This window comes from Arachis hypogaea, chromosome 9 (assembly GCF_003086295.3).
Source record: "Arachis hypogaea cultivar Tifrunner chromosome 9, arahy.Tifrunner.gnm2.J5K5, whole genome shotgun sequence".
Lineage (NCBI taxonomy): Eukaryota > Viridiplantae > Streptophyta > Magnoliopsida > Fabales > Fabaceae > Arachis > Arachis hypogaea.
The window spans coordinates 114,061,940-114,134,028 of NC_092044.1; the positions used below are offsets into that span (position 1 = coordinate 114,061,940).

Here is a 72,089-nt window from a genome sequence, read left to right on the forward strand (position 1 = left end):
AAGAGACAATAAGGAATGGGCCACATATTGGTATGTATCAGTTCTAAGACATCTTTAGCTCTCTCGGCACCTAATTTCCTTTCGTTTGTCTTTTTCCCCTTTATGCACTCAATGCAGACTTCAAAGTCCGTCAAATTTAGGGATCCAAGAATTTCATCCGACACGAGCCTTTAAATTCTCTGTTTAGAGATGTGACCTAGGCATTTGTGCCATAATGATGCCGAATTCTCATTTAGCTTTTGTTTTGTACCCATTTGCAGTATTTATCATTATAGGAATTTAAGTCAAGCCTATATAGATTATCTACCAAATGACCAGAGCAAATATTATTCGAATTATAAAAGAGACTGACTTTATTGTCTCCGAACGAACAAAAATAACCTGATTTGTCCAAACGAGAAACAGAAACCAAATTTCGTCTAAATGACGGTACATAAAATGTCTCTGATAAATCCAAGTAAAATCCACTCGTGGAACATAATATAAAGGTTCCTATAGCTTTGACTGCAACTATATTGCCGTCTGCCACATAGATCTATCTTTCAACATCACTTAGCGGTCGACTCCACAGACAACCCTGCATAGTAACACTTACATGAGTAGTAGCAGTAGAATCTACCCACGAAGTATCAACAGGTGCATAACTTAAACTAGCCTCAGAACAAATAAAAGTAAGAATTATACCCTTCTTTACATGCCAAGTGGCATATTTGGTACAATCATTCTTCATGTGTCCCATCTTCTTACAGAAGAAACAGGTTGAAACTTGATCCTGTTTCTTAGCCTTTTTCTGCTGAGAAGGCACATCCGCAGTAGTATCACACTTTCTTTTATGCTAAGAAGATGAAGCCATATGAGCACTTTTAGTCTTATATTGCTGTAGCCTCTCTCCTTCTTGCACACAGTGAGATATAAACTCATTTAAGGACCAAGTATTCTTCAGAGTGTTATAACTCACTTTGAATTGCCCAAAGTGTGCAGGAAGTGAAATAAAAATGAAATGCACGAGTAAACCTTCAGACAACTCTAACTTTAGTGCGTTCAATTTTAAAGCAAGATGAGACATTTCCATAATGTACTCCCTTATGTTCCCTTTACCTTATACCTCATGGAGACAAGTTTGCTTAAAAGGCTACTTGCCTCCGCCTTTTTATTCTTAGTAAAGAATTTTTTGACATCTTTCAGGAACTATTTAGCATTTTTATCCTCAGTAATTGAGCCCTGAAACGCCTTAGGAATTGAGCGCTTCATGATCATAACGCTAATTCGATTAGTTCTCTCCCACTTCTCTATTTTAACCTCATTGAGATTTTCTGGAGTGAAAGTGGGTTTCTCTTCTCTAAGAGCTATATCCAGATCCATACTAATGAGGACAATCTCCATGATATCCTTCCAAAGTTTAAAGTTTGAACCATTTAGCATAGGAATACTACTATTTTGTGCAGAAATATTGGTACTTGAAGCCATAGTTTCTAGATTAGAACAAAAGAACATGCAGTAAATATTAGTTAAATAATGGGAAAATTCCATATTGAGATATTTAAAATAACATTAATTTTTAATATTTGGATAAAAAAATTAACTGTAAGTGATACTCTCATTGCAGTAATCAAATATTGTCAAAATTCCTGTCACACATTAAGCATTTCTTTGGACCGACTTAATGCACACGTGAAAACTTAAACTTTGCAACCTATTTATTACCGCATATATTTCCTATTAATTGGCCAAACAATAACCTTCCTTTGGGCCGATTATTGACCGCATAATTAATAGAAAATAAACAGAAGTGTGCAATGCTTATTATTTGGCCAAACAATAAACTTCCTTTGGGTTGATTATTGTTCGCATAAATAATAAGTATTGCTTTATTCTTAATTCGTTACCCAAACATATATTTACCATCAATATATGTATATAATTCGGTCAAATATAGATCTTCCTTTGGGTTGACCAATATTCGTATGAATTACATATCACCATATTCCTAATATTTTAAATAAATCAATTTTCACAAAAGAGGCTACTTTGGCAGTATAATGTTCAATCAATTTATTCCAAAATCAATTTTTTTTAAATTGAGGGGTACAATAATCCTTATATCCCAAGAAGATAATAAATTAACTTTACACCAAATTAATGGCACATACAATTAAATACCAATTGTATAGAGTTACAATAATATACAAAAAAATACATGATAAAAAATATCTATTTAACCGTATAAACATAAGAAAAAAAATGCAACCGAGACAACATTAGCCTTTGAGTAATTATATATTGTATACGGTGAAAATTATATATAGTCCAAATATATATATATATATAGTAAATGGCCGACAGTATACATAATGTAATATATATATATATATATATATATATATATATATATATATATATATATATATATATTAAGAACAATTTTATTAAGCGTGCAACAATTTCATATATAATATAAGGGGCACTTTATTGTACAGATTGAAGTGGTATAAAGAGAGAATATAATTTTTTTATAGTTATTTTTTATTATTTTATTATTATTCAAAATATGAGTCCTACTTTTATTAATCTTTCTTTCATTCTATTAAAGGAAAAATTTGTAAATTTAGATCTTTACCATATAATTCACCATAATATAAACACACATATGTATATCTATATTGATCCAATCAAACAAAACCGAATATTTTTTATGATTAAATTATGAATGGCTCTGATACAACTTGTTGAAACAAATTATTTTATTAACTCAGATCATCTATTGAATCACAAAAAATATATCATAATGTGAAAGTTGTACCTTTACTAATAGAAATTAGAAATTAGACGGAAGGATTATCTCAGTCTTGTGATTCTTTCGATCTTTCTCAATCAAAGCCTTCTGTATCCCTAGGCGGAAGAATTGCAACTCTTTTGATGGGAAAAAAGCAACAAAGGCGGCTTTGGTATATTGGGGATTGAAACCCTGAAGGCACTATTTATATTTGAGCATGACACCCATTAAATCCTAAAACCCAAATAAAATAGTATTTAAAAACTAAAATCCAAAAGATAATTATTTAAAGAACAAAAGATAATATCTAGTTTTATTCTCATTTAATTCCAAATTAAAAGTAATTATGACTTATTCAATATAGCATTTATAGCAATAAATGAGATCACCATTATATAAGTCATTTAATTTAAAATAGCATAATTTGTAATTATAATTAATATATGCATTGCCCACAAACAAATTAGGAAATTAAAATAATTTCCTAACAGGAACAATCCCAACTGCTTGAGTTGTGATAATGATATTGAGACTCTCTTTCATATTATTCGAGATTGTCACATGTCATCGCCAGTGTGGAATTGCCGGGTGAAACCGCAGAATATTAGCATGTTTTATAATCTTGATTTGAAAGAGTGGATTATTGCTAATATGGCTATGGACATGGGTCTGATGATGATATGGAATGGAAGGATATTTTTGTCACAACAGTTTGGCATATATGGAAATTTAGGAATGAATATATACATTCCAATATAAATACCCCCTTAATAATCAAATAGATGAAAATAAGGAACTTAGCAAGAGAAATCAGGGATGCCAGAAGAAGAATAGAGAATAATTAGCATGAAGAGTCTGACAGTTTCTTAGCAACCACCCCAAGAGGGTTGGATCAAGCTAAATACAGATGGGTCCTCGAGAGGTGACCCTGGACAAGCTAGTTGTGCTGGAATTTTCAGAAATACGGATACTGGCTGGATTTATGGGTATGCCAGATGTCTGATCTATGCAAAGGCAATAGAAACGGAGGTTGCAACAATACGGGAGGGACTGGAGATAGCATGGGAGAAAAGATTTAGAAGGATTGAGCCAGAAACAAACTCTCAAGCAGCTGCAAATTTGATGGAGAATCCTCCAAAATGCCACCCAACTCTAACCCACCCAATCAGAAGGATCAAAAAGCTTCTCAACAGGGAATGGCAAGTGCACATATGACATATATATAGAGAGGCTAATCAATTAGCTTAAGGAATTGCAAATTTGCTGCTAAATCAGAATAAGGAGCATGATACTTAGGATCAATCTCCCAAGGAGACCATTCTAATTTTATTTGTTGATAGAAGTGGGGTTTCTTTTTCCCATTAATTTGTTTTGTTTTTTGTTTTGTTCCTGACCTTAGGGCCTCTAGTATACAAAAAAAATTAGAGTAATGCCTATTTAATTCATTTTAATTAACAAGAGTCTTCAATGCATCTTGTAAATAATAAGACATTTGACTTTTCATAATTATTAGTCATTGTCTTGTCTAATTATTGATGCATCTTCTGAACAAATGATTTAGCCATGTTTGCAAAACCTTCTTTTATTCTCTTAGTTGTTACTCTTGTAATTGGACCAATTGGCATATAACAATTTCCAGTTTGTCCCGCAGATTTTCAAAGCTCAAGCAGTAGGATTGATGTTATGAGTAATAAGAGTATTGAGATTGCACATGATAAAGCTTGTGCAGTCAGCTAAAGTTAGTTAGTTTGTTCTGCCTCATACCCAACACTATTGATGTTTTCATCTGGCTATTAGGGATGTTTGGTGGTACATATGTTCCCTGCTACCTCTCTTTCTCTTGGTGGTAGAGTTTTCAGAACCAATCTACAGGATATTTCAAGTAAAAAATATGGGGGATGGAGGAGTAAAAAGATGGGAGAAGAGGATATATGTTATTAGGAATCATTATGTTTGGTTGTTCTTGGTTCATCTTTATACTAAGAGGGATGGTGTTTTATTTTGGTTCTGTGTTACTTTTGGAAGGGTATACATATTTGAGGTTGGGATATCTTGGTAGTGGTGTTTCTTGGTAGGGGTGCTATTGTAGTTGGTGTCTTTCATGTTAGGAATTGGGATTGTTTTTTCGGTTTTGTTGTGTTTTTGGTTTTTATGTTTTAGCTTTAGCATTGATGTTGTTGTTGGACTCTGAGTGTTTGTTTTAGGTGGTTGTTGGGAGATGTATCCATGATGTCTGTTGGGTGATTAAATTGGATACCTTTTAACTATAATCTTATCTTTTTTTTCCACTGTTATGTATAGAATCTTTTAATCGTTAAACAAGTGGTTGATATTATTATTGTAAATTTAGTTAAAGCATTATGAATACTGCATGCTGAAAATTATTATTGTAAATTTATTCTCATTATTGAATCAACATAATTCAATTTTATTCTGCATAATAGACCACGACTCGATCAAGACCATAAGCCAAAAAGTTGTAATTAAAAAGACATAATAAGAATAAGCCTCTTAATTAACAAACTTTAAGAGAGAGATATATTTGAGAGATGCCAAATTAAATTCGACTGATCCTCATTCTCTTATTAGGCTTAGCAATCTTAGGAAAGTTCATCACTTCAAGCACATCCAACAGGTTGTGATTCTGGCATCTTGGGCATTCAGGGTTGGATTTGGATACCATCACATAGATGTGACAATCAGTGCATCCCATCATAATCAATGAATCCACATCTTCATCATTTTCCATATCAGCATTCTCAGAACTTGATGATATCCTCATATTTCTCATCATTGCTTTCTTCTTCATAAACTTCATGCTGCTGCTTTTCTTTTCTTTTCCCTTAGCAGCTGATGATTCAACAACCTTCAAAGAATCAATCAATCAATGAAAAAGGCAAATAATAATAACAAAGCTAGCTGGCTAAACTATTTTTCAACCAAGTCACATGGATGCGTTTTTTTTTCTCATTTATTATATGTCCAGTAAACTACTAAATTTTTAAAGAATTATATCTCCAAAACATTAAAATTTAACCAATAAAATATACACAACACAGAAATTTAGTGCACAATACAGAGTTTTTTGAAGAATCGTATGCCCATAATATTGACATTCAACTAACAAAATACGCAAAGCATAAAAATTAAAGTGCACAACATAAAAAATTTGGTGCACAATGCCTAAATTTTAGTGTAAATTTTTGAAAAATCATGTGTCTAGAATATTGATACGTAATCAATAAAATATGCATAACACATAAATTTGATGCACAACATAGAAATTTTTGAACGACTACATGCCTAGGACAATGACTCACGAAACCATCAAAATACATTCGCAGCAAAATTTTTTGTACTATACAAATGTGTGACGCATGCAATTTTTTCTAGACTTGTGCCAACTTATATAGACTTAATTACAAAAATACCTATATGTATAGTATCACCCAAATAATCATTGTAAAAACCAAATATAGCATGCATCCATTCAACACTAATTTATTACCATAAAGTTTTCATTTTCACCCTGATCAAGTTCAGCAGCAGGTTAATTGAGGTCAAAGGATACCATAAAATATTTACGAAGTGCATCGAGGGTAATTATTGAGTTCGGAGGATGAGCAACAACATTATTAGCATCAACATCAATGTTCAGCATATCTCTCAACTTACGGGTAACAGGTTCACTTTTTGGTGATTTAATGGTGGGTGGTGTTTCCATTGTAGTAAAGTGATGAGAGTCTAAGATATGTTTTAAGATCTTTGTGAGGGGAGGTTTATATAAACCCACTTAAGGTGGTTTTAAGCACACTGACTTGAGAATGAAAGCTGGTTCATGCATACTTTCTTGTCCCTGTGTATTCATTATTCAAGACTCACGCTTATTAGCAAGTCTCACTTGTTTAATGAGCCATTACTGCATATTTATGCAAAATAAAAAATAATCTGAATGTGGACAAGAAGTATTTTCAGGTCATTATTATTAGTCTTCAAACTCAACTTTAGGAGAAATACCAGGTGACTATCACAATTTAATGTTTTTGTTCATCAGTTAGCTATAATGTTTAAAAGTATCAGATAAAATATGTTATTAGATTACTAGACTAAGAAACTAGATTAAATAAATTGAGTTAATGACTAAGTGAGATTAAAACCAATAAATTTTGATGGAATTATTATTTTTGTAAATTTAATATGGATACGGATGGCATTATTACACATATTGATAAGTGCTACTAAATACTAATAGATAAAAAATTCTTTTATTATTATTATTATTATTATTATTATTATTATTATTATTATTATTATCAATAATGCTCCACATCTATGTAAAAAATACATTGATGTTATCCAAGTCTTTTTTGCTATACGCGCGTCCTCCAATCTCCAAATCGTTTGTGATTCACGCACTTAATATAAGTAAACCTTGTATGACCTTTGCTCAACGTAAACCTGCTGCTGCAATGTAAACTTTCTTCTTTGGTTGCATTTTGTTTCTCTGCTCCCGTTATAGGCTTCGTCATTCTCCCACTACTACATAATTGACTTTTACTAACATTTAAAAAATGTTACCAAATTATATTAAAATGTTACCTATGTATATTAGTAACATTTTAACAAATGTTAAATATACCCTATGTTACTAAAGAGTTTTACTAACATTCTTCTAAAGATTTAATAACATTTAGTAAAAATGTTACAAAAGATATTCTATAGTAATATTATCTAAAATTTTACAATAGACCATTCATGATAACACTTAGAGAAATGTTACAATAGATATCTTTTGTAACACTTAAAAAATATTACCATAGATAACTTTTGTAACATTTAGAAAAATGTTACCATAGATATTTTCTGTAACACTTAGCAAAATGTTTCAATAGATATTTTATGTAACACTTAAAAAATATCACAATAAGTCTTTCTAATAACACTTTAAAAAAATATTACAATAGATATTCTATAACAATACTCTAACAAATGTTACAAAATATTTTCTTTGATAACAACAAAAAAATATTGCAATAGATCTTTAGTAACATTTAAATGCACAGAATATCAAATTAAAATTTTTTTCTTCAATTACATATTCTACGCCCACTTTACAAATTAAAGTCAAGATATTTAAACATTAAAATTGGTCTAATAAATTAATTTTCCTATTTCTTCAATGTGCTTACATGATTAAATACAAATATATACTAGAGTATCCAGAATGATACTTTACTCATCAGTCATAGAAATGTATCAATTCCAAACGCACTTAAGAAAAGAAATAAACTAATATAAAACAACACACAAAACACTCAATATTTTAATGCTATTGTGGATTATTCGATTAAAAGACTCAAATTAAAGCAAAAGACACTGATCTTAATAGCAAAATTACACCTGACTTATCATGTTCTTTATCTCATCCATGTGATCAGAAACACAAGGCTCTTGAGAAGGTTTCTCACACTGAATATCAGTCATATCAACATTATATTCATGGCAAAAACGGTTGCTGAAGTCCAACAGATTGTCACCAATCTCATTTGCTCGCTTAATTATCTTAGCAATTCTGATATTAGCAGTCACAAATAGTCATTAAAGAATAATATAAGAGACTCATGTAAAATAATATTGCTTCAAGGTCTATATTTTGTAGGACAAATGGACTGGTGAAATTTTTAAAAGATAGATATATGTATGTCTCAATGGCACATAGCTAACTTTTTAAAATCACAAAACAAATTATAATTGACAGAAATAGAAGCACGCAGTTATATTTTGGATTACAAAGAAAACTTTTCAAAATTAATACTAACGAAGGGTGAAAGGGGTTACCTTGTCATCAACTTCAGCAAAATTCCGCACATATGTTACCTCATAGCCCAAATGCACAAGGTACCTCCAGGTTTTCATGCTAAGTATGCTACCTCTGTATCTAATGCAAGTAATTAAAGGAAGGCAAGAATAGAAAGAGTGGTTAAAATACTCTGAATCTCATATCTGAATTTAATCTTAATAATAATAGCAGGACTACACCACCATCAAGGACAGAAGCAAAATACTGACTTTATGCCTTACTTAAGACAATAATATGATAAATTAATAACCTCAAATTCATGGAATTGACCCGTGTTCTCACCTTCAACCAGGTCACTGCTAACTACTAACTAGTTCCATCAAATAAAACAAATAGCATTTTTTATTATGATACTCTCAAATTGATAATGTCATTTTTATTTAGAAAATACCTTTTTTAAAAAATAAAAATCACATTTATAACAAAAACTTTATCAAATTTAAGTTATATTATTAAAAGTGGAATGATAATATCTTCTCACGATACCAGTAAGAATGAAGATAAATGATCCAGTTGAAAGTAGCATTTGTCCTTCAAGATGGGAATAGCTAATGCAAGCAGAAAGTATTATCAAGGAAGGGAGCAAATAAGAGGGGGATGACAAATGGAGCAGCATGGGGCACATGATCTGGGCTGTATGGAAGACAAAAAATGCAGCAATATTTCACAATCTAAAACCAGATCCTCTAAGCACTATAATCCAAGCTAGAGTACAAGAAACAGAATACAAGAACGCCAGGGATACCACAGAGCAAATAGAATCAAAACCAGTTAAAAAAGGACCATACCAGTAAAGTGGAGGCCATTGCCCAAAGAATGCCTCAAGATCAACACAGATGCAGCGTTCTTAGAGCACAGCAAAATAGGGGTGATGGTTGCAGTAATCAGGGATGACAGCGGTTCAGTAAAAGGTAGAACTACAAGAAAAATTAGGGCAAGCTCAGCTCTCATGGTAGAAGCAATGGTAGTGAGAGAAGCGGTAATAATGGCAAAAAATCTAGATATGGGAAAAGTGCTCATTGAAACAGACTGCTTACTGCTAATTGAGGCTGTTAAGGCTAGAGGAAAGCTGTGGGAAATTGACCCCATACTGCAAGACATTAGAGCTATAGCTACATATTCCCCACTAAGGAGAGAAACAAATAAAACAAAACGTGCTTGTTAGTTGCTACTCTGTGTGTGTGTTGTCTATCTAGTATTTTATCTCAAGATACATATAATAAAGTGTAAACAACATTAAAAAGTTAGTTCTACCACATTTTTTTAGATATAACGGTTTACTGTCAACTAGTCTCAACCATTTCAAAAGTAAATTAAGATAGAATAAAAAAGGGGCAAGATCAAGAGAGAATAAAGAGCAACAATGCAAGAGAATATAGCTAGAGGCTCTTATCCTTGTAGTAAATAAGAGCTTCCAGTTTCAGTTCCTCCTCATTTTTCTTTAATTATTTTGAATTTACACAATTAGCAGACTCTCAATTAGAAAACCATAACACTGTTGTTTTGAACCAAATGAATTATAACAACCACTTAATTTGATAAATAAAATAAAATGAGCAAGATTGAGAAGGAGACAGAGCAATATTGAGAGATTCAGAGCACTGAGAGTGAAAGTGAGAGTGAGAACATGCGATGCTTACGGAGATCTTCCGGCATGGAGAATTGGTGGCGACCAGTGGGCTTGCTCTTAAATTTCCCCTTTTCATCGCAATTCTGATTCAATCACTCACGCACACTACGATCATATTAGAATAATGCAACTATTCTTCTGCAAGTAATTTTTTGGAACAAAATTAAAAAGAAATCGGAACAAGCATGAAACAAAAATGAAATAATCAGGATTGAGAATAATCAAGCCCTAGAATTTGATCGAGATTGAAAAAGGTTTCAAGGAGAACAAATCACGATCCAGAGAAAGAGGGAGAGGAAGAAATTGTGATGGAGAATGTTTTTTTTATTCTTGATTTCAAAGGAAACAGTGATTCTGAGCACCGATTGAAAGCACTGAGCGAGAAAACATGCAATGGTTTGTGAGAGGTTTTTGGGAGAGTATGAATCCTATTGTGTTTAGGAATAGAAATAGGTAATAGTTCTTTAAATTTTTTAAGAAAATTAACTATATTTACTAACATTTTATTGTAAACGTTATCAAAAATATATTTTATCTACAATGCTAACATTTTAACAAATGTTAAGAGACAAATGTTACTAAATATATAAAATGAAGTAGTGTCCTTTCTCGCGTTTTCTTTCTTTCTTTCTTTCTTCTTCTTCTTCTTCTTCTTCTTCTTCTTCTTCTTCTTCTTCTTCTTCTTCTTCTTCTTCTTCTTCTTCTTCTTCTTCTTCTTCTTCTTCTTCTTCTTCTTCTCTAATTGCATTCTTCGTGATGGATCTAGATTGACTTCAATGTAATAAACTTGGTCGTTCTTGTTCTTCTTCATTTTCTTCTTCGATCTAAACTTCTGAATTGAAATAATGAATAAATCAACTTCAAATCAGTTAAATGAAAGCAATTTGGATTATTCTTCTGAAACGAATTAAGCTTATGAGGTTAGGATTATTCAATTTTGAATCGAATTTAATGGAATGCAACTGCTATTTTTATTTGAATTGAATTGAATAGATAGAGGTGTTCTGAATCTGAAATGAATTGAATTGAATTGATAATATCTAAATTGTAGACAAAGATGTTTTTAATTTAATTTTGTATAATGGATTATGTTTCATTCACTCAGTGCTATACAATTGTTTCACCATAGGTACATGTTTCGGTTCATTATGCAGAAAGCTGTTTGAATTTGATTTTATATAATGGATTATATTTTGTTCACTCAGTACTATAGAACTGTTTCACCATAATAACATTTTTGGTTCATTATGCAGAAAGCTATTTGAATTTGAATATATAATGGATAATGCGTCATTCATCTAGTTTTATATTGTTGTTTCACCATAACAACATGTTCAATTTATTCTGCAGACCAAGTGTGTTGTGGATGAACAATTTGTGCCAAAGGTCGGGATGATTTTCAAGACATTAGAAGAAGTTGGAAAGTTCTACAAAAATTATTCCAAACTTGCCAATTTTTTTATGAAAATAAGGAACACAACTCAGGACGGAGACAAGATTAAGAATCAACTAATTATATGCAGTAGAGAGGGGAGGTGGAAATCCAAGATATCTCCTACTCTGAAAACAAATCCCTCGGCCAGCATAAACTGTCCAGCCAGGATATATGTACACATATTGAAGGACGTGGGTCTTTAGACAATTTCCAATGTTGTTTTGAATCACCCCTTCTATCCAGACCGGGGACAAGACGACGCCAAAGAATTCAGGAAGTACCTATTAAGAATGAAAGAGAAGAACAAAAATTTCTTTTTCGAGCTCAACTTCAAACGTGATCACTCCATCAAACATGCATTATGGGCTGACACAAGAAGCAGGGCGGCATGCGAGTATTTGGAGATGTCATTTCATTTGACACAACGGACAACACAAACAGGTATTCGGTTCACCCAAAGTAAGTCTATACGTTCACCCTATGTACACATTTCAGTTCACCAATTCGTGAGAGTGTGCATTTATGCAGGTATAATATGGTTTTTGGTTCTTTTATGGGCGTGAATCACAACGGTCAGTCGACACTTCTGGGATGCGCACTGATGAAAAATGAGGACATCCAATCTTTCAAATGGCTATTTGAGTGTTGGCTCTGTTGCATGGGAGCCAAGACACCAAAAGGCATTCTCACTGACCAATATGCATCGATGCAAAGGGCCATTGAGATGTGCATGCCAACAACAATTCACCACTGGTGTATCTGGCACATCATGAAGAAGAGTCCAAACAAACTAAACGGCTACAAGTGACACGAAGAAATAGAACAAGAGATGAGTCACATCATTTGGAACTCATTCACAAAAGATGCATTCGACAGAAACTGGAACGATTTCATCACAAAGTTTGGTCTCGGAGGCAACAAGTGGCTCTCAGGTAACCGAGGTTTTAATTCGAATTATTTTCATGCCTTTACCTTTTGTGTCAAAACATGCACAGAGTTCGGTTTAGTACAGCTAACTAGTTCAGTTCATTCTGTAGAGCTATACGAGGATCGGCATATATAGATTACAGTTTACCTGGATCACCACCTCTGGGCCGTGATGAGAAGCAAACAAAGGAGCGAGAGCATGCATGCATTTTTCAATAAGTTCATCACATGCAATAGCTCCCTAAGACAATTCGTGAAGTAATACGACAAATGCCTAACAAGCAGAGAGCAAAGAGAAAGAGAATTCGACGCTGCAAATTTTCACACCGTGATACCGTGTGCAACAAAATCAGCAATAGTTGCCTAATTTTAGCACATGTATACCCACGAGAAGTTCAGGGATGTTCAAGCACAATTCAGAGGTAAAGTGAACTGTATCACAAGATCAATGCATTCCACCTTAGGTTTCACAACATACAAAGTCGTAGAGCAGGTTTCCAACTCCACATTCAACAAGTTTTTGTCACCTACGACGCAGTATCACGAGAGGTAAAGTGCCAGTGCTTGCTGTTCGAGTCAAGGGGCATACTGTGCCGTCATTCCCTGAGCATCCTAACCTTCGAGCAGCTGATAATGTGGCACCGAAATACATGCTGGAATGGTGGAGCAAGAACATAAAGAGGAGGCACACACACATCAAGAGCAGCCAAGATGAGCCTCTACTGGAGCCGAGAAGCAAGAGATTCAATGATTTGGTGTTTCGGTCGCACAATACATGCGAATTTGCATCCGAGTCTGAGGAGCTGACCGGATTTCTGCACCGGGCGTTTGACAAGGTCATGACTGAGATGCAAGAATATCAAGAGAGAAGCAAAGAAAAAAGTTTTTTATCCCACGAAGAAGTGACATTGAGTGACGTGAACGACCTTCAAAGCCCGCCATGCATCAAAACAAGAGGCTGGCCCAAGAACATACTTGGATCAAATCTGGAAAAAAGAAAAAGAAAAAGAAAAAGAAAAAGAAAAAGACATCTCCAAGCGAGGTAAAATTGATTTGCTTTCGATTAGAAAAAAATCATTTGTGTATTTTGCTAATATACAATTTTATTATGTCTTTTGTAGTTGAACCTTTTAGATGGCGGATCAACGATTTAGTCAAGCTCCAGCCTTTACAATGCACCGGATATGAATTATCCCATATTGGATTATACGAGTTTTAGTTTTTATTAATATAAATTTCTTTTCACCCATGAACAAATTTCGGTTCACTGAGGTTATAGGAGGGTTAATTTCTGACTGTTGTTGGTGTTTAATAAATAGTCACTTTTTTGTTTTTGAAATTTGCTTTTGTGAAATTCTTTATTCAAAAGTCACTTTTTTTCTTTATTGAATAGTCAATATATTGTGCTATATCAGAGAGTTCATGTGTTTCTAAAATTGAATACTGATAGAAATATTTTTTATAATTAGCTCCCTGCTATATTGATATATGCAAATTTCGGTTTATCAACTGTATTAATTTTAGTTTACTGTATTTTTTAGGATTATTAATATATTGATAAATATGCTGATTCCATTCACTGTGAAGTTGGAACAAAATAGCAGTCAGACAGTTCCAATAGAAATATTGATTAACATCTCAAACCGACATGAAAAGAAGCAATCCATCTTGAATCAGATAAAAATATTAACATTAGATATATACATTGATATTAAGATTAGATATATAGATTAGCATTTACATTAATATTCACATGAATACAATGAAAGAATCATTGTTTGCTTTTTTAAACAACTTAAACAAAATATTGTTAATTACAACCAGTGAATCATAGTATATCCTATTTACTCTCTAAATCCGCATATGAGAATTTACAATAAGGGCTGGAGAGGGCAACAGATGGCTTCGGGAGTCTTATTTCTTCAGATGCCCAAATCACTTGGTCTCTGATTTTGTTCATTCCATGCAACAGGATATACGGACCATATTCGTGCTTGAAGCTGTCAATCTCTTCCTACATTTCAATAAAAAAGAATTAGTTACATAAGAAATGAAACCAACCGAAATAAGAAATGAAAGAACTTTATTAATTTAGAAAGTACTTACTTGTGTCCAAGCTTTATATTGATATCTCTTCCTACTTTTGATCTTTCGTGGATCAATTGTTTCAAGCCATTTCATGACGTATATGCTGCAATCATAGTTAAGCAAGAATTGAGTATAGTACGATTAATAGTATACAAAATAAAATACATTAAAAATAGGACTATAGAAGAGAAAGATTTGTACTTTTACGTTGACCATTTAGCGTGATATACTCTGCTTTTTCTCCCTCTCCATCCTCCATTAAGCTTCCGCCCCAGCGTAAACCCTCATCTGAAAAATTATTAATCCCTGAAAGGGACACAAAAAAGTGAATAAAGAGAAGCAAAACCACTTAACCGAACTCTTTTCATGTACTGAATAATTTGAATAATGTACAACAAAATAACTTACAACAAAATAACTTACAACAAATTTGTTCAGTTTCACTCTCGATTCAGGTATATCTTTTTCTTCTTATTGACAGGGTCAAGCACATAGAATTTTTTTCTGACATCGACAATCCACAACCACCAATGTCCTCTGTTATAAATTGGCACAAACAGCTAAAGTTTGAGAAAATGATACAATATTTCAGTTGAAACAATAGCAAACGAGAAAATTATTGAAGAACTTTTAGAAATGACAACTTACAAATGGATGTGATGCTAGTTTTCTTTTGTCAAGGAAACAACAGTGGTGGACATACTGATCGATATCGAACCGGTAGGCCTTCTTTGTCCTTGGAGAATGTAGTCCACGCCATGGCTTCCCAACATAAACATCTGCAAAATGAACATCAGTTAAATCACAAACGACCAGACTAGTGAATCTAATTGGCTAATACCATCGAACCGAATACAATTCATATGCTGAATAAAACATGAAAAACATTCAGGTGAATCAATATGAACATTTCCACTTAATCAAACACTAATCATGTGCTAAATAAAACCTGATAAATATTAAATCATCAAGAAAAATATTTTTTGTATGCAAAAGGACTAAACTGAACACTTTACAGTCAAATCAATCAACATGAATAATTCTACTGAACAGAACTCCATTGGCAAGGAATAAGAAATTTAGCTTACCACAAAATCCAGGGGCAAAATGTATATTTGTTCTTAAAACCATATTTCATTAAGAATCATGCTATGTATGGTGACCACTTATAGGAAGAAAATTTATGAGATATAATGTACAAGAGTCTTTGGAAAAATCATTAATGTTAATACAATTGGTAAAGAATTTACCGTGCTTTCCACTTGTTCTTTTGGCATTAGAGACATGAAATGTTGTCTAACCCCCTCGTAATGTCTCATGCTTCAAGACAAATATGGCGTCATATTCGTTGCTACTATTTTTGGTCTGTTTGACATGTGTCATCCAATGATAATACTTTTTGATCAACTCCTCCGTCATATACTGAGAGGGACAATGTTTTATTTTGGCTCTATGTTACTTTTGGAAGGTTTTACATATTTGAGGTTGGGATATCTTGGTGGTGGTGTTTCTTGGCAGGGGTGTTGTTGTAGTTGGTGTCTTTCATGTTGGGATTTTTTTTTGGTTTTGTGTTTTTGGTTTTTATGTTTTAGCTTTAGCATTGATGTTGTTGTTGGGCTCTGAGTGTTTGTTTTAGGTGGTTGTTGGGAGATTATGTATCCATAATGTCTGTTGGATGATTAAATTGGATAGCTTTCAACTATAATCCTTTTTTTCACTGTTATGTATGAAATATTTTAATCCTTAAACAAGTGGTTGATATTATTATTGTAAATTTAGTTAAAGTATTATGAATACTGCATGCTGAAAATTATTATTGTAAAATTATTCTTATTATTGAATCAGCATAATTCAAATTTATTCTGCATAATAGACCACGACTCGGTCAAGACTATAAGCCAAAAAGGTTGTAATTAAAAGGACATAATAAGAACAAGCCTCTTAATTAACAAACTTTAAGAGAGAGATATATTTGAGAGATGCCAAATTAAATTCGACTGATCCTCATTTTCTTATTAGGCTTAGCAGTCTTAGGAAAGTTCATCACTTCAAGCACATCCAACAGGTTGGGATTCTGGCATCTTGGGCATTCAGGGTTGGATTTGGATACCATCACATAGATGTGACAATCAGTGCATCCCATCACAATCAATGAATCCACATCTTCATCATTTTCCATATCAGCATTCTCAGAACTTGACGATATCCTCATATTTCTCATCATTGCTTTCTTCTTCATAAACTTCATGTTGCTGCTTTTCTTTTCTTTTCCCTTAGCAACTAATGATTCAACAACCTTCAAAGATACAATCAATCAATAAAAAAGGCAAATAATAACAACAAAGCTAGCTGGCTAAATTATTTTTCAACCAAGTCACATGCATGCGTTTTTTTCTCTTTTTTTATATGTTCAGTAAACTACTAAATTTTTAAAGAATTATATCTCCAAAACATTAAAGTCTAACAAAAAAAATATACATAACACAGAAATTTAGTGCACAATACAGAGTTTTTTAAAGAACCGTATGCTCATAATATTGACATTCAACCAACAAAATATGCAAAGCATAAAAATTAAGGTGCACAACATAAAAAATTTGGTACACAACGCCTAAATTTTAGTGTAAATTTTTGAAAAATCATGTGTCTAGAATATTGATACTTAACCAACAAAATATGCATAACACATAAATTTGATGCACAATATAAAAATTTTTGAACGACTACATACCTAGGACAATTACTCACGAAACCAACAAAATACATTTCCAACAAAATTTTTTGTACTATACAAATGTGTGACGCATGCAATTTTTTTTAGATTTGTGCCAACTTATTTAGACTTAATTACAAAAATACTTATATGTATAGTATCACCCGAATAATAATTGTAAAAACCAAATGTAGCATGCATCCATTCAACACTAATTTATTACCATCAAGTTTTCTTTTTCACCCTGATCAAGTTTAGCAGCAGGTTGATTGAGGTCAAAGGATACCATAAAATATTTACGAAGTGTATCAAGGGTAATTATTGAGTTCGGAGGATGAGCAACAACATTATTAGCATCAACATCAATGTTCAGCATATCTCTCAACTTAGGGGTAACAGGTTCACTTTTTGGTGATTTAATGGTGGGTGGTGTTTCCATTGTAGTAAAGTGATGAGAGTCTAAGATATGTTTTAAGATTTTTGTGAGGGGAGGTTTATATAAACCCACTTAAGGTGGTTTTGAGCACACAGACTTGAGAATGAAAGCTGGTTCATGCATGCTTTCTTGTCCCTGTGTATTCATTATTCAAGACTCACGTTTATTAACAAGTCTCAATTTTTTAATGAGCCATTACTGCATATTTATGCAAAATTAAAAATAATCTGAATGTGGACAAGAAGTATTTTCAGGTCATTATTATTAGTCTTCAAAGTTCAAACTCAAATTTAGGAGAAATACTCGGCAACGGTTATAATTTAATGTTTTTGTTCATCAGTTAGCTATAATGTTTAAAAGTATAAGTTAAAATATGTTATTAGATTACTAGACTAAGAAATTAGATTAAATAAATTGAGTTAATGACTAAATAACATTAAAACCAATAAATTTTTATGGTATTATTATTTTTGTAAATTTAATATGGATATGGATGGAATTATTACACATATTGATGAGTGCTACTAAATACTAATAGATAAAAAATTCTTTTATTATTATTATTATTATTATTATTATTATTATTATTATTATTATTATTATTATTATTATTATTATTATTATTATTATTATTATTAGGATATAACTAGGTTTTTGGAAGAATTTGTGATGGATTTATCTAAGTCTTTAAGATGAAAACGAAATTACTAAAAAAGATTTTAAAGAATTAAAATATTACATTTATAAATCGGAAAGGATAAAAGAAAATGAGTAATACTTCAAATAGGTCTCTAAAGATTTGGCGGTCCGACAAATTTATTCCTCAGAAAAATTAACTAGGTTCCGGATCTCCAAGATTACTAGATATATGCCATATAGGTCCCCAAGCCACCAGGTTGAACCGGTTAACACGACACTCTCTCCTACGTAGAGGTTGTAAATGTGACGTGTCAGGTAAAGCAACATGTGTTACGCTCAGGACATATTAGTCCCTGGAAACGTAGCTAAAACGATGTTATTTTGGGATAACGCCAAACAACGCCATTTTGAGAGGACAAATTCGTCCCCACGTTTGTTGCTTGGTTCTCGAAATTTCGACGTTCTAAAGTCAAATAGGTCCCCTAAAATTTTTGTTATAAGTAAAAAAGGACCCTGAATTTAAGTTAGTACCTTGTATAAAAAACGTATCATCTCCCTTTCTCTTTGTAAAATTACAAGTATCCCAAACCCTCACTTAGATTTTACGACCTAACCCTTTATATTCTTCACCCACATTAACGTTTATCCAAATTCATAATGGTACTTTAACAATGTGTACAGGAACTATTTGGTAGTGGTGTGTCGTGCATATCGCCATTGTTCGAGATAAGTTAAGTTAGTTTTTGCTATATTAAATTGGCAGTAAAGAGTGAAGTATGATGAACGTGCATGTGATGTATATTTAGGGTAGATCAAAGTCAGTTTGTTCTAGGTGTAGTTTAAGTGAGAGTTGTGAAGTGGTTACAGATTGATATTTGATAATAACAAAAACAATGTAGGTATTTGAAATTTTTATTCTATTATGATGTTATTGTATTGCGTTGGTTGCTTGGTTAACTTGTAACATAGTTTTATTTTTTGGTATTTAGATGAGTAAAGAGTAAAGACATAGTACCTGTATTTCAATGTGGTGAAAATTTTGTTAGAGACAACAAAGGGGTACTTGTGTACATTAATGGAGAAGTCAAAAAAAATTTTCGATAGACATTGACTTGATCTATTTTTTTTTACCTATAGAAATATTTGGACTTGGGTTACCATGACCACAAGACAGTATATTAGTATGATCCCACTTCTGCTAATTGGAAATCTGGTATTCACCCAATTAATGAATGTAAAAAGAGATCAAAGTTTTGCAAAAGAACAAGATGGTAAATGAGGATATTGACGAATTTTAAATGTTTGACTATAATTATATTTGAGATATGTCATTTCATGTGCTTCGGATTGCATATTTTGACATACTTTGGATAATTTTATCATGATTTGATTTTAATTATGGTTCTAGTTGCTTAATTCGAGGGTACCAATTTAACATATATACTATAAATTCAGGAACTTTTTTTACTTATAACAAAAATTTTAGGAGACATATTTAACTTTAGAACATCGAAGTTTCGAGAACCAGGGAACAAAGGTGGGGACGAATCTGTCCTCTCAAAACGGCGTCATTTGGCATTTGTTCCAAAACGACATTGTTTTAGCCACGTGTCCAAGAACTAATCTGTCTTAAGTGCGACACTTATTGTCTTACCTGACACGTCACACCTACAACCTTCACGTAGGGGAGAGAGTGTCGTGTTAATCGGTTCAACCTGACTTGGGACCTATATGATATATATCTAATAATTTAAAAAATTCGAGACCTAATCTATGAAGCACGGACACTTTGCTGAGTTGTCGTGTCTGCGTGTCGGACACATTTCGGACACGACACTCGTCCGACACGCATGTCTGCTGTGTCCAAACCGTGTCTCAATAAAAAATAAAAAGTTCTTCTCCGGACACACTTGGACACACCTAAATACCATCACGTGTCAGCGTGTCCGGTCTTATTCTTAATATATATTCTTAAAATAAATTTAGATATAGTATATATTATTATTTATTAAAATAAAAAATATTTTAAATACTTGATATAATTAAAATAAGACATTAAAAATAATTTAAAAAATTAATTTATATTTTAATATCAATAAAATATTAAAATATTATTAGGGTTTATTTAAAAAAGACTTTATATTTTCTATGTATGCGTGTCCCTGTGTCATGTAAGATTTTAAAATTTGCGTGTCGACGTGTTCCGTGCCATGTCGTGTTCCGTGTCTATGTCAATATCCGTGCATCGTAAGACCTAATTAATTTTTTTAAAAGATAAATCTGTCAAATTGCCAAATTTTTAGGACCTATTTGAGGTATTACAAGAAAATTGACACAAAAATGTAACGGCATCACACGTTTTATGTGTTGTAGTAATTATAATAATAAAATAAAGATAAATCTATAATGAAAAGATTATTATATTGAGAGAATGAAGTGGAGTATATAATGTGTATTTGAGAATAACGTTTGCAAATACATGTTAGTATGACTGTACTTTTATAAAATTAAATTTGATTAAAATTAGAGTAATGTGAATGTGATTTGTGTTTTTGTTTTATTATAAAAAATTAAATATTTTTTGAATAATAATATTATCCAAAATTACATTAAAATACAAAATTATTAAAATAGATAATTACTAAAATAGATGAATATTTGAGACTAATATATCATTATTTAATATTAAATATTAAAATAGATAATTAACATGGTATTATTATTTCAGGGTAATTCTCAGGGATGGAAAAGTAAAAAATTGTTGCTTCCACCAAAAATAAATTTAGAGCAAAATTTAATCTATATTGAGTTAATCAAATATTATCAAAATATAAGTATTTATTTGAAATAAAGGAGTCATTTAAATAAAGATGTCTAAAATATTTTTTTTAATATTTTTAATAATTAATATTTAACACATATAATCAATTAAATTATATTATTTTTATCAAAATTAGGTCAGATAAATTAATTTGACCAAAAAAATGGTGAATTCAATTTTAAATTTGTCTAAATTAATATTATTTTTTATAGAAAATAACTACAATACTCTTATTATATAAAATAATTAAAATACTTCTATTATATATATTAATTTTGAGAATCCTAAATTTTAGTCTTTTTTTTCTTTATGGTTATAAAATTATGATTTAGAGTTTTCAATATATATATACATACATATATATAATATGAATATTTTAGTTATTTTTTATAATAAGAATATTATAGTTATTTTTTATAAAAAAATATTAATTTAGATTAATTTAAAAATTAATTTATTAATTTTTCAGCTAAACTGATTTATCAAGTTTAATTTTAATAAAAATAACACAATTTAATTAATTATATATATTAAATTTTAATTATTAAAAAATATTTTAAAAAGAATATTTTAAATATTTTTATGTAGGTGATTCCATTGAAATAATCTTAGTGTACTTTGAGAGATGACCAACGACAAATCAAAGAGAATCTTGAAAAATATAAAAGAGAATTTTAATTCGCCACTATTTTTTCTATGTACTATAGCAAGCACCATAAATAGTATCTATATATTCATCTACTGTTTTATTAACAATCTTATTAGATATATAAAAAAAAACGATTATATATAAAATATAAAAAAATAAATTAATATATATATTTATATATAAATATATAATAACTAATTTTATAATTAATTTTTAGTATGTATATAATATTATTATTTAATTAAGTGGCCTTACATTTAAATTTTAGAAATACTAAAATTATTTTGTATATATATATATATATATATATATATATATATATATATGAAAACAAGAATATTTCAAGTATACAATAATCTGCCTTATGCCAATGAGTTATAAGTTTATAACAGCGGCGATGAAGAGTAGCGGCGCTTTCTCTTTCTTTTCCCACCTTTTCTTTCTTGAAATCTCTTCATGAAGTGTGATCTCCTCTTTTTTCAGTTTTTTTTGATTAAGAGTATTTTTAGAATAAAAATTAAAAATTTAGTAAAAAAATGATTTTAAAATTAAGTTAAATTTTTGGGATCATTTTGTAGCAAAAAAAAAAGTCAAAAACAAAAATATTTTCAATTTTTAAGACAAAAATCGTACTTAACCCTTATTTTTATTGATATTATAATATATAATTAAATATAGTATAAAATTATTTTATAATGACAATGCATCAAATTTAGATTTATCATGCATATTGATTTATAACATTTTTTTAATTAAATAACCAACTAACAAAATAATCAAATATATAATAGATGAGTAATCAAATTTATATACAATAGTATAATAAAAAATTTATGAGAGTTAAATACATAATTCTAATAGAATGACTGATTATTTAGTATATATATATATATATATATATATATATATATATATATATATATATATATATGATTGAAATAAAAAAATTATATTTAAAGAAAAAAATATGCACTAAATTATATATAAAGAAAAAAAATGTGCACTGATATTTTAATGTCTCACCAAAGTATTTAAGCCACTAAGATCTTTTTTCATTTTTTTGGACGGTAAAATTTGTTATTTTATAATCAATAATTATGGGTTTAAATTAATAAAAGCAAAAATAATATATATATATATATATATATATATATATATATATATATATATATATATATATATATATATATTAAGAATGTTATGTACACACAAAAAAATTGTCACTAAATTACATTATATATTTGTATTTTGTCGATTTTTAGCAAATCGATGGTGGTTCGATATCTAGTGATTTGGGAGCGAAACCTACTCCTCTGTGCGAGTACCAGTTTTCTAAAAGTGCATCAAAGTGTTCTTCGATTAGACAAGTGTTGAAAATAAAATAAAGAAAATTTGCAAATTGATAAACGAAATATAAAAATTAAAATTTTCAAAGAGTAAATGTACGGAAAGTAGAAAGACTTGCATTGAGATTTAAAATGCTGAAAAAAAATTGAACGATAAGAATAGAAAATACTGTGAATAATAAAATTACTTGAAATGTGAAATTTACAGAAAAGTAAATTGAAAGAAATGAAGAAGATGGAAGGAACCCTACAGAAAAGTTACTCGATTGCAGACTCAGAAAATCGCTGGGATGTGAGTGTGCTTGAGTGTTTTTCTGAATAAAAGTTTCAACCCCTATTCACTAATATTTCCTAGTATTTATAATCTATCTAACGTAAGTGACAATTAATTACAATCAATTGCAAAATTAAAGCTTTGAATGTAATTACTCTTGGTAACCGTTCCTGCCTCTTGATTGTAATTGTTTCCCATAATTTTCTCACGTGATGAAAGTCATTAACTGCTTCACTATCATAACTCTTCGACTCACCTATCGAAGGTCTCATTCAATTTACTTATCTCGAATCTCTTACTCGATTACTTATCTGATTCCAAAGTCAATCGAAATCCCAAATTGCGCCAGTCACTTACAACTTCACGCTTACGCGTACATCTTCTCGAGAAACTGCCTCTGACTTGCTCCGAATCAATTTACTCTTTATCGAATACATTTTTCGATCAACAAATTGCTCCGTTGGATTAATGTACTTGTATTCGATAATATTTATCGGAAGATAAAGCACTTAATCTAAAATTGAAAACGCCAGTTTTCAAATCAGTAATAATTATCTATTAAAACTCCCAATTAATACTGACCCACTCGTCACATCTCCCGAAACAGGCACTCTCTCTTTCTACCACTTCATCTTCCCCACGAAGTTACCTCTATTCGCTTCATTTTCACAGTAACGGCTACAACATCATTTTAAATTCATCACTCTCATTCTTGCCCAAATCTTCCGAAACTCATTTTTCTTTGAAACTTCCTTACGCTGAGAATTTCCTCACCAAAAAATCTTCAATCTTCAATATCCCTTTTTTCTAACCATCAATAGCCAACTCCTCCTCTCAAGCTACTACCCAAGATAAGGGTAAAGGTCTTGCGGTTGTACCACCATCTCCACCAGCCCTTCGCATTTTCAATCAAGTCAATGATGAAGTCATTGACGATCCCATTTGCAAAATAATGACACCAGAATCCTAATCCCCTTCACAATCGGCGCAGACACACATTGCTTCCTCGGCCCAATTGAACCTCTTGAGAGAGCAAACAAAAAACTTTCTTTCTTCCCAAGTGCTAAAGGAGAAGATTTGCTGATAAACCAGGCTTTTAATATCTCTCATTTCATCAGTCAAAAGTCTTTCAGGAATAATCCAAAATTCAATCCTCGAGGATATGATTTTACAGCTTGGTACCAACGCCTTGAACTCACAAAAAGTGTTGACTGGGGTGCTTTGGGAATTCATGAACTACTAAGGCTCTCACATTTCTCACTCACAACCTATCCTTGGATGATTGGGGCCGTGAATTGCTTCTGGAACAGGACAACCAACAACTTCCATCTTCCTTGCAGAATGATCGGAATGTCTCTCCTTGATGTAGCTGCTATTACAAGACTCCCAATAAATTCTCCAGACTGTACCCCTGACATGCAACACAAGCGTTAGTACAATATTGTTTTAACCAACTCCTATAGTGACTTCATTGCCCATAACATGGGTGCAGAAGGTACAAAAGTCACAGATAATGAACATGTAGCCTTCTTGTTTTACTGGTTAAACATAGTCCTATTCTGCTCTCGAAGCGTACAAATGTCAAAATTTTTCCTTCCATTAGCTACTCTTCTTCATGAAGGAAAATTTCTCAACTTGGCCAAACTTCTTCTAGGACATATTTTTGAAGAGCTTGGCCAATTTGTTTGTGACCTCCGAGACAATAAGATAATCAGTACCAGAGGCCCTTTATGGCTTCTTCAATTATGGCTCAATGCCATTTTTGAAAATTTCATGACAAAACCTGAAGGTGGTAGAACTGACAAGCAGCACATTGAAGGCTTTCGATTATCTAATTTCAAGCCCAATTTTCTGAACACCCAATCAAATGAAGACAGATTCTGGACTGTTTGTTCTATCTTCCACTCCTGCAAAGATTTTGAAAATGACCAACTCAATTTCACCCCTTTTCTGCATCGCAATCGTGGCCCTGCCTGGCTAGATCGTTTACTCTTTTCCAACACTAATGAGGAAAGTGAACTTGCAAATTGAAGTTGGGCAAACCTGCTGGCTGTTCAAGTAATTCCGATAGGGCTGCCTTTACATAAAAAGGAAAGATTCAAGATAAACCTATATGCTCCCCATTTGACAGCTAGACAATTGGGGTTTTCTCAAGCCATCCCAACACCACAGCCTCGAAACGATGACCCTTTTTGCCACATTGCTTTGACAACTCAAGAAGATTTTAATACCTACCTCCAGAAAAACCAATAGCGTAGGGATATTCAATTTCTTAACCTATGAACGTAGTTCCTACATCACCAAATCTTGTTTCGAATGGTGGGCTGCTTACTATTCAAGGTACACACGTACCTTGGAAGAAATCCAACAAACTGCCATTCGAACCATCCCTGTTGCTGAGAGTTCGCCAAAAAGGACTCACAAAAGAAAAGCTGATACTGCTCGACCACCACCACACAAAAGTAGAAGAACTGCTACCAGAACTTCTCGAAAGGTAACAACCTTTCTCACAACTTTTTTTTTTAACTTGGAATGTTCTTCAAATTGTATTTTCTTTACCATACTCAATTATGAATTTCTTACCAGTTAATACTGCCATCATCAAATGAGAGTTCTAATGATAGTGAACCAACCAATAAAGATACGCCTACTGTTTCTTCCTAATAGGAGGACATGGCTGATTCAGAACTTGGTCCTTAACCAATTCAGCAATAAAGATCAACTCTGGTAACACTTAACATTTATATCCGCATCTAATTTTGGTGGACAAAATTGTGACCCTCTTTGTATTTGTATGAAATTTAATAATTGGCTCTATTTGAAGTCACAACTCCGTTCAACTAACCAGCAAGTGCACTGGGTCGTCCAAGTAATACCTTACGTGAGTAAGGGTCGATCCCACGGAGATTGTTGGTATGAAGCAAGCTATGGTCATCTTGTAAATCTCAGTTAAGTGGACTCATAAAGTCAAATGTGATTAGATTGGATAAATAAAAATAAATAAAATAAAAAGGGATAGAAATACTCATGTAATTCAATGGTGGGAATTTCAGATAGGCGTATGAAGATGCTGTGCTCCTCTTGAATCTCTGCTTTCCTGCTGCTTTCATCCAATTCTTCTTACTCCTTTCCATGGCAAGCTGTTTGTAGGGCATCACCGTTGTCAATGGCTACATCCCATCCTCTCAGTGAAAATGGTCCAAATGCTCTGTCACAGCACGGCTATTCATCTGCGGTTCTCAATCAGGTTGGAATAGAATCCCTTGATCCTTTTGCGTCTGTCACTAACGGCCAGCCTTCAGGAGTTTGAAGCTTGTCACAGTCATTCAATACCGGAATCCTACTTGGAATACCACGGACAAGGTTAGACTTTCCGGATTCCTGGAATCCTACTCGGAATACCACAGACAAGGTTAGACTTTCCGGATTCCCATGAATGCCGCCATCTATCTAGCTTATACCACGAAGATTCTGTTGGGGAATCTAAGAGATATGCGCCCGGCCTAAGGTAGAACGGAAGTGGTTGTCAGTCACGCGCGTTCATAGGTGAGAATGATGATGAGTGTCACGGATCATCACATTCATCAAGTTGAAGTGCAACGTATATCTTGGAATAAGAATAAAGAGAATTGAATAGAAAGTAATAGTAATTGCATTGAAACTTGAGGTACAGCAGAGCTCCACACCCTTAATCTATGGTGTGTAGAAACTTCACCGTTGAAAATATATAAGTGAAAGGTTCAGGCATGGCCAAATGGCCAACCCCCATGATCTGAGAACTAATCGTCCCAAGATGTCTAATACACTAGTAAAAAGTCCTATTTATAATAAACTAGCTACTAGAGTTTACATGAGTAAGTAATTGATGTATAAATCCACTTCCGGGGCCCACTTGGTGTATGTTTGGGCTGAGCTTGATCTATCCACGAGCTGAGGCTTCTCTTGGAGTTGAACGCCAAGTTGTAACGAGTTTTGGGCGTTCAACTCCGGGTCGTGACGTGTTTCTGGCGTTTGACTCCAGACAGCAACATGGAACTGGCGTTGAGCGCCAGTTTACGTCATCGATTCCCGAATAAAGTATGGACTATTATATATTGATGGAAAGCTCTGGATGTCTACTTTCCAACGCCATTGAGAGCGCGCCATTTGGAGTTCTGTAGCTCCAGAAAATCTATTTCGAGTGCAGGGAGGTCAGATTCCAACAGCATCAGCAGTCCTTTGTTAGCCTCCTATCAGAGTTTTGCTCAGGTCCCTCAATTTCAGCCAGAAATTACCTGAAATCATAGAAAAACACACAAACTCATAGTAAAGTCCAGAAATGTGAATTTAACCTAAAAACTAATGAAAACATCCCTAAAAGTAGCTTGAACTTACTAAAAACTACCTAAAAACAATGCCAAAAAGCGTATAAATTATCCGCTCATCAAATTTCATATTGAAATAGTTTTTTTTATTCACAATTACATATCTTTCATGTCAACTGATAACCAATGCTTATTTAATTACATCTTCTGTGATATTCAATCAGCCAATTCTCCAACGGCAACCTGATCAAGGGCACTCTTCATCCCATGATTCCATTCAAGCCACAGAAAATATTCAACCACTTAACACTGTTTTTTCGCCTTCTCATGTAACACCAATAGTTGATTTGACGAAAGATCTCCCACAGCCTTCTCCGACTCAAACTCTTCAACTCGAGTCAACTTCACCCAACAACCAGGCTGCACTTTATGTAGAAAATCAAGCAGCTCCAGATTCCAATTTCCCTTCTCGAGTTGTTGAGACATCAAATTCAGACTCATCTAGGTCTAGGATCTTGGAAAGCCCTCCAAAACTGCCCAATCCTACTTGCCGAGTTGACCTTCAAACTCTTCCTGGACCAAAAATTGGAACATCGAGTGCTTCTACCACCCCTACAAGTGCTACCTTGGCCAACTTGATTTCTGTTTTAAACCAAGTGATCTAAGAAAATGCAGTACCTGTGCCAGTGCCAATGCTCTCAAGATCTGCTACATCAAGGCCTTCATTTTAATTAAGCACTGATACTCGAGAGCAACTTCGATTGCTCATAAAGCTCTTAGATCATCCTCCTACCACATGGGTCAATGACACAATTCTTAACCAACTCCTGGCTGACCTCTTGAATTCTTCCTTTGAACTCTCGGCTAACACACCAAATTTTGCCTCGATTCAAGAATTCAAGCAACTTCTCAACGAGAGCGTTGCTTCTCAATTTCAACTCCAGAAAATTGAAACTGAGGAAACTGAAATCAAAACTAATATTGAAAGTTGTTTTGCAGCCGCTCAACCAATTCAAACTTCCCGTGAGGAGTTTGATCTGAAAATTTTCCCTGCTATTTCTGTTCAAGCTTTTCATGACAAAGAAGAAGCAAAACTTGAAGCAGAACTGGCTCTAATCAATGAGAAGCTTGCCAAAGTATGCCAAAGTCGAGCTCTTCTAGCCAAGCCTCTGGCAGCTGCTCAACAAGAACAACAACACCTCATTCAAGAACTTGTTTCGATTGACACCAAGCGAGAAGAATACGAAAAGCAACTTGAGAAAGTTCAATTTAACAAGTTCAAACAGCTCAAGGCACTTTCGATTTTGGAAAACAAAAGGGCAAAGCTACGCTCTGATTTAACCAAACTAGTAGCTCCTTGAATTTCTTTTCATTTCAAATTTTACTTCTTGTAATGATTTCCATCTTTCCTGGACTTATGCATGTTGAATTTCTACTTTTGCCAACAATAGAAATGTTTTAAGTATTTCCCATTAATCGAGTTAACCACCGTCCCTGACTCAATATCTTTAATCTGATAAGCATTTCCAGAATACGTCCCTACAACTTGAAAAGGACCTTCCCAAGCAAGGGACCATTTTCCTAGAAACCTCGATTTCTTTTCCATAGGCAAAATAACTTTCAAGACTAATTCACCTATCCCAAAAGATTTTCCTTTGATTCGACGATTATAACTTCGTGCAATGCTTTCTTTTTGTCGAATAATGTTATCTAGTGCCAAGATTCGTTCCGAATCTAATTCATTTAACTCATCAAACACTACATTCCAATAGTCATCAACTGGAAAATCATTATGTTTTGATACTCTTAAAGTATTCAAATTAATTTCTAACGGTAACATTTCATCATGGCCATATACCAACTTATAAGGTGAAGTTTTCGTCGAACCTCTTGGCGAATTTCGATAAGCCCATAATACTTGACTTAAAGTTTCATGCCACGTTCGAGGCTTATTTCCGATATGCTTTTTTATCAAACTTATCAAGATCTTATTCGCTGCCTCCACTTGCCCATTAGCCTGCGCATAATAAGGAGTTGAAGTAACCATACTAATATTCCTCGAAGCTGCAAAATTTTTAATTTGCTGACCAGTAAACATAGTTCCTTGATTAGTACTTAATGTCTGAGGAATTCCAAATCAATGGATAATATGTTGCTCGACAAAGTCTATTATTTTGCTTTGACCAGCTTCTATTAGGGGAACTGCTTCAACCCATTTTGTGAAATAATCGGTTGCTACTAAGATAAACTTGTGTTGTTTTTATGAAGGGGGTGAATCAACCCAATCAAATATAAAGCCCAACCTCTAAATGGCCATGGCTTTATTATCGAATGCAGTTCAGCCGCTGGAATCTGTTGTACCGAACCATGTTTCTGACATTCTTGACATGCTTTCGCATAATCAATACAATCTTTTATCATAGATGGCCAATACACATGATTGCAATATAACACCCATCTCATCTTTTTCCCTGCCTGATGAGCTCCACATATTTCATTATGGACTTCACCTAAAGCAATGTTCTGGTGATTTCGACTTAGGCATCTTAACAAACTCCCATCAATTCCTTTTTTATACAATTCATCAGCCATTAAGACAAAATTCATTGCTTGTAACTTTATCTTTCTATCAACTACAATATTGGAATTTTTTAAATAATGAGAAATAGGCCTTCTCCAATCAAAATCCTCCCATTCATCTATACATAAAACTTCTCTTTTATTTGCCGGCACTAAGATTTGATGAATACTAGATAATTTCTTAATAGTTTCTGGACTGATCCGATACCTCGAAGCAATTTGGGCTAACTCATTAGCAATTTCATTATGAATCCTATTGATATGCACCAAAGATACTTTTCGAAAAGACGTTAATAATTCCCAAGCAGTTACTAAATATTTTTGTAACGTCTCATTATTACACTTAAACTCCTTCGATAACTACTTTAAAACCAACTACAAATCCCCCAAAATTTGAACCTCTGAAGCTCCTTTGCTAATTAAAATTTCAAGATCCAAAATTAAAGCCTCATATTCGGCCACATTATTGGAACAAGGATACTTCAATTCAAACAAAAATTCTGATGGAATACCTTTCGGCGAAACAACAAGGATTACAACCCCTGCACCATGTTTATGCTTTGATCCATCAAAATATAACTTCCAATAATTGATTTCCACATCAATTATATTTTTCCCCTGGTCATGCAGGTCTTTCGAATTATCCACAAGAAAGTCTGCAATGACCTGTCCTTTAACAGCCTTAGCCGGCACATAATGTAAATCAAACTTTGTTAATGCTAACATCCATTTTCCTAAACGTCTCCTTAACATAGGAAAACTCAATATATATTTAACAAGATCAGTCTGTGTTATAACTTTTACCGATTTAGCAACCATATAACACTTTAATTTCATACAAGCATGATACAGAGACAAACACAACTTCTCGATCGGGGAATACCTCGTTACAATATCAGTCAAAACTCGACTAAGGTAATAAACTACCTGCTCATGCCCATTTTCATCGTCTTGGGCTAACATACATCCTATAGTATCTTTAGACGCTACAATATATAATTTCAAAGTCTCAGATGGACGAACATTCGCCATAATTGGGGCTTTAGACAAATAATTTTTAATCGAATCAAACGCCAACTGATGTTCCGTTGTCCATTCAAATTGTGAGTTATTGTTCAACTTTACTAGAGGTGCAAATACTCTAGTTCGATCTGAAAGATTTGAAATAAATCTACGAAGATAATTTACCTTACCTAAAAAGGATTGTACTTCTTTCTTCAATTTGGGTGCTGACAACGATAATAACGCATCTGCTTTATTTTTGTCGATAGCAATCCCTTTTTTATGAAAAACAGAAAATCCAAGAAATTTCTAGCCGATACACCAAAAGCACACTTCAAATGGTTCATTTTTAACCCTTTCTTTCTCATAGTAAGAAATGCTCTCTTTAAATGATCGATGTGTTGACTTACTGAAATCAATTTGACCATAACATCATCGATATATACTTCCATGAATTTCCCAATAAACTCATGGAAAATAGCATTCATTGCTCGTTGATATGTTGACCCAGCATTCTTCAAACCAAAAGGCATAACTACCCATTCATAAGTACCTAATGCCCCCGGACAACGAAAGGCAGTTTTCGCCACATCGTCTTCTGCAATGAAAATCTGGTTATATCCAGAGTAACCATCTATAAAACTAAGGATTTCATTTTCTGTCGCAGAATCGATTAACATATCTGTGATAGGCATAAAATATTCATCTTTTGGAGTAGCATTATTCAAATCTCGAAAATTGATGCATACTCTTAACTTCCCATTCTTCTTCATAACAGGAACAATATTCGATACCCACTCAACATAACCTGTAATTCAAATAAATCTTGCTTTGATCAAGCGTTCTATCTCTTCTTTATTTTTCATATTAATTTCAGGAGTAAAACATCTTGGAGTCTGTTTCACAGGTCGAGCATTGGGTTTCAGTGCTAATCGATGTTCTACTAGGAAACGATCAAGACCAGTCATCTCATGATAATCCCAAGCAAAACAATCTTTAAACTCATGTAAAAGATTGAAGAGTTCAGTTCGAAAAGGATCAACAAGATCTTTACAAATATATGTAATTCGAACATCATCAGGAGTCCCTAGATTAATCTCCTCTAAAGGATCTTGAGACTCAAACCCTTTATAATAATCATCATCTTTTATTGAGTATTTTTCAAAAACCCAATGGTTCTAAATCATAGATGCAATCAAAAGTGAAATCAATAGAATCATTAGAAACAGAAGAAACTTGATCATTAATTGAATCTTTATTACTTTTATTTTCTACACAATGAGCCTTTGCTATTAAATTGGCAGTCCGGCTTACATCGTTAGTTTCATTACGAGAAATAGGGAAATCATAACTAAATTCGACTAAAGATGTCGAATCGAACATATTACAACTAATAAGATTACTAACCCTATCGGATTCAACTTCATCAGAAGAATCATCTTTATTTTCTAAAAACTGAAAATTATTTAGATAATTATGCAATGTTACCAGGTAATCGGAAACTTCCTCAACCCGGTCTATAGAGCAATTTCTTTAGGACCCTCAATTAAGACATTCCCAACCCGTCGGTTTGAAGCCCAAGTCTGGATAACGCAACTTCATTGAAAGACCTTCCGAAATTAAATAGCACCCTTCACAATTATAAGGATTTAGTGATCGATCAACATTTAAGGGCTTTAACTTACGACTATATATCCTGAAATCGACATGTATTTGTTCGACATACAGACTCGAATATGCTTTGACAATTTCAGGTTTACCCTCTTTAGTCCACAGAAGCACGCTCTGATGCACAGTAGAAAGTACGACTCCCACGCTGTGAATCCAATCTCGCCCCAACAAGGCATTGTAACTTGCCTTCGATGGTACTACCACAAACACCGAATGTCTTTCTAATGACCCCACCTTTACAGTCAAGGTGACCAACCCTTTCGCTGGTGTAGAAGTCCCACTAAAATCAGTCACAACAATGTTAGTAGGAACCAGATCATCAGGATGCTTCCCTACTTTTCCCAACATCCTTTCAGGCAAAAGACTAATTGCTGCCCCTCCATCAATCAACACCTTGTTTATTTTAAATCCATTCAGTATGACAATAATATGAAGTGGGCGTAAATGAGACATTTGCCTTTCAATAGGTAGAGGAAAGTATCTCGGCTCATCTTCAATTCAAATAAAGGAGAAAGCTCCCTCATCTTCTGGATCATAATCCTCATCGGGATTACTCTTACATTCTCCAAGGTATTCAGTTGGGATGATTGAAATCGTTCCAATCATGTCATCATCTCCTTCATCAAAATACTCTTCATCGACATCAACATCTTTACTTTTGTTGACCCCTGAGAACTGGGCCACAGCTTTGCCTTTTTCCAACTTTGCAGGCGATGGAATCTCCTTATGATAAGTCTCTCCATCAGAAGGAAAGACAATTTGAGAGTGCACAGAAGGCGTTGCCTCCTTGCTTATCTCCTTGCCTGTTTCTGGCTGAAGTTTCTTACTTTGATTGAAACTTCTCCTTCCATCTCTTCCTCTTGTATAACCCATGGCCTGGCCTCGATAGTATGAATATTGATTTCGAGAAGGTGCTCGATGCCCCCATTGAAGATTACATCGATACAAATGATCACGCCTCTGGAATTCCTGACAATTCCTAATCCACTGAACATCAATAGCCTGGGATCGGCTTAAAGGTGTAGTTACATCAAGCTGAGAGATCTTTGAACTTGAACCCTCCACACGTCGAATTGGCTGCCTCTGGCGTGCTTGCTCTTCCCTATGAGCCAATTCTTTCTTCATCCTTTCCTTTTCAAAGATTACTGTCGCTTCAGCATCAAAGACAGCATTGCACTGTGGACACAGAGATACGTCCCGGTCTTTGATCTTCTGCTAAACCAAGAAATCCAGTAAACCATCCCTTGTTTTGGGATATACAGATCTCACTTGTGACTCAAAATCATCCAGAGCCACATCAAAATTATAGGACATGCCAACCATGTTCACCCCTAGACAAGGTTTGACATAACTAGCATCAACTTCGAAGGGATCTACATCAACCTTCATATTTTTCTTGCCGTCATCGAATTTCAGCCATCCTTCCATTATTGCTTCTTGAATAAAGTCCCTGAAACGGACACAACTGTTAGTCGAATGACTTGTTGCTTAGTGAAATTTACAGTAAGGCTTTCCTTTCAAATCTTTCATGGAAAGCAAAATTCTACCTTCAGGCAAAACTAATTGTTTATCTTTAAGCAACACATCGAAAATCTGATCAGATTTCGAAATATCAAAACTATATTTCTTTCCACTTTATAGTTTTGAATCATTCGACTTTTCACCACTCGGGAGTTTTTTCAGTAAAGAACAAACGTATGGAGGACATTTCTTAAGCTCGGCCAAATTGACTTCAGTTTTGAAATCACATTCCTCCTCTAAGGACTCCATGTTTACATAAGCAACCTTTTCCTTTCGAGTAAAAGGTTTACCCTTTGACCTCTGCTCATTTCTATACTTTTCTTTTTCTTTTTTCATGAGTTCGGTTTGTCGAACCTTTTCAGCCAAATGGGCCAAATCAGAAATATGCACATTAAGCAATTTTCTGCGCATCTAGAATCCTAACCCCATGGTCGCTATTTTCACTAGCTCATTTTCGGGTAATGTCACATAGCATCTGCTTCTAGCATTTTTGAAACGTATTAAGTAATCATCAATGGTTTCACCATCTTCACGTTTCAAAGCCACTAAATCAGTAACTGCTACATTCATTTTCCCTCGATAAAACTGAGCGTGAAAAGCAGTTTCTAACTGATTACATGTTGTGATTGAATTTGGCCTGATATTTCAAAACCAAGTAAATGCATTATTCGTCAATGAAGAAGGAAAAAACTTCATTTTCAAATTTTCATCATTAGCTAGGTTCCCAATCTCGACCAAATAACAAGCAACATGTTCAGTAGTCGATTCTCCAACTTCGCCAGCAAATTTTGTGACTATTTTTTTATTCTTCACCCCTCTTGGCACTTTAGCCATTTGAACAACTTGGGAAAAAGCCGACACAAAATGTGGTCGATTCATAAAACCAACATTCAACCCAACCCAATTTAATACTTCTTCCATAATTCTAGTGACTTGATAACACTCACCGCCACGATTAGCACGTAATCTAGCTAAAACATCATCAACATTTTGACCTCGGGGAACCACGTAAGGATTTTCTTAATTTAAAACATTATTTTCATTTAGAAAAATATTTTCTGCTCCTTCGTTATTTCCCTTGGCATTATGCCTATCACCTTCATCATAATCGACAATTCGAGCAATCCTTTCGACTTGTCTAGCAAGACGCTCAAATTTCGATTCATGATCAACCATCATAGGATTCAGAATTGTAGTCATTTGTTGGGTCAACAAATTAACCAAGTCATGATGACTTTTCTTCCCTTGTTGTCGATATACTGCCATCGAATTAGCAGCATTCGAAGTGGAGCCCACATTATAATCACAAGAATACTCTGAATGTTGTTGTGGGTTTTGAGTATTATTCACTCCATTTACATTCTCAAATCGGATAGGTGGAATGAAACTACCCACCGGCGGGGTGTAACCATGAGGAAGACCGTAAGGAGGCCAACCAGCGATTAATGGAGGTTGATATGGTGGCACAGGACCACGTGGACGAATATTACGTCCCACATTTCCAGTTTGAACAGTCGTAACTGCAATACTTTCAGTTCCGATTGCAGCCTCTGATCATGAAGACACGTCGACCTGTTGCACAGATACTGGTATGCTTTCATTAGTGGATGAACCACCATTCACAATCGATATTTCATCAGCCATGTGAATGATTTTTTCACTCCATAATCGCATACACTAAATAACACTGGAAAAAATTATTTCACACACTTCGATTTAAAAATTGTCCCACCGGGCGTGCCAATTTGTTTTGTTGATTTTTAGCAAATCGATGGTGGTTCGATATCTAGTGGTTTAGGAGCGAAACCTACTCCTCTGTGCGAGTACTAGTTTTCTAAAAGTGCATCAAAGTGTTCTTCGATTAGACAAGTGTTGAAAATAAAATAAAGAAAATTTGCAAATTGATAAACGAAATATAAAAATTAAAATTTTCAAAGAGTAAATGTACGGAAAGTAGAAAGACTTGCATTGAGATTTAAAATGCTGAAAAATAAATTGAACAATAAGAATAGAAAATACTGTGAATAATAAAATTACTTGAAATGTGAAATTTACAGAAAAGTAAATTAAAAGAAATGAAGAAGATGGAAGGAACCCTACAAAAGAGTTACTCGATAATCGCTGGGGTGTGAGTGTGCTCGAGTGTTTTTCTGAATAAAAGTTCCAACCCTTATTCACTAATGTTTCCTAGTATTTATAATATATCTAACGTAACTGACAATTAATTACAATCAATTGCAAAATTAAAGCTTTGAATGTAATTACTCTTGGTAACCATTTTTCGCCGCTTGATTGTAATTGTTTCCCATGATTTTCTCACGTGATGAAAGTCATTAACTGCTCCACTATCATGACTCTTCGACTCACTTATCGAATATCTCATTCGATTTACTTATCTCGAATCTCTTATTCGATTAGATTTATCCAATTCCAAAGTCAATCGAAATCCCAAATTGCACCAGTCACTTACAACTTTACGCATACGCGTACATCTTCTCGAGAAACTGCCTTTGACTTGTTCCAAATCAATTTACTCTTTATCGCATTTTTCGATCAACAATTTGTTTATAAATATATGTATTATTTAAATATTTTTAATATGTATTTTATATTTTATATAGATAATTGATTTTTTTACATGTACATAATATAATTATTTTTCTTCTGATAAAATACATTTTTGTCCCTAATATTTATGATTTTTTTTTAAAAATATTTATAACATTTAATTTTATTCAACTTTGTCCTAAGGTGTTCAATTTTGTAAACTATTCTTTGACTTTAATTCTATCTAAAACAATAAGGGCAAAACTGGAATTCTTTAGAGATAATTTTGACACAAATAAAAAATATTAAAAATAAAATTAAATAAGTAAAAAACATTAAGAACATAATTAAATGTTAAGAGTATTTTTTTAATTTTTTACACTATCATATAATCTAGTAGGTTAAGAATTAATTCATGATAAATTGTTGTAAAAATTTAAACTCTTGACACTTATTTAATTGGACGAATAGACTAACAATTTTACTAATCAAATTAATTACGTTAGGATATTTCTAAAAAGAATGGCAAACTTTAAAAAAAAATTATTTTATTAATTTTCATAATTTCACCAAATTTTTAATTAAATTCTTATATTTTTTAATACATTATTTTTAATTATAATTAAGTCTTTCTTAAGTTAAAAATAATTAGAAATCCCTTTCTTTGCAGTCTCTATGGAGACCAAAAAAGTTATGATTTCCAGTTGCCGGTTGACCCGAGTCCATCAAATAATAAAAAACGGGTAAATCCAACTCGATCCTACACAAGCAGAACGAAAGTCGCTTTTCGCCAAATTTGAATTCGGAGAAGCGCCAACACCAAACCCACCCCCAACACATCTCCGCCGTCCATCCAAATCTGAAACGAATTTCTCTCTCTCTTCTCTCTCGCTTGTCTCTGGATGGATGAACGAAGATCGAAGAAATGAAATGGAGGGTGAAGTGTGAAGTGTGTGAAATTGAATTGTGAATTGCGAAGGAGGAAGGAAGGTTTGAAGAATGTCGGCGAAGGAGAAGCAAGTGGCGCAGATCTTCGAGAGGAAGAGGTGGATAATCGAGCAGGCTCGTCAGCAGTACCTTGCGTGGGAGCACCACCTTTACCCCAACCTCATCCTCCACGGAATTCCCCCTCCTCCCTGGCTTTCCAACTACTCACTTCCCAAAGGTGCCTATCACTCCTTCTTCGTGCACTTGCCATTTATCTTGCTATTCTAGATTTTACTCTGTTTCCCTTTTAGCGCACCTTGTGTTTGTTTAAATGTTTTGTTGTTAAGTTCTGAACTCGTTTAGTGGATTCACTTAGTTCTAATAAGTGATATGCTGTTACAAACTGCAATTTGCTGTCCTCAATGGTAGTTCCCTCTCCTTAAAACTATAGATGTTCCCACTTACTTCACTTAGTAGGTTAACTTCGTTTTTTATTTTAAAACACAACTTCTCTCAGTTCTCACTTAGCTAATTTTCTTTTAGGAATTTTGTTCCTGATTTATTAGATTTTTTCCCCCTTGCAGATTTGGACAAGGATGATCTTGTCTCTGAAGTTCTATTTTCTCAGCCACCGTTTGGGGTTCCTTTCTCTAGTCATCGTTACAGTCTATATAGCAATCTCGGTGTTGTATCAGAGGCTGCTCTGTATCAGAGTGGTTCACAGAATGAAGTCCATGCTCCGAGGGAAGACTATAACAAAGGAGACAGGCTTTCAAATTTGCTAGATTGCTCTGTCAACAATGATGGATGTGCCTCAAGTGGTCCTGCCGAACTGGATTCTTGTGCGATATCTCCTCAGAATCAAATGGAACCAAGAGTTTCAGATAGTTACCTTGACCCAGCTTTGTCACTGGCAAAGTTACAAAGATCTAAATCAAGGCAGAGGGCTCTCGAGCTACGTACCAGTGCTCAACCACCCAAACGCAGGTCAGAAGATGATAACAATGCTAGCATCTGTGCTGGGACAGTTACAGGTTCTGGATTTCCAAGAGTACAGGCAGATGGTAGTGAGGAGCCAGAATTGATCAAGGATTTTAATTCCAACATCCAAGGTTGTTCCACCAAAGAAGTAAGAAGTTACCGTCAGACTCAAACAAGTGACAAGCATAATTTCTCTCGTCGAATAACAAGATCTACGAGCATAGCTCAGAAATCTAACTCTTTCAATGTTGCTAACTCTTCGATTATGAAGGCAGATGGTGCACCTAATAAATTGGGTGAGCCATTGGAGCTAGTTGACCAACCTTTATTTACAAATGAAAGATGTGAAGCTAAGGAAATAATCGAACAAGAGCATCAAATGAAGGAAGCTAGAAGCAGTGCTTATCATACAACAAAATCCAGAAGTTCCAGACAGTCAAGATACAATAGTGAAATCATGAAGATTGACAGCACCATAGACAGAGGCAAAGGACTCGAAGTTCATGGTTTGATGCAGTCATTAGCTCCCGTTGAGTTAACCAATTTAAGCAAATCGTCTGATCACAACAATGGAGGTAGGACAAATATAGTCGAAGATGGCAATTTTTGCAATAATAAAGAAAGCCAAAGTTGTGCTAGGATAGATTCACTTAGAAATTCCACTTCATCACCCTCTGATGACCTTTTGATGACTGGTTGTCAGGGCAATTCTATTAATAAGTCAGTGCAATCATTTCAACCTTTAGTTTCACAGCATTCACAAGATTGTGCAGTGTCTGTTGTTGGTGCCTTGTGTAGTCAAAAGGATCCTGACTTTTGTGTTGTAAAATCAAAAGAAAGTTTGAGCAGAAGTGGTAGTGGAATGGTAAACCTAACCACAGATTCAAAGTCACAGAATCACATTGAAGATATATCAAAGCCTCTTAGCTCAAACTTTTGTAACCAAATTGGCAACTGCTCTGAGTTTGCTGGTGAGAAGTCTCAGAATCAACAGCTTCCTGAACTAGATGCTAGAAGGTTGTCTTCTAGTGACAAGGATTCTGTTTCCAATGCAGAAATGATCATGAATCCTGCAGAGAAAGAGAATATTGAATCTGCTTCTGGAAATACAACAGATGTGACTACTTTTGCAGCTGAAGGATTTTCAAGACCTGTGGGTGCTTCCAATTTAGATGGTGGGTCTTTACTTGTCAAGTCCCTATACTGTGAAACAGCTGTGGCTGGGAAAATTTTGGATGGCCAAGAAATTGTACCATCTGGTGCCATTCCCAATGGAGATATCAAGGACAGATCAAATGCAACTTTTGTCAAAGTTTATGCTGATTTGGATGGCTTAGTTGGAAAAGATCCTTCTTGTTTAGGCACTAGAGTCACTGTTGTTAGCCCTGGGGCTGGGATGGATGTTTCGGTCTTGGGGGTGCCTTCTGGTACTGTTATGTTGCCCAAGCAACTTAAATTTGATCATGTAGAAGAGTCAAGTATGAAAGGAATTTCTAGTCCTGATACTGAAGAAGGACAGAAGGATATGTCACCAGAAGAACCTCAGAATTTGTTGGAACCAGTGAATGAGCTTGATGACAAAATTTCTCCTGGTTGCCAAGTTAACTGTAAATCTTTGGAGAAGATGCATGTGCTGGAAACAGAGGAAACTCTGATCAGAGAAGGGCCTCAGATGGAATACTGTGCAAGCCACTTTGAGGAGGCAGATGTAGCTAGGAAAGCAAAGAATGTTGTGTCACCAAAGAAAAAGTTAACTGTAGTTCAGCAGGAATCCTGCATCCTTACTTCTTCCTTGATGAATTCTTCAAGTCCTTTGAAAGTTGCCTGTCAAAATTCATCAGGAAATTTGTCAAAGGAAGTTAAGGCATCAAAATCTGGTTCTGTAAGAAGTAAACTGGAATTTGATGAAAGTGATGTTGAGTTGGGTGATTCTTTTTCTGCAGTTGATACTGGAGATATTCTGCATAAATACACAGATGAAACAGTTTCAAACTTTACAGTTGGGATGTCATCTCCTGCTCTTATAGACCAAGTGATTGTTGAGGCCCCAAACAACATTTCCTTAAGCAAAAAAGTTGACTTATTGAGGCAGAAACGGCTCAGCGATGGAAAGAATACTATTTCAACTGAGCTCCAGATTTTTAAATCTTCCGAAGAGAGTTATGATGTGAATCATTTGTGCTCTCAGCATAAAAGAAGAAAGATGGAAATTGAAGGAGTGGAGTTTCTACCTTCCTCTTCAAAGTTTCTTGAAAAGCCACTTAATTCTATTGACCAAAAGTCTGTAGGTAGAGACCTGAGTACTGAAGAAGATAATCCTGAAGCTCTCCAAGATCAGCATTTGACATTTGATCAGGAGGATGGTACAGGACGTCCATATGTTTGTAACAGCCTATCAGAAGAGTTGCAATGTACCCAGCCCTGTGAAACAATGGAAGGGTCCTCAGTTAAAGTGAGCATAGCAGAGGTAAATATTATTTCTGTTTTACAATCTGAAAAGATTATATTGATTGTCTAAGTTGATACCACTGAATATTCCATGTCATTTTTATGTACAATCAGAGTAATGAACGTGTCATACAGTGGGGAGACTGGAGAGATTAGTTACTTAAAAATCCCAGATTCACAAAATATACAATACATGCACACCGGAATAGCAGATTAGCCTTGGTTACTAATTAAAAAAAAAAACATTAGTTATATAGAATGATACAAATCTTATGACGTAATAATAGATCATATAGAATAACCGTTCATGTATATTTCTGTTTTATTACATCTTTCTTAATCAACTCTATTTCAATGGTTTTCCGTTGGGCAGAAACTTCTTTTTGATGGAAGGCACAGAAGCACAGAGAAACTTATTTTGGAAGATAAGAGGGATGATTCATGGCATCCTCCGTTAAATGGTGGACAGGAAAGTGCCCAACGTCTAACCTGTGTTGAAGATGGCACCTCGGAAGGAAGAATTTATCTGGAAGGAAATGCTAGGTTCTCAAATGTTTATTCTGTTTCTCCAGCGATCGAATGCGCGGATTTGATTGACGCAGATGTTACTGTACCAGAGTTTGATGGGTTCATTATGCCGACCGATAATATACAGCCATGTACTACTGGAGATCAGATAGAATTCGAGAAAATGAATCCACTGAGCAACTCGGTAGATTATTCATCCCTTGGTAAATCCAGATTCATGCATTCTCCATTTTGTTATTCTTCAACTCCTTGTAAGCTAGATACTATACTAGGCCTTTGTCGGTCTTTACCTAATGGCCTTTTGGAGGGGATGAATTTGAGGACTTCTCTTGCTCAAAACGATGAGAGTTCAAGGGCCTTCTCTGATTGCCTACCAAATAGTAAGGTTCAATACTCACCTTCAGTTCAAACTTTTTGGGATAAAATTAATTCCTATGGAAGTTCAGGGAAGCGCCAGAGTTTGAAACTGGAGCTTCCTTGCATTAGTGAAGAAAATGAAAATGTTGATGAGATTGCTGATACATCCCAAAAGGGCATTGGTTCAGAAGGAATGACTAGCTCAATTACACTGGAACCACTTGCTGATATTATGGATGGAGCAAAACCTTCTGCATCAGCTTTACAAGATGATATGTTAACCGCGGGAAGTATAGATTTTGTGGGCTCACAAGTGAATGTCAGTGGTACTCATAATAAGGCAAGAAAGAAGCAAGATAGCAATAGGAAAAGATTCACGGGTAAGGGGAAGGAGAACCAGAGTGTTTCTCTTGGAGCAAATGGTGCCAAGAGAACTACAGAATCAGTTAGCAAGACCAATAGGCCGAAGTTATCTGGAAAAGATAGTTTGAAACAAGGTTCCACTTTCTCTATAGGGAAGACTTCCTACAACAATATTGTCTCCAACGTCACTTCCTTCATTCCATTAGTTCAACAAAAACAATCAGCAGCAGTTGCTACAGGTAACCCTTTAAAAAAAACATTGCCTACACTTAAAGTGAAGTTATTTTCCTGTCACAAAACATTACCCGCTTCCAGATTGAAATTCATCATACAGGCTTAGGATTACCCATGAATATTGTTCCTTTCGTGATTTATGAAAATTTAGTTTTGCAATAATTTTAAGCTGTGTGACCATGCAGGCAAAAGGGATGTCAAAGTCAAGGCCCTGGAGGCTGCTGAAGCTGCAAAACGTATGGCCCAAAAGAAAGAGAATGAACGCAAGATGAAGAAGGAGGCATTAAGAATTGAGCGGGAAAAATTAGAGCAACATAACCAAAGGCAGCAAGAGCTGCAGAAGAAAAAGAAGGAGGAAGAACGGAAGAAAAAGGAAGCAGAAATGGCAGCAAAGAAGAGACAGAGAGAAGAAGAAGGGAAAAAGGAAAAAGAAAGGAAAAGGAAGCGTGTTAATGATGCAAAGAAGCAACATCATGAGCAAGAGAAGATACACGCTAAGAAAGAAGATAAACAAGTACAAATCCGAGCAGCAGTAAGAGCCTTCTTCTAATAATTTAGTTCTTACTATTTAATTTGTCTGCCTTTTATTACTGGTAATGCTGATGCATGGGGTGTCTGGTCTAGGGTGAACAAATCCGAGAAAGCAAGAAACTTATGGATGAGAAAGAAAATCATCAGAAATTGCAAATGGACATCAGTGAGGGTAATTTGGAGCTTGTTTCTGAAAGTGAACCTTTGAATACCAGGAATTCGACAAATGATAAAATAAAAGAATGCTGTCCTGCATATTCTGAAGCTATGAATGGTGATAATAAAGAAAAGGTACTATTAAGGCTCACTTTATTATAAGCCATAATCAGCATTTGGATTTTGTGTTGCGAAACAGTCACCCTGACACAAATATATTTATAGGTGACGAGCAATTTTATCAAAGCATCTGAAGATGATGCCTTCATCAACGAACACCCATTTCAAGAGCAATCATATGATATCTCTCCTTATAAAGAATCAGATGATGAAGATGAAGATGAGGATGACAAACCAAATAATAAGTTTATTCCTTCATGGGCAAGGTTTGTGATTGTTCTTGTTTTTGGTCTTTACTCTTCAACAAACTTCATTGCATCCTCTGTAAATGACATGCCTCGGTTTGGAAACCATCGTGCACTTGATTACATGGGGGGCACATACAGAGTCGTAATTTAAACAGAGAAGGAAAATAATAAATCATATAAAAGGTTTAAATAGTGTGAAGTTGATACCAAGAATATATCGATTGCTTTAACTCAATATACCTATTCTCGAATCATTGCTGTAGCTATGTGAAATTTATGGATTAATGACAGAATTTCATACGAAGCTTTGGGAAATCTTACATTTACTGAATCTGATTGCATTCTGCAGTAAGCATCGCTTGTCTCTAGCTGCTTCTTCCCAGAAAATGGACCCGGAAACGATATTTCCCCAGCGAAGTTTTTGTAATATAGCAGAAGGTAACTCTTCAATTTTTTTCCATTATTTTTATTGAGTTTTTCCCCCTCAACTTTATAAATGTATTTTTATGGAGTATCACTGAGGGAAAATGGAAATTTCTGTTTTGTAGTACTCCTTCCACGGAGGTTTCAGTCGTATTAGCAATTTATTGAAAATGCAATCCAGATGTAGCGATTCTTCAACTCATAATTATGGATTTTGTTGAGGTATGCTATTTCTGGACGTTTACTAGTAGCATTGTATCTCATTTAAATCAATCGGCTAACTGAATATGGAAATTGATTCTCATGTGCGTGTGGCAGGGTTTCGAAGAGCTTCATTGAGCATAAAGTTGTAGCAGCTAATGATTTCTTCCATACCTTTTCATCTGTTGAGTAAAGATTAAAGATTGCCTACGGAAGATAGTACTTTTGTACAGTTTCATCGATCTGTATATATTAGTGAAATTTGTAACTTTTGCTCAGTTGCTGTCAGTAGCAACAATTTTTTAGCATAAAAATGCTAATATTTGATAATTAAAATGTGCTTTAAGTAGAAATTGTATAACATTCTCGACACTTTTTTAAAAAAAAATTGATAAATTTACATTTAGAGTAAATTTATAATTTGCTATTATAGGAGATAATTAGAAATTAATAATTTTATTTGATTTTAAATATATTGAATTTAATACCATGGTCATTAAAAGAATAAAATATCTAGAAATTTATGGGTTTATACTTTATATTTGTCGCCATGAAAATTTTTAGTATGGGTATACAAGTGAGTCTAAATTGCAAAACAAGCACGAAAAGCATGTAATAGACATCGTGGGATAAAAGTAAATGAGGATGGGGGAGGTTCTTAGACATACAATATTTTAAAAAATTCGAAATACATAAAAGATTCAAACTATAAAGTGCTTTATGGATGACAGAAATACAGAAGACATTTAAAAAATTCAATTAGATTTCTAACATGAAACTTTTAAGATTATGACAATAATAAATGATAAATGATTTTAATTGCAAGAAGATTCATGATGAGATAAAAAAAAACGAATTGGTCTCATATCCTTTAATTCCACCAGATTTTGAAGACATTATTAGAAAAACTTACTTCAGCCAAGTTTTAAAAATAAGAGACTAACCCAAGTGAAAATGAAAAGTGTGAGAAAGTGTTATCTGAAGGAGAAAAAAAATCTTTTAGCAAAATCAAAAGATAAAAAAATTAAAACATATAATAAAAAAGGAGTGATGGTGGAAGAAAAAGGATCAAATCAGAAGTGTAGTACAAGAAAAAAGGATATAAAAGGGGGAAGAAGAGCAAAACAGAAATTCTAAGTACAAGTGAAGATGATGTGTTCGAAAGTGAAACTACTAAAATATGTATAATTAGGATCGCAATTTGATCTAATCTTGTAGCAATGACGAGACTACAGTAAATTACATTAGACAAAATATAGGTGAGGAAAATGATCTATCTTGTAGCAATGGCGAGACTATAGTAAATTACATTAGACAAAATATAGGTGAGGAAAATGAAATCGAAAATCTGAATATAACGATAAGGAACAAAAAAAAAAGAGAGAGCGACGTAACAATAGGAATTAGAAGAAAGAAGTTCAACAGGAGAGAAATATGATGAAAGTCTTGTACTGTCTTTCTTATGAAGTCATGTTGGTGTCTTCCGTAATATGTAGCCATATTTTATCTTTCTATCAGTGAATTGCAGAAATGTCAGACATTAATTTCGTTAGGATTTTTGTTTTTGTGTTGTTTATGATGTTGTGTCGGAGTATTTTTTTGTATTAATTTCTGTTATAGTTTTTTTGAGCGTGACTTCTTGTGATCTCTTGATTTGTAGTCCTGGAAGCACCAAGAGCTGACCTAATCTCCCTTTTGGAGTCGAGAGTTTTACAAACAGTCGGAAAAAAAAAAGACACTGAAAAAATTTCATTCAAGACCTTTAAATTTTAGAATTTTTTAATTTTAATATGGAGAGAGAGTTAGTGTATAACAGAATTATGAAGGTACATGGTGTTTCACCAGGGTATGAAGATTGCGCAAGACAAATCGGAACGTTGGATTGGAGGTACTGAAAACTCTGGGTCCGATTTGTGTATTGGCAGAAAACCCTGAATCCGATTTGTGTACGGAGAGAAAACCCTAAATCCGATTTCAGTATCTACGGAATTCTACTCCACACAAATCAGACGATAACCGTGTATATCTCCCCAATACTCCATAGCTATGTCAACCTCGTATAAAAAAAATTAGCCAAAATTTTACGCTACACATTTTATCCCGTGAATTTATGATTTTGCAAATGTACCCACCGAATTCTTAAATTTTCAGAATGCAATTTGCAGTCGTCGCTCTCCTGCTTTCTTCTTTCGTCGCAACAAGTTCCCTTTTTCTCCATCTCTTCAGCATCACTAACAAGACGATGCAATGCAGCAGAACCCCATAGCTAGGTTTCCTTCATTTTGCACAATCTCTTCAGCTTCTGAGGCAGTTAGAGAACCCATAACATGGTACTGGTGAAAGTGCTGAGAAGAATTATAATATAGTATTAATGATTGTTGGGAAGCTTCAATTTGATTTCTTTAGGTACCAATTTTGTGTGTAATACCTTGGATTCTACACATTGGTTCTGGTTCCTCATGAGTGAAGAAGTTCACCAAAACTCCCCACAAGAACAGCAGCCATCTTTAAAGTGGTGAAAGCGGTTTGTATCTCGAACAATGATCTCCCTACTAGTACACTTAGACACAAGTTTCATAAAATTGTGGCAATCGCCACAAATTCTTAGGTTTTTCATAATCCTTATTGGTATATCTATATCGCTAGGTAAAGACATCAATCCATAGGAAACAGCAAGTTTCTCACTGTGATGCTTCAAAAGCGTCTGTTTCCTGTTCTCATCTACATCATGCAGATCATGGTTGGTATCAACCTTGTAATTTAGCTTCTTTAACTCCTCTACCAAATTATCCAAATAATCATAAATCATATTCATTTGTGGATGGTTTCTTTCACCAACGGTGAATGAATGAACCTTGTTCTTTATTTCAATCCAGCTCGAACCCCTCTCCTTTCGAAGATCACTCTCTCTCAGAAGCTTCCTTGCTCTGGCAACTTCCTCCCACTTTTTATTTGTTGCATAGATGTTTGCTAGCAAGACATGGTTTCCGGCATTGCTAGGTTCCATTTCAAATAGATGCTTGGCTGCAATCTCAGCAAACTCAATATCGCCATAATTTCTACATGAGGCTAAGAGTGAACCCCACATAGAAGCAGTTGCTTCAAATGGCATTCTCTGAATCAAGTCATATGCGTTGTGAACCAATCCTGCACGACCAAGAATATCAATCATACACGAATAGTGAAGGGCATTGGGCGAAAGATTGTGCTCTCTGACCATGAGTTCAAAGTACTTCTCTCCTTCTTTATACAAACCCATATGGCTACATGCATTTAATACAGATACGTAAGAAACTTCATCAGGAAGTAACCCTCTCTGCTGCATTTTTTCGAATATGATCCGGGCCTCTAGTGCACAAGCATGTTTAGCAAACCCTGAAATCATGGCATTCCATAAAACCTTACTTCTCAGCTCCACTCCTTGAAACACAAGGGAAGCTTCCCTTATGCAGCCGCATTTAGCATACATGTCTATAAGGGAGGAGGCAACATATACGTTTGAACCAAATCCAGATTTCCATGAGATAGCATGCACTTGTTTTCCTTCAATCAAGGTTGCCATACCTGCACAAGCACAGATAGCAGAAGAAACCATAAATGGGTCCTTATCAAAACCGATAAGCTGAGCATTACGAAAAAGCAGCAAGGCTTCCTCAAATAAACCATTTTTAACATATCCTGCTAACATTGAACTCCACGTAACAGCATTAGTTTCAGGCATACTCTCAAACACTCGGCTTGCGTCTTCAATTGAAGAGCACTTGGCATAGACATCAACTAAAGCAGTTCCAACAAAACAATTTGAATCTATGGCAGCCTTAATTGAAAAAGCATGCAGTTGCATGCATTCGAGAGTGGCACAATTCAAGGCACATGCGCATACAACACTGGAAATGGTAAACTCATTGAAAGGGGTTCCGTCTCTTTGCATTTGAATAAAAAGCAAGAGAGGTTCTTGATTCTCTGCATTCTGGGTAAGTGCTCCAATAATTGTGTTCCACGAAACCAAGCTTCTCACCGGCATTTCATCGAACACTTGGCGAGCATCATCAACTAAACCACATTTGGAGTACATGTTAATGATCATATTTGAAGTTAAAACGTCGAATTCCAATCCAATACGAATAGCATAAGCATGGCATGCCCTTCCAGCCATGGATGATCTTATTTTAGCATATAACTGCACAAGATAGTGCAGATTTGAAACACGAGTAGCATCCTTATCCGCAGCCGCATGAAGAACTTGTTTCGATTCTAAGAAATCTGGTTTGGACTCGGCAAGAACTGTTAATTTCCTAAAATGGATGGCAGCATTGCCACAGAATCTCTGGCACCTTCTCACGGTTTTCATGTCATCATCAAAGAGAATACAACGAGAAATAACGATTGTTTATTTCTTCTCTTTTTTTTTGTCAAGATTTTTTTCTTCTTCTATGCTTTGGGCTTAAATACTTAACTTTCACCCCATTGGGCCTTCTTTTCGGTCATATAATTGGGCCTTTCTGAGACCAAAAAAATGGACCTTTCTACTTTTAATGAAGAAATTTACCAAGAAACCTGACTTCACAATTCACATCCCAAATCTGAAATCCCAACAAAAACTGAGCTTTTTCTTATAAAAAAAAAAGTGAATTTAGATTGAAAAGTATTTTTAAAGAATTTATTAAAAGGGAAAGTATAGAGAGCCAATGGAATATTTGTACAATGTGTACAATGGAGGTTTATGAAATATTAGATATATAACTATTAGTGTTACCTTTTTCCATTAGTTGAAGTTTTTGGAATAAGTGGTATCATGACATTATATTAGAGCGCTAGATTCGAAAGGTCAAGAGTTTGGAAGATGTTTATTATCCCTAATACTTGGATGGTTATTCTAGATAGTATGAAAGATGTTCATTTTATAACACATTGTACAAATAGTCTATTGTTTCCCTAGCGGGATTTATATCAAAATTAAACTAAAAAAAATATACGTAATTATTTTTTAATATTTTTCAATTAGATTTTCTCTTTTATAACATTCTTAAAGAGTATCTTTTTATCAGTTATATCTTTTATTAAAAAGTATGATTTTCTTTCCCGCTCACTATCCCTCCCTTTCTACAAGTCTCAATAATTTAATTATGCAGCTCTGATTAGGAGCCAATCATTGCATATTATGAAAATGGCGGTTAAACAAAGTTCTTCTGTATCTTTCAAAATGTTTGTATTGATTGATCTAATATTGCACTTTATAGTTTATATCACTCTTCATAAACATTGACACACTCTGCTTACTCCATTCAATAAAACAAAGCAAAAGAAATCAAACCTAAAAGGAAAAGTACAGGGTACTAACATATTATCTGCCAACTTCTACTAACTCTTATTTATATTTGTGTTTCATGGAAGTGTGTTCGTAGATGTGTCTAATAATTAATATATTTTAAATACATATATAAAGAGACACATCCAGAAAATATATCTATAAAAACACTTCTATTAAACACAGTTATAAAAAAGACATTTTTATTAGACACATCCATGAACACACTTCCATGAAACACAATTATAAATAAGAGTTGGCAGAAGTTGGCAGATATGCTGTTGGTAACGTAGCAGAACCGAACCTAAAATCATCATAAAAGAAAATTATATACGGGTGTACCTAAGTGAACCTTTATTGACATTCTTCAATTGAAAATTAAGTTTAACCAATGAATAAGATATTTTGTGCAAATACCAATTTACATATATGGCACCATCGTTACATAATTTAATTTCATGCCAACCTGACAAATAGAAACAAAGGAAAGATACAACTATAAGCAATATATAATTATATATACGCAAAAATCCAAAGAAGATGTGTGGTGTGTTTGTGTGGACCTCACATCAATCTGTAAAGTTGAGCAGACAAAAAAACCAACCAACCCATTCTCTATAAATAATCTTTCGTAGAATTCTCATATAGTCAATACTCGATACGCAAGTTGGTTTGAATTCAATTAAGAAAGTCTTATCAATTTGATCAACCATATCTTAACTAAACCGAAACCTGAAGAAAACAAAGAAACAAAGATAGATAGGAAACTTTCAAGTGTACTGATGATATATTGATGTTTCATCGATTTTTAACTGTTATCTTAATTATAAAAAATATATATAATTAAAACAATTAAAATTTATTAAAACATCGGTATATCAGTATATTTAAAAGTTTTCTAATGAGATACTCTAATCCATCATTATCACTGCATAAGTGAAACTAGTCTCCAAAAATTTATTTTCTCTAAATTAGTTTTTTTTTAATTTAAATTAAATTCGTCCTTAAAATTTTTTTAGCCCTTTTCTTATTTCTATTGCTAATGGCTTCAAAATGTGTTGATGTGATACATTAAGTAATATCAACACACACACACCTAACAGTCTTAATTAACTGTTAACATGATAAGTTTATTAAATTAAATCAAATCAACTTTAAATTGAAGAATTTTAATGTCTCAAATTCTTCTATCAATTAGGTTTTGATTTGACATAATTTCATAAATTTATCATACTAATAGTCAATTAAGACTTGTATATAGGTGTTATAGTATCACTTTAACGTGGCACAATTATAAAATTTGATATTGTCAACCAAAAAAAATAACAGAAAGACTAATGTGATAATTTAAAATTTTTGAATAACGAATTTAATTAAAAAAATTTTAAAAACTAATTTAAAAACCAAGTGATCCTAATTTTTCAAAAACGAATTTAACCATTTACCTTAAAAGGATATCTCTCTTTCAAATTTCAACCTAAATATCTTTTTTCTTTTTTATTTTATATATATATATAATTTTTTTTTAGTTTTGATGCACGGTAAAAAAAATACTTATTTTTGTTAAACTGCTTTATATATACCTGTGTACTAAAATGAAATCATATATATATGCCTTCCTTTTTATGATAAAAAGACGGATAAAGCTTGCAAGTTGCAATGAGAATGAAATGTCATACATCTCTTCATCGCTCTCAATCAGAGATGACTTCATTTCAATTTGGTTTCTTGATAAGATCCTTGGAGACGGTCCCTACAACATGACACCTTTGTCTACACGTGATGCATGAGACACAAAGACAAAAGAAAAGAAGGGAAAGAAAATGAAAAAATGGAATAACAATTAGATAGCTAAGGGAATATATAACAAGGGAATATATAACTGAATATATATATATAAGCATATGAAGAGTGAAAGACAAAACTCGAAAAAATATAGGAATGGAACCCATCGAATTTCCCCCATGATATCCAATCACATCACTAAGAAAATATTGAAAATGGCACCTTAAGTTAACCATAACATCAAGTGGAAAAGCATCAAAATGGACAATGGACTGTACAAGGAAATTCTCATATATTACAATCCCATTTCTTTTAGCTATTATTATAATTGATGAGTACGTTATTCTTTATTGGGAAATAAGAATATATTGTTTGTTTGTATCAATCACATGTAACTTTTTTATATTATAGATTTGGAAAACATTCACATTATAATACACTTAACTTTTAGTAGTATAAAATTTGTTTTATCTACAAAACTGAAATATAAGATACTCTTTTGAAAAAATAAAAAATTGCTAACAAGGATTTTTATTGAAGACAAAAAGCTTAAAATTTTCAATATTTTTGTAATACATTTAGTAAATAAAAAAACTTCAAAAATTTCTGCTATAGATAAATTTAAAAAGGCAATACTCTTAAAAAAGATGGTACTACTTCAACTAACCATATTCCTTTTAATAAACGTATCTTAATATAGAATATTTTGTCTCACTGGTTAATTAATAGAAAATTGCAAGGGGTTATGGACTTTCGGCATTGAACTTCTCAACTATGTTCCTTTGCTTTTGACCTTAGCTAGTAGTAGTGGAAAACCAATAGTAGTGGGACTTGTGAATCCATGTCCATTGACTGTTCTTGATTCCATGAACACCGTTTAATAATTATCAAAATATTGAGATGAGCACCAAAGCATAACTTTGTGGTAATTAAATCACAACTCTTATTCCCATCCACTATGTACTATAGTACTATGTCACAACCTATAAGTAAGGATGCTGACTCAAATATAAAAAGGTTTCAATAGTTAAAAAGCTACCACTCCAGGTTAATACTCTCTTTTAAATTTGAAAAAAAAATTATAATAAAGTATTATTTTGATCTTTAACGTTTTGATTTCTAAACATCTTATTTCAATTCCAAAAAAGTTTTAAGTAGATTCAATGTTGTCTCACAATTAAATTTAACACAAACAATTTATATATTAAAGAGGCAATAATATTCGATTTCAATATGTAAATAAAATCGATCTACCAATAATTATTAGTATAAATTTTTTCTTTGATTTTGAAAAGTTGATGATTGATTATTAGTATTTGGAACTTTGTACAAAACTAAAATTGAAAAGAAGTGTGAAAGTTTTTGTTATATTTTTCTAACACATGAAAAAATATATGATTTAACAAGTAATGTTATTAATGTCTATGACGTTCATTTCGTTAACTATTAGTGTGAAATTTAACATTAGAACAATATTGAACCTATTTAAAATCTTTCAAGATAAAAATATAACATTTAAAATGTTAAAGATTAAATTAGAATTTAATCCAAATATTAAAAATTAAAATAATAATTTACCCAAAATAATAAGTGTGTTTAAGTAGTAGTCCTCACATGAACTCAAAAGTCTCTTCCAATAACTCGCAAGAGGAATGGAATATTGATGTGGATCTTATTCAATTCTTTACGTAATAATAATACAATTACTTTCATCTATTCTTTTAACGCAGAGTTTAATTAATACCCTCGATTGGAATCTTTCCCTTTTGTCTGTTTTTCCATTGTTGAAATTACAGTGTGATGGATAACAGACAAGAATGAATAGCTTCAAAAATGAAAAGATGCCACCGGCCAATTTAGATGAATGGGGCCATAGAAAGAGAAATGAACTATGTGGAGATGGAGAAGGCAAAAGCAATTAAAAAGAACAAAATATATGAAAAATAGTTAGCACATTTGATAAAAAATAAAATGATCTCGTATCATACAAAGTATGCTTAGATTCGAATAAAAAAACTAAAACTTTAATGGACCAGAAAAAAGAAAAAATAAAGAAGAAAATAGGCAAGGCAACTAAGGAGAAAACAAATGGTGGCAGCAGACAAGAGGGTTCAATTAGGATACAAAAGAAAAACATGGTGCCAACATATTGGCCCATAAATTTTTGTCCCTATGCTTACTTTGTCAATTAGAGACCACTATCATCCAACTAGCAAAGTTAGATAAGGCGTGAGAATGATGATTTGGTAGATTTCTAATTACACTTTTTTGGTTCTGAATCACTATTTTTTATTCAATTGGCATATTAATTTACTACTGTGACACTTAATATTTAAGGGGGTAGCAAGGCTAGCATGGAAAGGAGCAATGTCTCGTCAATAATGACAAATTCATATTTATAAATTATTCCATAGACGGTAATTGATTATGCGTGTGGAATAATTGGACCTATGAATTAGTGGATCATTTTGGAGTTTTAGTGAATGAAATAAGCAGTGCCAATAGCTCATCTAGTTAATGATATCATGCACCTCGTAAATGAACTTCCTTTTCTTGCTGATTTTAGGGTCATTTATCATTAGTGATGAAGAAAGCCCAATTATAAATTTGAATGTTATTATATATTATTTTGGTTCACAGTGAGTAAAGTATTTATAAAGTGTCTACCTAATAGTTGGTTGGCGTTAAGTATTTTCAAGTTCAACCGGTAATTCACCTGAACTATTTTTATAAAGTTGTGAATTGTTATATAAAGTAAAAAAGGAGTGACAGAATGAAAGTAGCAAGCTCAAATAGACATGTCGAATTAACGAAACTAAAAGTTCATTGAGCTGTAAATCTGACAAGGAAGTTGGATTTATGAATGCTTGCCAAATCGTACATGATGTGACCACATAAAAGAGGATGAACGAGACTTCACACACTTAACAATCATTCTTTATCGATTTACATCATGTTAATCCTCCGTGTATTTATCCACACTTTTAATTAAATTTTCAAGGTTTATGCTAAGTTTTAATAAATCCACTCCAAATCTCCAATACCAATAATTAGAGAACAGCATTGCATAATCCCTCTTTTCAGAATGACATCACGCACACTTAATGTGTCACACTAATTAACTTTTTCCACCCCTGAAAATATACCCATTAGGCTTTAGCCAAAGCATGATAGTGGTCCTCCCCCCAACATTCCAATGGCCATAATTTAGATGCCATTTACATCCCAAATTACATTATCACCAAAATGACATAAAAAAGTTTAAAGGGTCAATCTAGCACCACAACCTTACAAAAGTGAGGAAAGATAAAAAAAGACAACAAGACATCACCTAACTTGGTTCATTGAGCACTGTCCTTTTCACCTTCATTTTGTGTTTTTCAACTTAGAGCTGTTAATCAAAGGATTGGAAATCCATCTATACTCATAAATCATAAGCTAGAGAATTTACAACAGGTAATGGTAAGGAATGGATCTGAAAGCCGCCAATTTCACTATACAATTCGCCACTTCTACAAAAAGTTGAACCCTATTCTAATATTCCCTCTATTCTAGTATTACTTGATTAATAAATAATTGCACACAATTCTTACCAGTTACTACTAGCCAAGCTGCCCCACCCATTTCTCCTATTGTAATCGATATAGATCTAGACTTTGAAAGTGAGATCCTGAAATTCCATGGGTTCCACATGAGGATGATCATAAGTGATCTTTTGAAGAAGGGATCCATGGGCCTGAGCATCAAAGCTGGCATGGACACTGTAAAAAACATAGAAAAGTACAGCAAGAGCAGAAAAGAAGGCGAAGCGAAGATAGGATGGGCCATCAAGAGAACCAAGCAAGAAAACGTTGAGGAAGATTGAGAAGGATGGAATCCATGGCATGAGTGGGACACCCCAGAATTCTGGCTTCCTTGCTTGAGGGACCATGCACTGAAACACTTGCAGAATTCCAACGGCAATCACAGCGCACCCACTTAGCAACCCTGCTTTGGCATTCCCTGTTGGTACGAACTTCCATATAAGAGTGAAGATTATGCTTGTCATGGAAAATGAGCAGAGGAAGGACATTGTAGGCCATGGATTCGTTGTTCCAATTGCCACGTATCGTCTGTAGATTACTGCGTTTGCCACCATGTAGAACACAAACAGTGTGCCTATGGAAACCAGGTTCAGCAGCACGTCTAGCTCTGTGAAAACTGCTATTGCCGCTGTGAATATCCCTGAAGAATATAACATAATATGCGAATTACTATAATGCGTATAATTGCAGTTTAGATAAGTCAAAATGCACTACTAGAAAGGCATATAAAATTATGGAAATCCATGATTAACTTTAAACTAGCTAGAGGGGTAAGGCTAATGATCGGTCAATGATTCCAATCAAGAAGAATATAATACTGGGTTCAATAGTGGACATGGAATCAATGGAGACCACTAATTATTATCATCCATTGGGAAAATGCATTATTGTTCTTTTCTCACGAGTTGAAATTAATAAGGGAGGGTTGTCAACTTGTCATTGTCCACATCCATGTACAGGATTGCAACAGTTGTCATAATCGTTCAATCCCTATCCGGTCAAGATACTGTTACCAAAATACATGATGATGATTTCATGGCGTGGGGACCATGCTCTATAACTCTACGACTACGAGGTATAGCAAAACATGGCAGTGCTATAGGTATTACAGCCCCCTTGCCTTGCCTTTACAGTATGGCAAAACCCAAAAGTAACGCCACTTTGAACCAACTATCCCATATCTCTCTTTATTCTCTCAATTTATATTATTAATGTACTTGTTTTCACTCGCATTTTCTTGGTAGCGTTATTTCCACACTACCACTCCTTCATTAGCATCTGATTGTATTAATTAAACATCAAATCATGCTTAACTTAAACCACATTATAATATTATACACTATGTGAAAAGAATGCTCTAACTCTAACCATCCATCAGAAAGGGACCAGCCAAATATCCTGAATTGAATTATATGGCACCCAAAGATACAAGATAAAAACCCCAACATCGTTTGTTTAGACAAAATGACGTCCCATTCACATGATATTGATCTTATCACAAGCACAAGGCAACAAAATCATAACCACGAAAATCCCAGACCCAATTTCATGATAGTGGGTCCAACACAATCTCCACTCTCCCTCCGTAATAAGTAATCATCAACTCACGTCCTCAAATGGGATCCACATCCATTCACGCACGCCACACAGACACGTTGATTAAATAAAATGAATCACAACATTATCACGAGGATATGAAATTACGGCTTATTTAGTAGTAATAAGTATTAAGTATTAAGGGAAGGTAAAGAAAGAATACTGACCAAGAAAAGCGGAGGCGTTGACAGGGGTGTTAGTTTTAGGGTGGACCCTGGCGAACCAAGTGGGGACCACGCCAGACCGTCCGATGACGCACATGTAACGGGCCTGACCAAGCATTGCAACTAACAGCGACGTCAAGATCCCGAAGCTGGCCCCCACTCCTATCACCCGCGACACCCATTTCCCACTGAACGCCGCCGAAAACGGCGCTTCCGCATCGATCTGCGTGCACCATCATCACTCACCCTCCGTACCATTTCCAAAAAATATTATTAAATAAATAAAATAAATGATATTATTAACTACCAAGTCGTATGGGAGAAGTTTGGACATGGATGCTGCCATGAGGCAATAGAGAACAGTGACAATAGCCACCGACCCTGACACACCGATCGGTATGTCCTTCACTGGTTCCTTCACTTCTTCAGCCATCGTCGATACGGCGTCGTATCCAATGTAACTCATGTAAACCGCTGAAGCCCCCACGAACACACCCGAAGCACCGTGCGGAAAGAATCCTGACGGATACTTCTCCGGCTCACTCGGCTCCGTGAAATTCTTCCAGCTTCCTCTCCAAAACCCCATCACTATCACGAATGCTATGAACACAATGTGTAACGCCGTCAATATTATATTCACCACTGAGCTCTCCCTGGTGCTGTCATTTTCTCATAGTAATAATGTTAGAATACTGAATGAGTTGTGAATGAATGAATGAATGAAGGAATGAAGGAATTGAAGGAACCTGTAGCAGATGACGAGGGTCATGAGGAGAACGACGGCGACAGCCACCAGGTCTATCTGGTTGAAGCCTTTAGGGAGATACGGCACCGTCAGCCTCCACTTGCTGGAGGAGATGCCGATTGCGGTGCCGAGGTAAGACGTGAAACCTCTAGCAACGGCCGCATTCGACATCACGTAGTCCATCACGAGGTTCGCTCCAGTCAGGAACGCCGCGAATTCGCCGAATGTCACGCGGAGGTAGCTGAAGGCGCCGCCCGCCACTGGCATGTCGACGGCGAACTCTGTGTAGCAGAAGGCGGAGAGAAGAGCGCAGAGGCCTGCAATTGCGTAGGAGAGGACAACGGCGGGACCAGCGTAGAGGTGAGCGGCGCGTCCGGTGGTGACGAAGACGCCGGCGCCAACCATGCCGCCGACGCCGAGGGCGACGAGGTCGTACCAGCGGAGAGTGCGGCGCATGTGGGAGCCGGATCGGGCGCGGAGGCGGGTCATCTCGTCGTAGGAGGTGGATACTGAGACGGCACGGGTAGCAAGGCGAGAAGGAGTGTGAGAGAGCGCGTGTAGATACGCGCTAAAACTGGAGAAGGAAGAAGACGCAGAAGCAGAAGTGGCATCGCCGCTTCCGCTGGCCATTGCGCTTTGTGTGAGTAACTGTTTCTCTGCCAATTAAGAAAAAGAAAAAGAAAAAAGAAAGATAGAGAGATAGTTAGTGTGTTAGTGACTTATTATTATTTGTAATGGGTGCGGTGAGAGAGGCGAGAGGGGATTTTATAAGCTGCAAAACTTTGCTTAGTAGTGGACTCAACTATTGCCCCATCCATCATCCATCATTATTCTTAATATTACCACATTATTCTAACAAAATATTTTATAGGAATATCTACTCTGATAACATTTACATTTTTAAATTAACAACAGTTGACCATCATTAGGCAAAATAATTAATATGTACTTTGTGATGAATTTTAAAATGGAAAGTTGTTTGGAATCAAATAATGTGAGTTATACTTCATGCTACTAGTTTATTACAAAATTAAAACAACAATTATATCTGGATCATAGTATAATAATATAATAATATGACAATTTGAACTCAAATTCTATCACACTCCTCCCCCTTAAAACGAATAGAAGAGGAAGCAGATACACAAACAAGTGAACAGAAAAATCGAACACTTAACTTAATCTACTAAATACTAATTAAAGCCGCTGTCATTAGATGCCAAAAGAAACATCAATCCAAATAAAGAAAATAAAATCAACAATAAATACTATTTATTTTGATAGGAAGAAAAAGAAAATGATGATGCGATTTTAAAGAGGCATCATAGCAATCGATATCATAATATCATCGATGAAATCTATGAACCCAAAAATATGTTGTCTCGCGTTGAGGAAGAACGTGACATATGTCCAGCAGGAAGATTGGCAGCATGTTTATTGGGGTTTCTGTTCTTAGAAAATGGAAGCCCAAAAGAGAATTCAGCAAATTAAATTTGTGGTTATTTTGAGTTTTACTTTCTATTATTTTTCAATCTACTCATGTGTGTTTTTAAATCATTAATAATCCATAAAATCTTAAAATCATATCAGATAAAGGTAGAAATAATAATAATAATAATAATAATAATAATAATAATAATAATAATAATAATAATAATATGAGTGTGTTTGTATTACTAATTTCAACATTTTTTTCGTAATAAAATTGAAAAGATTTTAATGTACTAGTGTGTAATCTTTAAAAGAATCAGTATTTTTTAGAGGTAGAAACATGTTACATCTTATTTTTAATAGGACAAATCTGTAATAAGTATGTTGACCTAAACTTAATCTCTAGTATAAATTTTTTAATGTATATTAAGTTTGGTTTATTGTCAAATTTGATCTGATTTAAAATTTATCAATAGACCTATTTTTTTAAATAAATAATTAAATTTAAAGTATAATTTAGTTTTTTAAAATTATAAAATATAAAATAATAAATTTATAGACAATATTAATAAAAAATTTAGATATATCATAAAAATTTATCAATAACTATCATTGATTAAAAAATTATAATGCATATGAATATAGTCTTGACTATTTTCAAAATATGTAATATATTAAAATAAAAGTCTTTATCAATATCGAGAACCGTAACAAACTAACTAAACCTAATATTAAATAAAAATTAATAACTACTGAAATCAAAACAAACTAAAGGAGATATTGGATAATAAATCGATGAGACTTGCTATATATATATATATATATATATATATATATATATATATATATATATATATATATATATATATATATATATATATATATATATATAAGTTTTTTTGGTATATAAATCTATACAAATCAGTCCAAACCTAACAAAATAACTCTAAATTTAAAGAGCGTGTAAATATGTGCTTCTTCAACTTTGAATAGCGCAAAATTAAAAACGGTTCTTCTTCAATATTTGTATTCCACGTTCTTCTTCCTTCCCCTTCTCCTTCTTCTTTGCGTTTCTCCTCATTTTTTTTCGCATTCCTTCTTCTTCGCGTTTTCATCCTCATCGTGGTTCTTTTTATTATTGCTGCATTTTTTTCCTCCTCATCTTTCTATTGATTTTACAACATTATGTATTTTTTTATTGGATTTTTTCTTCCAAAAAGAATTATAAGAAACGAAATAAGAAGATAAGGCAGAAGAAGCAATAAAAGATGAAGAGAAAGAAAAGGAAGAGTTTTGAATTATGCAGAACTTATCAGAATAATAATATACTCAAATATCTTCGGGTTACACCCAAATATCTTCGGATTACACCCAAATTTGCTGCAAATAAAACAAAATGTTTCCTCTAATGCTGCATTTTCTTCTTCTTCTTTTTTTTTATTTCTTTCTTTTTTTTTAGTTAAATGAATGTAAGCTCATCCTCTTCTAAGTAATTTTGCAACATTACGTGTTTTTTCTTCTTCTTTGTTTGATTTTTTGTTTTAATTCTTGTTAAGAGAGTAAAACAAAAAGAAATTTGAGAAGGTAAAACAAAAAAGAAAAGATAAATAAGAAAAAAAGAAAAAGAAGATGGTGATGATGATGATGATAAAAAAAAGAAGCAGTAAATTAAAAGATGAAGAGGAGGAAGAGAACGAGTTTTGAATTATGCAGAACTTATCAGAATAAAAATACACCCAAATATCATCATATTACACCTAAATATCTTTGTATTGCACCCAAATTTGTTGCAAATACAGAAAAATATTTTCTCAAATGCTACATTTTTTCTTCTTCTTTCTTTCTTTTAGTTAAATGAATGTAAGTTCATCATCTTTTAAGTAATTTTGCAGCATTATGTGTTTCTTCTTTTTTTATTTGATTTTTTTGTTTTTATTCTTATTAAGAGAGTAAAATAAGAAAAAGCTCGAGAAGATAAAACAAAAAGAAAAAGATGAATAAGAAAAGAAGAAGAAGAAGATGGTGATGATGATAAAAAAAAGAAACAATAGAAGATGAGAAGGAAGAGTTTTGAATTATATAGAACTTAATAGAATAAAAATACACTCAAAATTCTTAAAATACATCCAAATATCTTTGTGATACACCCAAATTTGCTGCAAATACAGAAAAATATTTTCTCTAATACTACTTTTTTTTCTTCTGAATTGAATCACACCTCAGCTACTTAATTAGATTCAAAACAATAAAAGGAGGAGAAGAAATTCTAATGAAAAATGAAAGAGGGGGAGGAGGAGGAGGAGGAAGAGGTGGTGTTGATAACGACGATAACAAAAAAGAAAAAGAAGAAAAAGAAGAAAAAGAAGAAGAAGAACATGCAATAACAACACAAAGCGCGTAAATATAAATGATTTGTATAAAAAAACGCTTGTACGTGAAAAATAATTCTATTAACCCTCCGAATTTAAAAATAATTTAATCTTTTTGTTCCAACACCTTAAAAAAAATCACATATACACATTACATATCATTATATTTTTACACAATATAAATGCAACAAATATTTTTTTTATTAATACAAAAGAGAATATTCAAAATAAAATTGTGGTCATCATAATCTTAATATAAATTATATGATACTTTATTATATTCATATATTATAAAAATTTAACTTTGTTATTTTAACTACTCACATCATACCATGCCAATACTAATATTTTCATATTTAAAAAAAAAAATTCTAACGTGTATATTTAGTAAAAGAAAATATTAGAAAGTTAATTTTGATTTTTAATTTTTTTTAGTTATATTTGTTGCGAAGCCATTTTCTTTCACAAATAAGAGATTTAATAGACTCTTAATTTAATCAAAAACGATATTTATCAATAACTCTTTTTTTTAATATTATATAAAAATTCCAAAATTACCTTTTGAAACAAGAATTGTCATTTTAGATAAAATCTTAAACTTTAAGCTATTATTTTTTTATCACTTTAAATCGCTGAAAAAACTTAAAATTATCCTTAGAAATGTAAATACTCTCATCAAAATAAATCTCTAGTTAATTAGAAGAAGAAACATTAATATTTTAAAATTAATCAGATTAAAAAGAGAAGCATGTAGACCATTAATGTTAGCTCCAATTATTGTCACACTATAATATTTTTCAGCATATTTAAAATGGAATCTAAATAAAATTAAGATATAAGAAGAAAACAAGGGATCAGAAGAGTATTATTGAAATGGATGGTTAGGAGAAGAGGAGAGTGAAGGAAAGGTGTGAAGAGGACCACTTGGATGCATGCATGGTTTAATTGCATATATATAAAATAATGCATATAATGTGCAGGTAATAAATAATAAAGTTTCCGTGCCTTTAGCTTTTGAAAAAACCGAAACCGAATGGAACATTGACTGAGATCAACTCCAACTCGATCTCAATGACGCTAAATTCCTCTCTAACCTGAAAATGTGACATATATTTTGTATAAATAATATATACGTGGTGCTGATTCTATATATTGTAATCTCATTTTATTATATATTTTGAAAGTTGGAAATTTCCATTTAGTCCATTCTTGTTAAAATTGAGGGGTGAGGGGCATATAATATAAAAAAGTGAGAAAAGAACCTTTATTTTTGTAGAGAGGAGTGAGAGTGAAGATAAAGACGATTAACGTGGAAGATTTTATTCGATAAATCATTTTTTATGGAGTGAGATTCTTAGTGTGTGTGCACCAATATTCACATTTTTTTCCCCTTTCGCTTTAATTATTAAAAACAAAGTTACATTACAATTAAATATTATTATTTTAAATTAGTATTTAACCAAAATAATTTATATGTATATATAGTCATTTATACATAATAAATATATAATTTATATTTTTTAAAAAACATATATATAAATTAATAAAACTTATTTATTAAAAAATTAATATTTATATTGAACAAATAATAATCAAAATAAAAAAATGATGTCTCCAAAAGTTTTTCAATTATTATTAATTAACATTAACTACGAATTATATAAATATGTATATTTTTTTTCCTTGATAAATATAGCATCATCATCGTCTGATCAGAGGGCAGAGGCGTGTGTGAGTAAAGGCACTACTAATTAATAAGCGGTGGAAGAACGTATTGCAATTGCATATTCATTTATTATTAATTTATTATTATTGTCTCCTCTAACACATATACATTGTGCTGTTTTGACTTAAACTCACTAATGGATTTAAATAGCCTTGCTCGTGTTTACATTGCTTTGAATTTTTTCTATTATTAGTTGTATTCTACTCTGAATTTATTAACTATATATGTGGCCTCTGCTTTTGTTTCATATATGTATTGTATACCAAACTTCTGGAGGGAACTCAGGAAGCTTGTCGCATATGGGGATGATAATAAAATTTGATAGGTAAAAGCTAAGTGATAAAAACGTTATATGTATATTTTTATGCATATTATCCAATTTTGATATTAAAAATAAAAGATGATAGAAAAAAATTTTACATTATAAAAAATGTAAAAAAATATATATACATTAAAACAGTATAAATATCGTTTTTCCATATATATATATAAAAGACGAAGAGATGGTGGTGGAAAGGAATATTTTCCTTTTGCATGAGCGTGCTGGAAATCATGGTCATGCATGTAGTAAACTGTAAAAGTGTAAAACAATTACATCTTTTGAAGCAAATGTATATATATTATATGTTAAAAGTGCGTTTGAAACTATATCTTTAATAATAATAATAATAATAATAATAATAATAATAATAAATATATTTTTATTATTATTGTTATTATTATTATTATTATTATTATTTATATAAAAATCAGACCCAATAAAGATAAAAAATCTAGAGATGACCTTCACATATACCTAACATCTTTAAAAGAGGTACTTCTCCAAGTAAATAACTGTTTCTTTGAATCTTTCTAATTATCTCTATTACCTAACAAATTTCATTGAAAGAAGGAACAGTTATCTATGAATAAAGGTAGAACCACTTCTGATCCCCATCTTCTCATAAAGACGGCAGAATTTTAAAACCAAACAAGTCAAACGCTGCCTCAAAAGAATTCTAAAAATCAATATACCCTTGAAACAACAATAATAATAATGTGGGAATTATATTATGATTCATAAGTCAATGCATGGTGATGATCAAAAGATGTAATTGAGTTATGACAAAGAATTGACGTTTAATTTGTATAGAGGTGATTGTTACCCAACAAATAATTTTATTGTTTGTGATTTATGGGTAATAAGTTTGGCATTTTCTTTTTAATTTCATACATGGCTTAATTTGTCGTAACTCAACTATGCTTAAAGTTTTAGACTTCAAATGAATATGCATGTTTAAGCATAATTATGCTCTCATCACAGATCAAACAATGCAACAGGAATTGAAAGTACCTTAATAGTATATATAGTTAAGGCATATTACAGGGTTCATCTATGCTATTACCATTATTCTATATTGAACAGAAGAGAAATAGTTTATTTGTACGAAATAAAAAAGGTTATGAAGGCATTAATTCCGGGGCATAAAGGCAGTGACTTCAATCGTACTATGCTACTAAATATGTATGGCATCATAATTTGGGAAGGGTGTGAGTAGATTCCAAAATTTCTAATATTTGCATGTTCATCGAAATGGGACTAAGAATAATGAAAGCTGTGGAGACTAACGATGACATCCATATCCCTCATTTGGTACCAACCAAGACAAAGAAAAGCTGATGACAAACACTGCCACTAAAAATTGAATTGAATTGAATTCATTCACATGCATGATGAGGCCATCATGAAATTGAAGACTCATGAGAATTCTCACTCACCCAAATAAAGCATTCAATTCCCATTACAATATTATGCCGATTCCTATACGCTTCACAACCTGGGTTTCTTTTAATTTGCCTCCATCCAATACATCTTTTGTTTTCCTACTAGGTTCAGTTAATATATATGTCTTGACATGATAAGATTAAAGTAAAGACTCAAGTACATTTAGATGATGTGATAGATTTAATTAAGTAGATATTTAATTATTTTTAATTATTTACTTTATACAAAAATAATTCCATGTGTTAGAAACAAGAGACTAAACTGAAGAAAGTATTTATGTATTATTGAGTGTAGTCAAGTTGTCTATTCAAGTTATCTATAATAATACAATATAGAAGGATATTTATAGGTGCTAAGAGAATCGAAATAATAAAGACGTAATATCCTATAATAAAATTCAGATATACTAAATAATGCTAATTGATCCTAATTATATTTTAATAATAGGTAAATTCTTATTTTATTAATTTTTATTTTAAATATCTTATTTTAAAGAATATATTTTTAAATTTAAATTTTGTATATTTTCTATAAAAAAATTTCAATATTACTCTCCAAAATGAGATATGAGAATTACTATTGTATGCTGTTTTAGCTTTTTGGTTTGGAGCAACCGTAGTTTACATCTTTAAATTATACTTGATGTAGATAAACATTTAGTTTTTGCTATATAAATATCTCACTGTTCGAAATATAAATTTTCTAGTCATCATCAGGTATTTTCAACCCACCTTCACAAATTGAATACACACGATTAAGCAACAATATGAGAGTACTAAAATAATATTAAAATGTTAAAAATAAAGTGAATTCTTTTTATTATATTCCTCTTTTAGATAAAGAGTAACTTACTCTCAATAAATTAACAAGTCATAACTTAAATGACATAGTTTTTTCATATTCACGTGAAGGCTGCGAGTTCGAATCTCACTCCTAATTTTAAAAAAATATAAGAATTATATGAAAAATCTTATTTTATATTTTTTTATTTTTTTTTTTTAAATCACGCATATATTAATCAGATCTAACAATATGAACAAAAAAAAAACTGAAAAACTAAAAAAAGCAAATAAAAAGAAAAACCAAAATGTTGAACTAGTTTTTCCATTGAAGGCAAAATGCATGCACAGGGTATGTAGAAAATTGTGTGATTTTGTACGTATCAAATTAGTTATCCCAGGAATAGGATTACGAACGGGAAAAGAGTATAAAAATCAAATGCTACCATTTAGGAAAGAAAAAAAAAACGGTACAAGAAATGGCATATATTCCACACTCCTTCTCATTACTAATGTTTTATGAAACTCATAACTATGTATATGTTTATCAGGTTTAGTAGTAGAACACACATTTAAAATTAAAAATTAGATAAAGTTAATTGAGTCAGGAAAAATTTTATCGTTTTTGATGGAGTTAATATAAAAATCGTGTGATTTGTAGATATAAAGTTCAAGTATTTATTTAAAACTTGATATTATTTTGCTTCTAGGATTTTTTTATTTTTTATTTTTTGTCTTGCCTTCTAGTTTATTTAGTATTTGATATATCGAAGCTATTCAGAGATCCAACATCTTGTTGCTCGTATGTTTTTTTGGCTCATTATTTAACACTTAACAATGGATCATACCTGTAGTAGTGTTGTTTTACAGCCCTGAAAAAATAAAAGTTTAGCAAAATATTTAGCATTAATTTTATTTTGGGTATCATAAATGGGCCCAATATCTATGGGTCGAACCTTGGTAGCTATTTATTTGAATTTATCAAGAAAACAAAAAAGCTTCCTTATGCTCTTGGGTCGACAAATGAATAAGTGTCAGTAGTCAGTGCCACTTAAGTTCTTCAAACAAAATGGCTAATTGTGATTTGGGTTGGGCTTTGTCCTAGTCCACAGCGAAATCCAAAAAATAATTGCTCAATGGTAATTCATTTGGCAAACAACTTAGAAGAGAAGAAACACGTTTAAACTTATTGAAAGTTTCAATTTTTGGTTTGACAAATTTTTTATTCATGAACGTATGAGTGATTTTATATTCAAAATCACGTTTACAAGAAGCAACAAATTTGTCTGTGTTTCACCCACGGATTTTTAGCCATCAACATTCCATATTTATTTACCTTTTACCAACTTTATCCTTTATGAATGTTATTGTATTATTTATGAAATTCTTATTATTTCTGTTTATATGAACTCTCTTTTTCTATTATTTATTATGTTTATTTCTTGTTAATTATTTATTTGACATTATACATTTTTATAATTGTGATCTTTTTGTATTATTTTTATTATCTTTTTATAATATAATTTATTGATCTTAGTAGGCAAAGTAAATTAAACAAAAAATTAATCGTAAATAATAATAATAATAGTAAAAAATTATAGCCTAAAAAAGTACTAAGAGTACTAAAAATATACTATATAAAAAATATCATCAAATTTTTTTTGATTTATTTCAATCACTACCAAAATAAATATTTATTTTTTTATTATTCTTAGTACTCTCTAAAATTTATATTTTGTTAGTTTTAATTAAAAATATATTTTTTCAATTTTTATATGTTATTTTTATTTTAGTATATAAATATTAATTTTTTTATAAAATTAATAAATAAGATTTATCTAAATATTTAAATTAAAATGATAAGATAATGTACAAAAATTATTTAAGTTGATATCTATTTTTGTAATTTTTTATCTAAAAGTGATTTTGAGTAGTGTAATCCAAACAATATTTATTTTATTATAATTCATTTTGATATAAAAATTGTCAAATATAAATCACTTTAACACAAACTTACTTTTCATCAAAATCAAGTTTACAAAATCAATTTTATACAAATTTTCGTTTGAAAACTAAAATCCAAACACACACAAAATAGTAGATAGAAACACTTAAAATATTATGTATGTGAATATGTATGTAGTGTAAGTGAGTTTATAATATTATAGTACTTAGGATTAAAAGTTATCTCTTCTATTTGACAAAAAAAATTATGTTAAAATAGCATTAAAAAAATAAAATAAATAAAAATTCATATAAAGATGTCTTTATATAAAATTAATAGTTAAAAATTGTTTAATGACAATTTAATTAAACATATTAAATTATTTAATATTTTTTAATTATTAATTTTATACGAAAATAACTATATGTCTGTATAAAAATGAGATAGACAAAAAGAGAAAAAGAAAATATTATTACTTATTTGGTGTGGTCTATAATATCTAATTCTCTATGAGCAAAAGAAAATGTTGTATTGAAGATTGGCAAAAACCAAAATGCCTTGAAAAGAAAGATAACGGCTCATGAGTGGTGATTGCCGAAGAAGACGTGTGATTCAAAGGTTCAGGTAAAGTTATGGTCCTCCATATATTCCGGGATTTAGTTAAAGGTCAAAGAGGCTGCTTTCTTATTACAAACTTTTAAATTCTTCATTCTTCTTGTTTTCCTTTAAATACACGTATGACACATGAATTTTCTTTTATTCTTTGGATTTATGCATGCTTCGTACTCCTCTTCTTTGGTTACTTATACATGACATTGTGCAATATTTATTATATTCTCCATTGTGTTGTCTTTTAGTATTCCAACCTACAATTTGAAGCATTTGAGTAAAGCCAGCCACTTGAAGCACACAATTTTGGCGGCAACCCTTCATGATGAAGTGATCCCTTTCTAAATAATAGAACCTTAAACCAACCTAACATAAAGTGTTACATCTTTTGTATTTGCGTGGACTAATTGTCATTAATTAATGTTAAAATAGCTAACAATTCTAAGCTAAATACTTAAATGAACATTGTTTAAAAGAGAAGTACAGTGTTAGAGACCAACAATTTTTGTAATTTGTAGTCATTAAGTAGCTATTAATAATGTTTTTAATGGTGTAAGATTACTCATTTTTCTTTTGCTGGTTACATGTTTGCTAAAATTTAATAAAATTACTACCCCTTAGACTTTTTCTATTTAAAATGTGTACTAAAAGTGTTTGATACAGGTTGTGAGATGAATTGGAGACTTGTAGATCAAGACGGTTGTAGAATGTCTTTTTGGAGCGGCGAAAAGCGATACCACACTTTGACGCTCAAATTTTAAAAAATATAAAAGGTATAAAATGAATGACCTATTTGAAATTTTTTTTGGCTTTTTTATATAATCAGTAATAATTATTTTATCTTATTTTATTTGGTTAAGATAAAAAAATATTTAAATTCGAATATTAGTCAAAGATCGTAAGATTAGACCATTAAAAGAAGTTAAATCTTTAATAATCGGATTAGATTTTGATGTGAGATCCGGGAGTGAGATCGGTAACAAAATGTTTTTACAAGTGAAATTAGCATGGCATAGATTCCTACTCTACTTCCTTAGTTCCTAGTTCCTACCCTATTTTAATTTAAGGGAAGAATTAAATTGCTCATATTACCTAATGATTTTGTCCATTCTACACATGAAAATGGTGGGTGCCGAATTTTGTGTAGGATGGTTTGTAATAATAGTCAAATTCTCTTTTGAGAACTAGTACTACTAATAGGGGGTATAAATTCCTAATTCATGTAAGAATAGTTCAACTATCCTAAATTGATATGACCGAATCTCAATCAAAATCGTGTTCGCTATTTTCACCACTTAGCTCTCATCATATCAATATGAATATCACCTCTTTCGGTCTCCATCAACTACTTTGCCATTTCACTTCACCAATCACATATATAAACCACGCTCAAATATCTGCAGTACATATAACAGTGTACCCACTACCCACATTCATTCAAATCATAGAGAAACGGATAATAAACATAGGCATTCAGGTGCAGTTAACTTTATGTAAAATTGATAAATAAAAATTATTACATGAGTTAATAAATTTAATTAAATTGTCATGATGGTTTTCAATTATCAAATTATGAGAGATAATTACCCACTATTATAAACGGATAAAACTGTTTTGACATGAAAAAGTTGATGATATAAAAAATAAAGATCTAATAAACAATTTGTTCATATCCTAGACTTACATACTTAGCAAGGCTGCACTATATATATATATATGAATAGTATTCGAAGTCAATATTTTTGTTAAATTTTAGCTAGTATTTAATCATTAAAAGAAAATTAAATGATTTTATACTATTAGATACAATTTCATATTATTAAAAATATTATTAATAGTTAATTGATGACTAAAAACTACAAAATTTATTGACTTTCTAAACTTTTTCTATATATGTTATTAAATTTCCTAATTCCTATCCTTAACAACACTAATTGATGCACATGTATCTAAGTTAGTGACATTCTCCACAGTAAAACTAAAATCACGTGTTGAAGTGCAAACATTAATTAATTAATCATGATGTTCTGTATGTGTAATTAATCAATTAATTAAGTGTAACATAGTAGATTTTTGGGTGGAGGAAGTAGTAATTGGAAAAAAAGAAAAGACGGCAGAAATGAATGACGTGGCACTTCGATCTTATCCGGAACCGAGATGCCCACGAGGAAAATTCCAAGTGGCTGGTGCCACGTGGCAACAGTTGTTCAATACTTTCGGTTGAGAAGGGGCTTTCTAGAGCGAATCGAAGAGGTGGGACCTCTGCCTCGTCAGCATGTGGCTTTCAAAGCGTGACACATGTTTTGACACGTCATCTTGCAGATCGAATCACACTCTCTTTCCTCACCTAACCACCTTTCTTCCACCCTCTTCTTTTTTTCTTTTTTCTTTTTCCCTCATATTAATCCGTGGATAAATACAATGATATTGTCCGAACTAATTTAAAAATTTTAATATAAAAAATTAAATTTTAAACAAATTTTATAGCTCTTTTTTATTCTATTTTTATTACATAAAAATAATTTAAATATATATAATATTAAGTTAATTTTTTGAATAATTTATTTATAGACATAAAAAATTAATTTTATAAATTTGTTTATAATTTTATTTTTACATAAAGTAACATATAAAAAAACATAATAATATTTATAATATATTATAAAATTATTTTCTAGTAATTTATAGTATATTTAATAAAAAATTATTATATATTTTATTAATTAAAATTATTTTTTTATTTTAAAAAATAAAAAAACAAATAATAAATTATTGATTATTTGAAAAGCTTAGATATACAGTATTTTTATGAAATATAAGATACAAATATTAAAATAAAATGATAGTTAAAATAAATTATGATAAAAAAAAGTAAAGTAATTTTTTAATAATGTAAATTATTAAAAAATGGGTTTTTTTATTATTGTTGTTACTACTAATTTTTTTAATCTCAGTATATAAAGTTGATTACATTGTATATATAAAACCCATTTCTAAATCCGGTCCAACGCTGATAAATCCGACCCAAATAAAATAAAATAGAATGAAAGAAGACAGAATAGAATAAATTTTATATATAGAAATAATAATTCATCTAACATTTTTCAAACTTAAAACTGTATATCCCAAGTTCATGAACAACGAGTCATGGTTGTACGGATAGAAAGTGACATACTTTTAGTTTACGAACTTCACAGTCACTTGTGTAGCTCACATTATTAACGAGACAAATAATCTATCTTATAGTAACAATCAACATGACAATGAATTTATCGAATAGTATACAATTTGTAATACAATGTTTACTTACTAAGTAGTTTAACTTTCTTTTCTTTGTGTTATAATTATCCTTTGATGTTAATTTTAATTTAGCTCTTTATTATATATATATTGTACACTAAATTTATTGGCTCTCCATACTTTCTCTATATATAAAAGTTACAAGACAAATTGGGGGAGTGTGTCATTTTTGGTATTGAAAATTAGATGCCAAATCCTTTTTTTTTTAATGAATTTGGTGAACAATTAGTAATCAATATCCACCCAACTT

The 72,089-nt window shown here is 32.5% G+C and overlaps 4 protein-coding genes and 1 long non-coding RNA gene across 7 annotated transcripts; 1 reads left to right on the forward strand and 4 right to left on the reverse strand.

Moving 5' to 3' along the window:
- Positions 1–7,919: 7,919 nt before the first annotated feature.
- LOC112712132 (uncharacterized) lies at positions 7,920–10,755 on the reverse strand. 3 transcript variants are annotated; one of them, XR_011866103.1, is made up of 6 exons: positions 10,274–10,752; positions 9,671–9,759; positions 9,422–9,550; positions 9,120–9,266; positions 8,612–8,711; positions 7,920–8,345 (listed from the first exon to the last, which is right to left on the reverse strand). It is a non-coding gene; the product is annotated as an uncharacterized lncRNA (long non-coding RNA). The 3 variants fall into 3 exon arrangements; XR_011866102.1 differs by having other exon boundaries at positions 8,612–9,266; positions 10,274–10,755; XR_003157689.3 differs by lacking the exon at positions 9,120–9,266 and having other exon boundaries at positions 10,274–10,739.
- A 5,789-nt stretch (positions 10,756–16,544) lies between these two features.
- Positions 16,545–17,903, reverse strand: LOC112713097 (uncharacterized). Its single transcript, XM_025765848.3, has 2 exons — positions 17,650–17,903; positions 16,545–17,009 (listed from the first exon to the last, which is right to left on the reverse strand). The coding sequence occupies exons 1-2, from the start codon at positions 17,863–17,865 to the stop codon at positions 16,701–16,703; spliced, it is 525 nt and encodes a 174-aa protein (XP_025621633.1). The 5' UTR covers positions 17,866–17,903; the 3' UTR covers positions 16,545–16,700.
- Positions 17,904–37,972: 20,069 nt separating this feature from the next.
- LOC112712133 (uncharacterized) lies at positions 37,973–45,205 on the forward strand. The gene is made up of 9 exons (XM_072203558.1): positions 37,973–38,381; positions 38,728–41,591; positions 41,946–43,059; positions 43,240–43,586; positions 43,679–43,876; positions 43,967–44,127; positions 44,459–44,547; positions 44,658–44,754; positions 44,851–45,205. The coding sequence occupies exons 1-8, from the start codon at positions 38,216–38,218 to the stop codon at positions 44,687–44,689; spliced, it is 4,971 nt and encodes a 1,656-aa protein (XP_072059659.1). The 5' UTR covers positions 37,973–38,215; the 3' UTR covers positions 44,690–44,754; positions 44,851–45,205.
- Positions 45,206–46,460: 1,255 nt separating this feature from the next.
- Positions 46,461–49,147, reverse strand: LOC112712134 (pentatricopeptide repeat-containing protein At5g04780, mitochondrial-like). The gene is made up of 2 exons (XM_025764935.3): positions 47,162–49,147; positions 46,461–47,078 (listed from the first exon to the last, which is right to left on the reverse strand). Exon 1 carries the CDS (start codon positions 49,082–49,084, stop codon positions 47,207–47,209), a length of 1,878 nt encoding a protein of 625 aa, XP_025620720.1. The 5' UTR covers positions 49,085–49,147; the 3' UTR covers positions 46,461–47,078; positions 47,162–47,206.
- A 5,786-nt stretch (positions 49,148–54,933) lies between these two features.
- On the reverse strand, positions 54,934–58,678 carry LOC112712136 (cationic amino acid transporter 7, chloroplastic). Its single transcript, XM_025764936.3, has 4 exons — positions 57,917–58,678; positions 57,478–57,829; positions 57,174–57,393; positions 54,934–56,050 (listed from the first exon to the last, which is right to left on the reverse strand). The coding sequence occupies exons 1-4, from the start codon at positions 58,543–58,545 to the stop codon at positions 55,476–55,478; spliced, it is 1,776 nt and encodes a 591-aa protein (XP_025620721.1). The 5' UTR covers positions 58,546–58,678; the 3' UTR covers positions 54,934–55,475.
- Between the last annotated feature and the right edge of the window lie 13,411 nt (positions 58,679–72,089).

Bases quoted from the DNA above. Each gene is read 5' to 3' on its own strand.
- LOC112713097 (XM_025765848.3), bottom strand. From the start codon at position 17,865: ATGGAAACACCACCCACCATTAAATCACCAAAAAGTGAACCTGTTACC. The intron at 17,010-17,649 runs GTAATAAATTAG...GTATCTTTGAAG, and splicing joins GTGAAAAAGAAAACTTGATG to GTTGTTGAATCATTAGTTGC.
- LOC112712134 (XM_025764935.3), bottom strand. From the start codon at position 49,084: ATGAAAACCGTGAGAAGGTGCCAGAGATTCTGTGGCAATGCTGCCATC.
- LOC112712133 (XM_072203558.1), top strand. From the start codon at position 38,216: ATGTCGGCGAAGGAGAAGCAAGTGGCGCAGATCTTCGAGAGGAAGAGG. The intron at 41,592-41,945 runs GTAAATATTATT...TCCGTTGGGCAG, and splicing joins TTAAAGTGAGCATAGCAGAG to AAACTTCTTTTTGATGGAAG. The intron at 43,877-43,966 runs GTACTATTAAGG...ATATATTTATAG, and splicing joins ATGGTGATAATAAAGAAAAG to GTGACGAGCAATTTTATCAA.
- LOC112712136 (XM_025764936.3), bottom strand. From the start codon at position 58,545: ATGGCCAGCGGAAGCGGCGATGCCACTTCTGCTTCTGCGTCTTCTTCC. The intron at 57,394-57,477 runs GTAGTTAATAAT...TGGTGCACGCAG, and splicing joins AACTTCTCCCATACGACTTG to ATCGATGCGGAAGCGCCGTT. The intron at 56,051-57,173 runs GTCAGTATTCTT...TATATTCTTCAG, and splicing joins CAACGCCTCCGCTTTTCTTG to GGATATTCACAGCGGCAATA.